Consider the following 72,089-nt stretch of genomic DNA (forward strand, 5'->3'; position numbering starts at 1 on the left):
GGTGTAAGGAAAAAGAAAAGAGTAGAGAGAATAGAGTAGCAGTGAGGTTAGATGGAAGGAAATGAGGGAGGCAGAGAAAGGGAGTGGGAGAGGGAGAAAGACAAATTGAAGGGGAGAGAACCATTTGCTATGAAGGCTAGTTACATTTCCTTTATTTGGATTTCTTTAAGACTCCCCTAAATTTACATAATAATCCCCTTCCTCTTTTTACTGAGTTTCTCTCAGTGGGTTTCAGCACTTTGCAACCAAATTATCCTTGACTAAGGCAGGTTAGGACCTTAAAATTAAATAAAACTATTTAGACTAACAATAAGGTTCCAGCTGCTACTCTTCTTATTCTTTACTAAGAATTGAGCAGTTTTGTTACCTCTGCTAGATAAATGGTTTGTGAGGGTGTCCAAGCCTTGATATATAGGGTAAGGAACAGAGTTACGCAGTCAGCAGTGAATAGAATCATTTCAACTTGGAAAAGAAAAGGGCTAGTAAATGAGAAATCGATCCTAAGCTGCTGTGCATGTAACTCAAATGCCTGAGCGGTCTTTAATTACAAAGGAGGACACCAGTGACCACATTTTAAATCCTGACTCTCAAGATTTAAAGCAGGAGGGAGGAGGTAGTCTGATCAGTCAGACATGGGACCTGGGTGAGGACCTTGTGTTTAAGCTGTAACTTAGAAAATTAAAGTTTGTCTTGTTTGCTTTGGTTTTAGATGGGTGAAAATGCACACAACATGATCACTAATTATTTTACTATGTAATGCAGTAGAAGAGAGATACCAGTTATATAACCATATTGATTTATGACAAATCTTACCATAGCTGAAAGGTTACATGTGAAAATATCCAAATATCAGTTCATTTTCAGCTGTTGCCACTATGCTTTGAATTACCACCATAGATTCACTGACATTTTGTACCCCTTTTAGGCTATTTTGTAATTCTATTATACTATTTTTTACTTGCACACCCTATGAAACTGTTTCTTCTCTCAAAGACTCTGACTTGATAATCTTAGAAATTTATGTCAAATTCAGCTGGTGTATCAATTGTTTAAAACATTACACTTCATGAGCAAGATTATCTTAGTTACCATGCAAATTAAATCATTGCATAATTCAGAGCATGCAATTTAGACAGTTTAGAACAAAATGGTTGCAGTTTCTGAGTCTAGTGAACGCATGACTGCTGTCCATTATGGCACTTTAACAGAGTTTTCACCACCATTGCCAGGAAAGGAAAGCCGTGGATGACCTGACTCTGTTCCCAGTCATGACTAATACATGGCTAACCAAGAACTGTTTCCTGATCTAAGCAGTGTCATTGGATTTTCCCTCTTGAAATCTGGATTTACAAGGCAGATGCCAGTTTATCAGTATTGATCTAGAAGTTCACAAAGAAGGATAGCTTTTAGAAAAAAAGAGAATAAAAATTTTAAGTAGTTTTTTTTGGAGCGGGGGGGAATAAAACAAAAACAATAAATCTTAAAGTCCCAGAAGATAAGAGATAGTAGCATTAATTTTCATTTATTCAGTTCCTGATTCCAGTCTCTACCAGGGACAAGTATAATTTCTGAATTTCTAGACTGTGAGATTCCTGGAACATTTTCTTATTTAAAGCTAATGTGAATAGGATTCTATTTTTTTCCCCATCAAATTAGTTCACATTATGTTACCCAGGAACTGTGAATCTGACATTTTTGCTTTTCCAGTTATGTCAACAGGACTAAATTATGGTAGTAACCACATACATATTAATTAATTGATATCTGCCTTTCCAATGTGCATCTTTTCAAAATTTAACTTAAAATAACTTTTCCAGAAAAAGAAAAGAAAAACTGAGAGACTGTATTATCAAATGAAGTAGAATTACTCCTCTCCTTTAGTTTTTTGTACCTTCATAAGGCACTGATATCAACAATTGCACTCACTTTTACACTCCTCAAAGGCAAAGCAGAGTGCCCTGTTGTATGCTCTCTCATAGAAAAGATACTGTGTGAATATTTGTTTAATTTAAAAGCCAAAGGAGAAGAGTAATGGGATCTATCTAGGATAATGATACAACACAAAAATACTTTAATTCCCATGAATTATATTAAAAACTTGTCCCACCTTTTAGTACCATGCAAACCACTCTCAACATAATTCTACAGTAAATGCAAAAATAACAATGAATTTACCAATCAGAAAAGAGAATTAATTTCTTTCTCTTCAAGAAATACAGTTTTTAATAGCACTTAAACAATTTGCATCAGAGATACAAAGTCTCTCTGAAATTAAATTAAAAAAGAATAGAATTAATTTCATTTATCAGCAAAAATGGCACAGTTTGAGACTAATACTATTCTACAATATCTACATGTGCAATGATGCATAGCTTAACTTTTCTTAATACATATAAAACTTACCACATACAACCCTTCTAAGCGGTTACTTAGAACACTACCTGCCTAACAGATATCATAACTATAAAATAAATATCTACTGCTTTTTTTCATATAAAATTATACTTAATAATTTTAAACAGAGTATGATTTGTTAATATCTTTCCCTCCCAATAGAAAACAATAATGTGTAACTTGATTTTAGTATTTTCTCCTATTTAATATATTATTCAGAGGACAGACTTCAAAGGTCACTTGAGAATTTATTGCTCTCATAATTACTCTTAACTATGGGCCAATAAAACGTGTCTCCTATATACCTACTACATCACCCACTTATGATACCACATTCTCAGAAAATTTCAGTAAAAACAGTCATTGAAGTGTATTCATACTGAGTATTGCTTGCAGGAGAGGCCCTATGTATATTTTGAGAAAGATGCATTCAGTAATGCTGAGTGCATCCATTTCAAAGTTTCTACTGTCTATTCAAGAGAAGACTCTATACATGGACATCACCAAATGGTCAATATGGAAATCAGACTGATAATATTCTTTGCAGCCAAAAAAGGAGAAGCTCTATACAGTTGGCAAAATAAGGCCTGAAGCTGACTGAGGCTCAGATCATGAAATCCTTATTGCAAAATTCAGATTTAAAAGGAAGAAAGTAGGGAAAACCACTAGATCATTCAGGTATGAGCTAAATAAAGTCCCTTATGATTATACAGTGGAAGTGACAAATAGATTCAAGGGATTAGATCTGATAGAGTGCTTGAAGAACTATGGATGGAGGTTCATAACATTGTATAGGAAGCAGTGATCAAGACCATTCCCAAGAAAAAGAAATGCAAAAAGGCAAAATGGTTGTCTGAGGAGGCCTTACAAATACTTGAGAAAAGAAGAGAAGTTAAAGGCAAAGGAGAAAAGGAAAGATATACCTATCTGAATGCAGAGTTCCAAAGAATAGCAAGGAGAGATAAGAAAGCCTTTCTAAGTGATCAACACAAAGAAAGAGAGGAAAACAATAGAATGGGAAAGACTAGAGATCTTTTCAAGAAAATTAGAGATACAAAGGGAAATTTTATGCAAAGATGGACACAATAAAGGACAGAATGGTATGGACCTAATGGAAGCAAAAGGTATTAAGAAGAGGTGTCAAGAATACACAGAAGAACTGTACAAAAAGATCTTCATGACCAGATAACCATGATGATGTGATCACTCACCTAGAACCAGACATCCAAAACGTGAAGTCAAGTGGGCCTTAGGAAGGAAGCATCACTACAAACAAAGCTAGTGGAGGTGATGGAATTCCAGTTGAGCTATTTCAAATCCTAAAAGATGATGCTGTGAAAGTGCTACACTCAATATGCCAGGAAATTTGAAAAACTCAGCAGTGGCCACAGAACTGGAAAAGGTCAGGTTTCAGTTGAATTCCAAAGAAAGGTGATGTCAAAGAATGCTCAAACTACTGCACAATTGCACTCATCTCACAGTTAGCAAAGTAATGCTCAAAATTCTCCAAGCCAGGCTTCAACAGTACGTAAACTGTGAACTTCCAGATGTTCAAACTGGATTTAGAAAAGGCAGAGGAACCAGAGAGCAAATTGTCAACATACTTTGGATCATCAAAAAGCAAGAAGTTCCAGAAAAACATCTGTTTCTGCTTTATTGACTATTCCAAAGCCTTTGACTGTGTGGATCACAACAAACTATGGAAAATTCTTTAAGAGATGGAAATACGAGACCACCTGACCTTCCTCCTGAAAAATCTGTATACAGGTTAGAAGCAACAGTTAGAACTGGACATGGAACAGCAGACTGGCTCCAAATTGGGAAAGAAATAAGTCAAGGCTGTATATTGTCACCCTGCTTATTTAACTTGTATGCAGACTACATCATGAGAAATGCTGGACTGGCTGAAGCACAAATGATTTAAGATTGCCAGGAGAAATATCAATAACCTCAGATATGCAGATGACACCACCCTTATAGCAGAAAGTGAAGAACTAAAGAGCTTCTTGATGAAGGTGAAAGAGGAGAGTGAAAAAGTTGGCTTAAAATTCAGTATTTAGAAAACTAAGATCAGGGCATCTGGTCTCATCACTTCATGGCAAATAGATTAGGAAACAATGAAAGAGCAAGAGACTATTTATTTGGCTCCAAAATCACTGCAGATGGTGACTGTAGCCATGAAATTAAAATCCTCTTGCTTCTTGGAAGAAAAGCTATAACAAACCTAGACAGCATATTAAAAAGCAGAGACATTACTTTGGCAACAAAGGTCTGTCTAGTCAAAGCTATGTTTTTTCCAGTACTCGTGTATGGATGTGAGAGTTGAACTATTAAGAAAGCTGAGTGTTGAAGAACTGACGCTTTTGATCTGTGGTGTTGGAGACGACTCTTGAGTCCCTTGAACTGCAAGGAGATTCAACTAGTCAATCATAAAGGAAATCAGTCCTGAATATTCATTGGAAGAACTGATGATGAAGCTTAAATTCCAATACTTTGGCCACCTGAAGCAAAGAACTGATTCATTGGAAAAGACCCTGATGCTAGAAAAGATTGAAGGTGGGAGGAGAAGGGAATTACAAAGGATGAGATGGTTGAATGGCATCACTGATTTGATGGACATGAGTTTGAGTAAGCCCCAGGAGTTGGTGATGGACTGGGAAGCTTGGTGTGTTGCAGTCCATTGGGTCACAAAGAGTTGGATACAAGTGAGAGACTGAACTGAACTGTCTATTCATAGTTATTCTAAGTGAGAAATTGGGCTTGATGTTTTCTTCAAGGTCAACATGATAGTGTTTGACGAAATGAATATCTATTTTTGGATATCTGCATTAGTGAATTTTTGGATAATTGGATAACTTACTCAGTAAATGAATCACTGCATATATGAAGAGATGAATTAAATACCCCACTTATACTAATACTTGCATTCATCAAGAGTACTTGTATCATTCTCAAGATTGCTTTTGCTATTCAGAGTCTTTTGTGTTTCCATACAAATTTTAAATATTTTTTTTGTTCTAATTCTGTGAGGAAATGCCATTGATTATTTGACAGGGGTAGCACTGAATCTGTAGATTGCTTGGGTAGTATAATCATTTTCATAATATTGATTCTTCCTATCCAGGAACGTGGTGTATTTTCCACCTGTTTGTGTCATCTTTGATTTCTTTCATCAATATCTTATAGTTTTTTAAGTAACAGGTCTTTTGCCTCCTTAGTTAGGTTTATTCCTATGTATTTTGTTCTTTTTGATGTGATGGTAAATGAGATTGTTTTCTTGATTTCTCTTTCTGATTTTTTGTTGTTAGTGTATAGAATGCAAGAGGCTTTGGTGTGGTAATTTTCCATCCTGTAACTTTACCAAATTCATTGATGAGCTCTAATAGTTTTCTGGAAACATCTTTAGGATTTTCAATGCATAGTATCATATCATCAGCAGATAGTGAAAGTTTTATTTCTTCATTTCCAATTTGGAATTCTTTTCTTTCCTTCTTTTCTCTGATACTTGTGACTAGAATTTTCAAAACTATGTTGAATAAAATTGGTGAGAGCTGATATCCTTGTTGTGTTTGCAAATTTAGAGGAAATGCTTTCAGCTTTTCACCGTTGACAAATCTGTAGGTTTGTCACATATGGCCTTTATTATGTTGAGGAAGTTTCCTCTAAGTCCACTTTCTGGAGAGTTTTTATCATGAATTTTGTCAAAAGCATTCTCTGCATCTATTGAGATAATCATGTGGATTTATTCTTCAATTTATTTATATAGTGTATCCCATTGTTTGATTTGCATATGTTGAAGAATCTTACCACCCCTTGGATAAATTCCACTTGATCTTGGTGTATGTTTCTTTTAACATATTATTAAATTCAGTTTGCTAGTATTTTGCTGGGAATTTTGGGGTTTATGTTCATTAATGGTATTGGCTTGTAATTTTCTTTTTTTGTGGTATCTTTGCCTGGTATTTGTGTCAGGGTGATGGTGGCCCCATAGAATAAGTTTAGGAGTTTTCCTTCCTCTTCAGTTTTTTGGAATAGTTTCAGAAGGATAGGTTTTAACTCTTCTCTCAAATGTTTGATAGAATTTTTAAATTTATACAGAGGCACAAAAGACCCTGAATAGCCAAAGAAATCTTGAGAAAGAAGAATGGAGCTGGAGGAATCAGGCTCTCTGACTTCAGACAATACTGCAAAGCTACAGTCATCAAAACAGTGTGACACTGTTTTGTGACAAAACAGAAATATAGATCAATGGAATGGGATAGAAAGTCTAGAGATAAACCCAAGCGTCCATGACCACCTAATCTATGACAAAAGAAGCAGGAATATACAGTGGAAAAGGAAACTCTCTTCAATAAGTGGTGCTGGAGAAACAGGACAGCTACATGTAAAAAAATGAAATTAGAACACTTCCTAACACCATACACAAAGATAAACCCAAAATGGATTAAAGACCTACATGTAAGACCAGAAACTTTAAAACTCTTAGAGGAAAACATAGGCAGAACACTCAATGACATAAATTAAAGCAAGATCCTCTATGACCCACCTCCTAGAGTAATGGAAATAAAAACAAAAGTAAACAAGTGGGACCTGATTAAACTTGAAAGATTTTGCACAACAAAGGAAACTATAAGCAAGGTGAAAAGACAACCCTCAGAATGGGAAAAAATAATAGCAAATGAAACAACCGACAAAGGATTAATTTCCAAAATATACAAGCAGCTCATACAACTCAATACCAAAAAAAAAAAAAAAAAAAAAAGCCACAACCCAATCAAAAAGTGGGGAAAAGACCTAAACAGACGTTTCTCCAAAGAAGACATACAGATGGCTAACAAACACATGAAAAGATACTCAATATTGCTCATTATAAGAGAAATGCAAATCAAAACTACAATAAGATATCACCTCACACTGGACAGAATGGCCCTCATTAAAAAGTCTACAAACAATAAATGCTGGAGAGGGTGTGGAGAAAAGGGAACACTCTTGCACTATTGGTGGGAATGTAAATTGATATAGCCACTATGGAAGATGGTATGGAGATTCCTTAAAAAACTTGTAATAAAACCACCATATGACTCAGCAATCCCATTCGTACGCATATACCCTAAGGAAACCAAAATTGAAAGAGACACGTGTATCCTATTGTTCATTGCACCACTATTTACAATAGTTAGAACATGGAAGTAACCTAGATGTCCATGGACAGATGAATGGATAAAGAAGTTGTGGTACATATACACAATGGAATATTACTCAGCCATTAAAAAAAACACATTTGAGTCAGTTCTAATGAGGTGGATGCAACTAGAGCTTATTATACAGAGTGAAGTGAGTCAGAAAGAGAAAGATAAATATTGTATACTAACACATATATACAGAATCTAGAAAAATGGTACTGAAGAATTTATTTACAGGGCAACAGTGGAGAAACAGACATAGAGAATAGACTTATGGACATGGGGAGAGGGGAGGAGAGGGTGCAATGTATGGAGAGAGTAACATGGAAACTTACATAACCATTTGTAAAATAGATAGCCAACAGGAATTTGCTGCATGGCTCAGGAAACTCAAACAGGGTCTCTGTATCAACCAAGAGGGGTGGGATAGGGAGGGAGATGAGAGGGAGGTTCAAAAGGGAGGGGATATAAAGCATTACTACAAACAAAGCTAGTGGAGGTGATGGAATTCCAGTTGAGCTATTTCAAATCCTGAAAGATGATGCTGTGAAAGTGCTGCACTCAATATGCCAGCAAATTTGGAAAACTCAGCAGTGGCCACAGGACTGGAAAAGGTCAGTTTTCATTCCAATCCCAAAGAAAGGCAATGCCAAAGAATGCTAAAACTACCGCACAGTTGCACTCATCTCACACGCTAGTAAAGTAATGCTCAAAATTCTCCAAGCCAGGCTTCAGCAATGTGTGAACCATGATGTTAAAGCTGGTTTTAGAAAAGGCAGATGAACCAGAGACCAAATTGCCAACATCTGCTGGATCATAGAAAAAGCAAGAGAGTTCCAGAAAAATATCTATTTCTGCTTTATTGACTATGCCAAAGCCTTTGACTGTGTGGATCACAATAAACTGTGGAAAATTCTTCAAGAGATGGGAATACCAGACCACTTGATCTGCCTCTTGAGAAATTTGTATGCAGGTCAGGAAGCAACAGTTAGAACTGGACATGGAACAACAGACTGGTTCCAAATAGGAAAAGGAGTTCGTCAAGGCTGTCTATTGTCACCCTGTTTATTTAACTTATATGCAGAGTACATCATGAGAAATGCTGGACTAGAAGAAACACAAGCTGGAATCAAGATTGCCGGGAGAAATATCAATAACCTCAGATATGCAGATGACACCACCCTTATGGCAGAAAGTGAAGAGGAACTCAAAAGCCTCTTGATGAAAGTGAAAGTAGAGAGTGAGAAAGTTGGCTTAAATCTCAACATTCAGAAAACGAAGATCATGGCATCCGGTCCCATCACTTCATGGGAAATAGATGGGGAAACAGTGGAAACAGTGTCAGACTTTATTTTTGGGGGCTCCAAAATCACTACAGATGGTGACTGAAGCCATGAAATTAAAAGATGCTTACTCCTTGGAAGGAAAGTTATGACCAACCTAGATAGCATATTCAAAAGCAGAGACATTACTTTGTCAACAATGTTTCATATAGTCAAGGCTATGGTTTTTCCTGTGGTCATGTATGGATGTGAGAGTTGGACTTTGAAGAAAGCTGAGCACCGAAGAATTGATGCTCTTGAACTGTAGTGTTGGAGAAGACTCTTGAGAGTCCCTTGGACTGTAAGGAGATCCAACCAGTCCATTCTGAAGGAGATCAGCCCTGGGATTTCTTTGGAAGGAATGATGCTAAAGCTGAAACTCCAGTACTTTGGCCACCTCATGCGAAGAGTTGACTCATTGGAAAAGACTCTGATGCTGGGAGAGTTTGGGGGCAGGAGGAGAAGGGGACGACAGGATGAGATGGCTGGATGGCATCAGTGACTCGATGGACGTGAGTCTGAGTGAACTCCGGGAGTTGGTGATGGACAGGGAGGCCTGGCGTGCTGCGATTCATGGGGTCGCAAAGAGTCGGACACGACTGAGCGACTGATCTGATCTGATGGCTGATTCATGCTGAGGTTTGACAAAAAACAACAGAATTTTGTAAAGCAATTATCCTTCAATTAAAAAAATAAATTAATTAAAAAAAATCTACAAACAATAAATGCTGGAGAAAATGTGGAGAGAAGGGAACGCTTCTACACTGTTGGTGGGAATGTAAATTGGTATAGCCGCTATGGAGAAAAGTGTGAGGGATCGTTAGTAAACTAAAAATAGAGCTACCATATGGTCCTGCAATCCGCCTTCTGGGTATAAATCTGAAAGGATGCACGCACCATGATATTCACTGCAGCACAATTTACAACAGTCAGGATATGGAAGCAATCTAAATGTCCATCAACAGAGGAATGGATAAAGATGTGGTACATATATACAATAAAATATTACTCAGTCTTAAAAAGAAACAAAGTTGTGCCACTTGCAGTGACATAGATGGACTAGAGATTATCACGCAGAGCTGTGTAGGGCAAAAAGAAAAAGACTAATATTGTACATTGCTTCGGAGAAGGCAATGGCACCCCACTCCAGTACTCCTGCCTGGAAAATCCCATGGACGGAGGAGCCTGGTGGGCTGCAGTCCATGGGGTCGCTAGGAGTCGGACACGACTGAGCGACTTCCCTTTCACTTTTCACTTTCGTGCATTGGAGAAGGCAATGGCAACCCACTCCGGTGTTCTTGCCTGGAGAATCCCAGGGATTGGGGAGCCTGGTGGGCTGCTGTCTATGGGGTCACACAGAGTCGGACATGACTGAAGTGACTTAGTAGCAGCAGCATACATTGCTTACATGAGGAATCTAGAAAAACTGTACAGATAAACTTAATTGCAAAGCAGAAATGAGAGTCACATATAAAGAAAACAAACATGGTTACCAAGGGTGCAAGAGGAGGGGGGATAAACTGGGAGATTGGGATTGACAAATATACCCTATGTATAAAACTGATAACTGAGAACCTGCTGTATAGCACAGGCTTTCCAGGTAGCTCAGTGGCAAAGAATCTTCCTGAAAAGCAGGAGACTCAGGTTTGATTCCTGGGTTGGAGAAGGAAATGGTAACCAACTTCAGTATTCTTGCGTGAGAAAGCCCATGGACAGAACAGCATGGAAGGTTACACTCCATGGGGTTGCAAAGAGTCAGCTGGACTTAGTGACTAAACAACAAAAACTGTATAGCATAAGGAATTCTACTCAGTGCCTTGTGGTGACCTAAACAGATAGGGGACGTAAAAAATAGTGGAAACATAAATATGTGTATACGTATGTATATATATACATGTATATGTATGTATACATACCTATACATATGTATACATGTGTGTATACATATACATGTGGTATATATATGTATGTATACATATACATATGGTCTGGGAATGACTATTTTTTAAAGAATATATATATTATATAAGAATATATATTACATTATAAATTATATATATATAATATGTATTATAGTATAACTATATTATATTATAGTATATATTATATAATTATTATATATAAGAATATATATATATTTTTAAAGAATATATATATATGATTCAATTTGCCATACAGCAAATGCTAATACAACATGATAAAGCAACTATATGCCAAGAAAAATTTTTTTAAAAAAGAGTGTTTGTATAAGTACATATAGGTTATGTTTAGTAGTGTACATGAATGGTCATTAGCAAGAAAGTCTAGTGAGAGCCAATTTAGTATTTTGATTTGTGCAAAGTAAGTGAAACATTATAAAAAGAAATGTGTGAGAAACTAAACTAATATTTTAATGGGAAAGTCAAAATTAAAATATACTAAATGAGAATTTAGACTTCACAAAATGGATTCTATGGAAGCGTTTATCATGGATGCTGTTAAGAAAATGTAGTTTACTGAACTTGTTTTCCCTATATTAAAAATGTAGCATTTTCATATTTTCAGACATTTAAGAATATTGGCAGGTTTATTTCAAGCTGTTAAGTGTCAGAAAAGTGTCCATGACCAACATGAGAAAACAGGCTCTTCATGCTTTCAATACTCAAAACATATTCAAATGTAAAAATCCAATAATTTAATTGCAATAACAAACTCAGTGATGTGTGTTTATCTTGCTTTTACACACAGGGATTTACTAGAAATCACCTTATGGAAAAGTAGTTCTATGTGCTGAAGTCCAAATTCAATGGAGCACTACACATAAAAGTTATTAAAATCAAATGGTTCCTTTAAACTTTAAATTTAAACCCAGAGAGCTAGATAATCCAAAAGGAAATTAAAGGAAATGTCCTTCTGGGAAATAGTCAAACTGCCTTTGGGGAAAAAGTGCTAAGTGATAGGACACCTCTTCCAAACAAAAGAAAATCCCACATTTCTGTGGGAAAAAATTATATTTATTCATGTATATTGAAACTGCACAAATAAATTTATTTAAAAAATTAATTTAATGTATATAACTTATATAATGTATATAATAACTAATAGGACCAATTCATTTCCCTTATATTCAATGTTTGTACCATTACTAATGTCAGCTTTTAGCAGAAAACAATTCTCAGTACTAATAACTCTTCCATGTGATTCCAATTTCTTACAATAATGAACAGGATATTATAAAATGTTCTTTTCACATGGAATAAGTTTTCAAAAAGTTTGTAGCCTTTAATATATAGTTTACATGATTTATTTTCTACAAGCTTATCATTTTAGCAACTAAAAATGTATAGAGCACAAAAATGTAACTTAATGCTATTCCTTCATATACTAAATTGTATTTGCCTATCTATATATATGCATATATACAGCATTTGATATTTGAAGAATTCTTGGAATATTTTTTTAAATATGATAATATACTATGCCAATAGGAAAATCACTACCAATTCTTAAAAAGTAGTCATTCCCAGACCATAAAGTATTATTACTAGAAATTAATAAGAGAAATAAACAACAACACTGGCTGTGTTAAAAGAAATCTCAAGTAAGTGCCATGTCAAAGAGAAAGTCATGTACTCCAAAAATACATTAAAATCCTTGGATATGTACCAAAGTCATAGCATCAAAAATTAAAACACTTATCCAAATTACACTCAAATGTTAGTCCCTTGAGTGTAATTGGTCTTTATTCAACTTAATAAATTAATTATTATTAAAATTAAAAACAACTGTTTAATTTATACATATATAAATAGAATTAATTTATATATTTAGTATAAATAGTATCAGTTCAATTCAGTCGCTCAGTCGAGTCCGACTCCTTGCGACCCCATGAATCAGAGCACCCCAGGCCTCCCTGTCCATCACCAATTCTCGGAGTTTACTCAGACTCACATCCATCGAGTCAGTGATGCCATCCAGCCATCTCATCCTGTTGTCCCCTTCTCCTCCTGCCCCCAGTCCCTCCCAGCATCAGAGTCTTTTCCAATGAGTCAACTCTTCGCATGAGGTGGCCAAAGTACTGGAGTTTCAGCTTTAGCATCATTCCTTCCAAAGAAATCCCAGGGCTGATCTCCTTCAGAATGGACTGATTGGATCTCCTTGAAGTCCAAGGGACTCTCAAGAGTCTTCTCCAACAACACAGTTCAAAAGCATCAATTCTTCGGCGCTCAGCCTTTTTCACAGTCCAACTCTCACATCCACACATGACCACTGGAAAAACCATAGCCTTGACTAGATGAAACATTGTTGACAAAGTAATGTCTCTGCTTTTGAATATGCTATCTAGGTTGGTCATAACTTTCCTTCCAAGGAGTAAGCATCTTTTAATTTCATGGCTGCAGTCACCATCCGCAGTGATTTTGGAGCCCCCCAAAATAAAGTCTGACACTGTTTCTACTGTTTCCCCATCTATTTCCCATGAAGTGATGGGACCGGATGCCATGATCTTCGTTTTCTTAATGTTGAACTTAAGCCAACTTTCTCACTCTCCACTTTCACTTTCATCAAGAGGCTTTTGAGTTCCTCTTCACTTTCTGCCATAAGGGTGGTGTCATTTGCATATCTGAGGTTATTGATATTTCTCCCGGCAATCTTGATTCCAGCTTGTGTTTCTTCCAGTCCAGCGTTTCTCATGATGTACTCTGCATATAAGTTAAATAAGCAAGGTATTCCTTTTCCTATTTGAAACCAGTCTGTTGTTCCATGTCCAGTTCTAACTGTTGCTTCCTGACCTGCATACAAATTTCTCAAGAGGAAGATCAGGTGGTCTGGTATTCCCATCTCTTGAAGAATTTTCCACAGTTTATTGTGATCCACACAGTCAAAGGCTTTGGCATAGTCAATAAAGCAGAAATAGATATTTTTCTGGAACTCTCTTGCTTTTTCATGATCCAGCGGATGTTGGCAATTTGGTCTCTGATTCCTCTGCCTTTTTGAAAACCAGCTTGAACACCAGGATGTTCATGGTTCACATATTGCTGAAGCCTGGCTTGGAGAATTTTGAGCATTATTTTACCAGCATGTGAGATGAGTGCAATTGTGCGGTAGCTTGAGCATTCTTTGGCATTGCCTTTCTTTGGGACTGGAATGAAAACTGACCTTTTCCAGTCCTGTGGCCACTGCTGGGTTTTCCAAATTTGCTGGCATATTGAGTGCAACACTTTCACAGCATCATCTTTCAGGATTTGAAATAGCTCAACTGGAATTCCATCACCTCCACTGGCTTTGTTCGTAATGATGCTTTCTAAGGCCCACTTGACTTCACATTCCAGGATGTCTGGCTCTAGGTCAGTGATGACACCATCGTGATTATCTGGGTCATGAAGATCTCTTTTGTGCAGTTCTTCTGTGTATTCTTGCCACCTCTTCTTAATATCTTCTGCTTCTGTTAGGTCCATACCATTTCTCTCCTTTATTGAGCCCATCTTGGCATGAAATGTTCCCTTGGTATTTCTAATTTTCTTGAAGAGATTTCTAATCTTTCCCATTCTGTTGTTTTCCTCTATTTCTTTGCATTGATCACTGAGGAAGGCTTTTTTATCTCTCCTTGCTATTCTTTGGAACTCTGCATTCGGAGGCTTATATCTGTCCTTTTCTCCTTTGCTTTTCATTTCTCTTCTTTTCACAGCTATTTGTAAGGCCTCCCCAGACAGCCATTTTGCTTTTTTGCATTTCTTTTCCATGGGGATGGTCTTGATCCCGGTCTCCTGTACAATGTCAGGAACCTCAGTCCATAGTTCATCAGGCACTCTATCAGATCTAGGCCTTTTAATCTATTTCTCACTTCCACTGTTTAATCATAAGGGATTTGATTTAGGTCATACCTCAATGGTCTAGTGGTTTTCCATACTTTCTTCAATTTAAGTCTGAATTTGGTAATAAGGAGTTCATGATCTGAGCCACAGTCAGCTCCCGGTCTTGTTTTTGTTGACTGTATAGAGCTTCTCCATCTTTGGCTGCAAAGAACATAATCAATCTGATTTCGGTGTTGACCATCTGGTGATGTCCATGTGTAGAGTCTTCTTTTGTGTTGTTGGAAGAGGGTGTTTGTTATGACAAGTGCATTTTCTTGGCAAAACTCTATTAGTCTTTGCCCTGCTTCATTGTATATTCCAAGGACAAATTTGCCTGTTACTCCAGGTGTTTCTTGACTTCCTACTTTTGCATCCAGTCCCCTATAATGAAAAGGACATCTTTTTTGGGTGTTACCTAAAAGATCTTGTAGGTCTTCATAAAACCATTCAACTTCAGCTTCTTCAGCGTTACTGGTTGGGGCATAGACTTGGATTACTGTGATGTTGAATGGTTTGCCTTGGAAACAAACAGAGATCATTCCATCATTTTTGAGATTGCATCCAAGTACTGCATTATGGACTCTTTTGTTGACTATGATGGCTACTCCATTTCTTCTGAGGGATTCCTGTCTGTAGTAGTAGATATAATGGTCATCTGAGTTAAATTCCCCCATTCCAGTCCATTTGAGTTCGCTGATTCCTAGAATGTCGACATTCACTCTTGCCATCTGTTGTTTGACCACTTCCAATTTGCCTTGATTCATGGACCTGATATTCCAGGTTTCTATGCAATATTGCTCTTTACAGCATTGGACCTTGCTTCTATCACCAGTCACATCCACAACTGGGTATTGTTTTTGCTTTGGCTCCATCCCTTCATTCTTTCTGGAGTTATTTCTCCAGTGATCTCCAGTAGTATATTGGGCCTCTACTGACCTGGGGAGTTCCTCTTTCAGCATCCTATCATTTTGCCTTTTCATACTGTTCATGGGGTCCTCAAGGCAAGAATAGTGAAGTGGTTTGCCATTCCCTTCTCCAGTGGACCACATTCTGTCAAATCTCTCCACCATGACCTGCCAGTCTTGGGTTTCCCACAGGCATGGCTTAGTTTCATTGAATTAGACAAGGCTGTGGTCCTAGTGTGATTAGGTTGACTAGTTTCCTGTGAGTATGGTTTCAGTGTGTCTGCCCTCTGATGCCCTCTTGCAGCACCTACTATCTTACTTGGGTTTCTCTTACCTTGGGCATGCGGTGTCTCTTCACGGCTACTCCAGCAAAGTGCAGCCGCTGCTTCTTACCTTGGACGAGGGTTATCTCCTCACTGCCGCACTTCCTGACCTTCAACGTGGGATAGCTCTTCTAGGCCCTCCTGCGCCCCCTCAGCCACCGCTCCTTGGAAGTGGGGTTGCTCCTCCTGGCTGCCACCCCTGGCCTCGGGTGTGGGGTGGCTCCTCCCAGCTGCCATCCCTGGCCTTGGGCATGGGGGCATGGGGTAGCTCCTCCTGGCTGCCACCCCTGGCCTCGGGTGTGGGGTGGCTCCTCCCAGCTGCCACCCCTGGCCTTGGGCATGGGGGCATGGGGTAGCTCCTCCTGGCCACTGCCCCTGACCTCGGATGCAGGATAGCTCCTCTCGGCTGCCGCCCTTGACCTGGGGTGTGGGATAGCTCCTCCCGGCTGCCGCCTCTGACCCTGGACTTGGGTAGCTCTTCTCGGCCCTTCCTGCGCCATCACAGCCTGGCACTCTCGGCTGCTGCCCCTGACCTCAGACGTGGGGGAATTCCTCTTGGCAGCCGCCCTTTGGGCATCGGGTGCTCCCGGCTTCTGCCCCTGACCTCAGATGTGGGGTAGCTCCTCTCGGCTGCGCTTAGTGTGCCCGTCGCAGCCGCCTGCGCCTAAGTGCACCAGTTGCAGCCTATTTAGTATTTAGCCATAGTATTACTAAGTACCCAACTTAATAAATTAGAAATAGTTATATATAATTATAAAGCTTACATATTGATATTGCATATCCATTACATATAAACATTCATAAACCGATTATGAATAAAATGTTAAATGTGAAAATTACTTATGAAACAAATGCATTAAAGTAACTCCTGGGAATTAGATTTTATAAGTGGAAGTATAAACTAACTCTCTTGAAAGATTCAAGGACTTAATCAAAGCTTTAATAAATATGACTAATTTTAAAAAGAGAAAATACATTTTAAAAGTTTGAAATAAAACTGAGAAAAAAGTGTTCGTGAATAATTTTTAAAGTACCATATAAAACTTTACCAAAATAAACTTAAAAATCAAGAAAATGATCATTTTTCTGCATCAGATATAAATTGTCAGAATAACCTAAGTGAATATTCTAAATATGTAGAAGTACTTCAAAATTTTATCAGGGAATATCTTCCCTTGACCTGTGTGATGAGGATTCATGGGGCTTTAAGAAATTATTTTTCTTAAGTAGACAATTCTCATGATTATGTATGCTATATAAAGTTTTTCATATATAAAATTTAAATTTAAATTAATATTATGATGTTCATCAAGCCTTCTTAAAACACTTAGTGAGCAAACAAAAATGGCAAAATAAATTTGAAAAACAAAACTTGTTTTAGAGAGAAGACAGGAAGACAAATATAATCAGGTATCTAAACATAATATATAGAAGAATTTAGAAATTATGATACAAAACTATGATACTACAATTTAGGTACCTACAATAGAGTAAAAAATGCTGAAATAGACCACACTGTTTTCACAATTTAGAAAAGGATATATGACCTTATAAATTGTTCAGGAAGCCAACAACTTTTTTTTTTTGTCTCAGTTCAGTTCAGTCACTCAGTCCTGTCCGACTCTTTGCGACCCCATGAATCGCAGTACTCCAGGCCTCCCTGTCCATCACCAACTCCCGGAGTTTACCCAAACTGATGTCCATCGAGGTCGGTGATGCCATCCAGCCATCTCATCCTCTGTCGTCCCCTTCTCCTCCTGCCCCTAATCCCTCCCAGTATCAAGGTCTTTTCCAAGGAGTCAACTCTTTGCATGAGGTGGCCAAAGTATTGGAGTTTCAGCTTCAGCATCAGTCCTTTCAATGAACACCCAGGACTGATCTCCTTTAGGATGGACTGGTTAGATCTCCTTGCAGTCCAAGGGACTCTCAAGAGTCTTCTCCAACACCACAGTTCAAAAGCATCAATTCTTTGGCACTCAGCTTTCTTCACAGTCCAACTCTCACATCCATACATGACCGCTGGAAAAACCATAGCCTTGACTAGACAGATCTTTGTTGGCAAAGTAGTCTCTGCTTTTGAATATGATATCTAGGTTGGTCATAACTTTCCTTCCAAGGAGTAAGCATCTTTTAAATTCATGGCTGCAGTCACCATCTGCAGTGATTTTGGAGCCCCCCAAAATAAAGTCTGACACTGTTTCCACTGTTTCCCCATCTATTTCCCATGAAGTAATGGGACCAGATGCCATGATCTTAGTTTTCTGAATGTTGAGCTTTAAGCCAACTTTTTCACTCTCCACTTTGACTTTCATCAAAAGGCTTTTTAGTTCCTCTTCACTTTCTGCCATAAGGGTGGTGTCATCTGCATATCTGAGGTTATTGATATTTCTCCTGGCAATCTTAATTCCAGCTTGTGCTTCTTCCTTCCAGGCGTTTCTCATGATGTACTCTGCCTATAAATTAAATAAGCAGGGTGACAATATACAGCCTTGACATACTCCTTTTCCTATTTGGAACCAGTCTGTTGTACCATGTCCAGTTTTAACTGTTGCTTCCTGACCTGCATATAGTTCTTATGAAAAAAGTATCATTTGATATCTCCACCTTCTATGTAAAGGAATTTTAGAGGGATAAAAACATCAGAGTTTTCAAAAACCTGTAAAACCTTTAAATAAAATATAATCAAATATTTGTCATATTGTAGCATAGGGAGGATCTTCTTTTTGTCCAACAGATGAAAGAAATCACAGAGGAAATAATAAATTGTTTTGAACACAGTTCTTTTAAATCTCTCTGTATCAAAAATGCCTAGTTTAAAAAATGAATGGAGTAATAAGACAAGCACAGGACTAAATAGTTGTAAAATTATTGTCAAGAAATAAAAACCCTTAAAAAAATATAGCTCATATGACTTGATAACTACCACAATAAAACTCCAAACAGATTTAATAGGGCTTACATATTTAATTTACTTAAAAATATATGAAAATGTAAATAAAATATGTGTTGCATATAAATAAAATATAAATATAATAAATATATCACATTAATCTAAAATTAAAATCTAATTAACAATGAAACTCTATTTTTATCTATTGTACTGGCTATTATATGAGGTCTACTGTTGCCATAGACTGATTTTGTTTCCTCAAAATTTATGTGCTGAAACCTAATCCACAGTGTGATAGTATTTAGAGATGAGATCTTTGGGAGGCTATCAGAGTGGAGCCCTCAAAAATGAGAATAAAGGGAGGTGATCAGGGTGGAGCCCTCTTAGATGGGAATACTGCCCTACAAAAAAGAGACCTCAGAGAATTCCCTCACCCCTTTTAACCATGTGAGGATAGAGCAAAAAGATGGTCATCTATCAATCAGGAAGCAAACTCTCATGAGGCATGAAACCTGTTTTTTTCTTTTTGGATTCTCCCAGCTTCTAAAACACTGAGATAGAAATTTCTTTTTATAAATCACTCAGTCTAAGATATTCTGTTATATTGCAGCCTGAACAGACTAAGACAACTGTTAAGAACATGTCCATGGACGATATTCTCCATGGCAGCATGGTTGGTAACAGCAAAAATTACTCACCAAGGGAAGCAGCTGCCTTTGCTACTCTGATGATTATCCTGAACCATTCAGGATAAGTTAATGGTGGCTACACAACTGTGCTGGATTGTCACAATTATTGGCAAGTTTGCTAAGCTGAAGGAGATTATTCTGGAAAGTGACCCCAAGCTGGTGAAATCTGTTGATATTTCCATCATTCATATGGTTCCGAGATTCTTTGGTTCACTTTACTGTTTGTGGTATTAGACAGATGCTTGCTGTGGCTATCATCAAGGTAGTGGACAAGAAGGTTGCTGGTACTGGCAAGGTCACCAGGTTGGCCCAGAAAGTTCATGAAAGTGAAACGAACGACACCTACCTTCCTGTCCCCACCAGTTTTCATCAACTAGTGGAAGATTGGTTCCAGATTAGTTTCAATTGGCCATTTAAATTTCTTAGTGATAAAAATGCAAAATAAAACACTGGAAAGAAAGGGATTCTGTGTGGGCCATTTGTTTTGTCTCCCTTCCCATGTGTACATGTGAGTTTTAAATGATTAGCTTTTAAAATCCGTACTTATGTTTACTTTTAATTGGAGGATAATTGCTTTACAAAGTTGTGTTGGTTTCTGCAATACAGATCATGAATTGGCCATGAGTATACACATATCCCAGAGAAGGCAATGGCACCCCACTCCAGTACTCTTGCCTGGAAAATCCATGGATGGAGGAGCCTGGTGGGCTGCAGTCCATGGGGTCACTAAGAGTCGGATACGACTGAGCAACTTCGCTTTCACTTTTCACTTTCATGCATTGGAGAAGGAAATGGCAACCCACTCCAGTATTCTTGCCTGGAGAATCCCAGGGACAGGGGAGCCTGGGGGGCTGCCATCTATGGGATCGCACAGAGTCAGACATGACTGAAGCGACTTAGCAGCAGTAGCAGCAGCAGCATACACATATCCCCTCCCTCTTGTACCTCGCTCCCACCCACCCACCCCCAACCTCACCCCTCTAGATCATCACAGAGCACTGGGATGAACTCCCTGTGCTATTATATTTATAACAACTTCCCACTAGCTATCTATTTTACACATGGTAATGTATATTTCAATGCTACTCTTCATCCACACTTTTAAATCAAATTAACTTCACAAAAATCTGTCCCACTACCTTAAGATTTATTAAAGTGAAGTTTAATGAGAAAAAATATGGGGAAAATAATAATTATTAATGCTGGTTAGAATGTGTTGACTACATTTATAAAATAATTCATCAGCATATTTCAAAATGTCTAAAATTATAGATAGAATCTCACCAAGCAATCACATCTTAAGACAATAATCTGTTATGCAAAAAATATACCATAGATCCATGAATTTTTTATTAAATATTTTATTTTGAAATAATTGCAGCTTTTCATGTAATTGTAAGAAATAGCACAGAGCAAGAGATTCTATACAGCCTTTACAGAAAGAGTACACAGTCTCCCCCAAAGAAAATGAGAACTGTAGTATATTATACCAACAAGGGTATCAGTATTAACAGAGTCTGAATACAGAATACCCAGCACCAGAAAGATCCCTTAATTTTGTCCTTTTAAAATCACATCTACTTCTCTCCCATCTTAACCTCTGTGTTCCTGTGTTCATGCTCAGTGGCTTCAGGTGTGTCCAGCTCTTTGCTACTCCAAGGACAGTAGCCCACCAGGTTCCTTTGTCCATGGGATTCTCCAGGCAAGAATACTGGAATAGGTTGCCATTTTCTCCTCCAGGGAAACTTCCCAATCCAGGGATCAAATCCACATCTCCTGCTTCTCCTGCATTGCCAGAGGATTCTTAACCTACTGAGCCAACTAGGAAACCTCTTAACCTCTGGGAACCACTTATATGTTTTCCATTTCTATAATTAAAAGAAAAAAATAAATAATACTCTATAAATATTGGATTTTTGTTTTCTGTCTCTGTTTTTATTCACCATAATTTTCTGGAGTTTCATTCAGGTTGTTGCATTGACTGGTCTTTTGTTATAGTTGTTTAGGTCCATGAGGATCATTTATTTTGCTCATTTTTTTTTTTTTTAGTCCATTTTCTCTCTTTTGCTCCCATTAAGCAATTTTTATTGTTCTGTCTTCCAGTTCATTGATTTTTTCATCTGTCCTCTTCTTCTCCTATGAGACCTATTGAATTTTAATTTTTATTATTGTATTCTCAGGTCTAAATTTTTTAATTTCGTTCTTCTTTATCTCTTTCTTTCTTTGCCCAGACTTTTTTTTTTTTTTTTGCTTTAAGAATGTTCCTAATTGTCCATTGAAGTATTTTTTTTTTATGATGGCAGTTTTAAAATTATTGTCAAATAATGCTAACATTTCTGTCATTCCAGTGTTGACATCTATTGACCGCCTTTTTCCATTCTGTTTGAGTGCTTCCTGGTTCTTTATATCACAAGTGATTTTTCACCAAAACAGCTTTTTTAGAATATGTTATGACACTGTCGATCTTATTTACCATTGTTTTGGCTGCCTTCCTGTGACACCTCTCTGGCAGAAAGGGGATGGGGTGCTGTCTTGTTATTGTAGCTGGGGATCGAAGTCCAGGTTCCCACTCAGACTCCAGTCACATCCAAGGGAGAGGCCCCTTATTACTGCTGGGCAGGGTAGAGTTCTGATTCCCCATTAACCTCCTAAAATACCTTCGTGGTTGAAAGTAGTTGTTCTTCACTACTGTTCCCCAAGTGGCCTTTATGGACATGATACAGGGCTAATATCATTGCTTCTGGGCACTAGTGTTAGTCCTGAGTCTTCACCAAGTATCTTCTGATACCACCCTAGGGGTGAAGGAGAACAGTGTCCTGTTGACTCCTGCATGAAGGTGCTGTAATTTTTGTTTTTAAATTTATTTTTAATTGAAGGATGACTGTCATACAATGTTGTGTTGGCTTCTACCATACATCAACATGAATCAATCATAGGTGTAGATATGTCCCTTCCCTCTTGAACCTCCTTCCCACCTCCCACCCCTTCCCACTCCTCTAGGTGGTCACAGAGTACAGGGTTTGATCTGTCTGCATCATACAACAAATCCCCACTGTTTACCTATTTGACATAATAAAATACCATATTACTCAGTGATTCTGTTACTGGAAATTTTCTGGGGAAAACCATAATTGGAAAAGACACATGTATCCCAGTGTTCACTGAAGATGTTATTCTCACTGGGTTTGAGTTCCGTGTGTCATATAGGACATTCCCACTGGTTATCTATTGTACATAAAAAATTAAGATATTATCCAACAATCCCATTACTGGACATATACTCCGAGGAAACCATAATTGGAAAAGACACATATAGCCCAACATTCATTGGAAGTGTTATTTAGGTGGTTTATGTGGTCTCCACTGGTTTCACAGGGTGAGGGCTCATTATCAGCCAGAGGAATAAAATGGAAGGAAAGTCCTTGGCTCCCTAGTTGGCTTTCTCTTACACCACACCAGCAAGAAGATGGAAGTGAATCACTACAGCCTAGCAGAGACAGGGTTTATAATCACTAATCTGAAACAGTGATTATTGTCTAGAAGTTTCTATCTTGCTAGACTGCTTTTCTTCTGGGACCTTTCACACACATTAGATTAAAATAAGTTCAAACTACTGATAACGAAACAAGCTGCCAGGCTGTGGGGAAATAGGATATTGTAAATTACTAGTAGAAGAATTCTATTAGTACAAGCACATTTGGAAACCCATGTGTCAATAACTAGTCAAGTTAATGTGTCATTTTCTAAAACCCAGCAACTCTACATATGAGTATCTATCACAGAAAGAGGAAGGTGTACAAAGATGTTTATTGTGATATTAAATATTTTAAAATATTGAAAAAATGGAAAAAGAATCATTCTATATAGTGGAATGGTGTATTCTCCCATAGTTAAAATGAATGAAGTAGGCTTATGCATCAACAACAGGGAGATATTGCAGAAACTTAATAATTGAGTGAAAATAACCATTTATAAAAGATAAATATAATATAATATTTTTGAACTTTTAAGATACACAAAGACTACATGATAATGTGTGAATAAAATATATACATATAAGAATGATATATACTAACTTCATATATTCATTACATCTGGAAAAGAAATCAGGAGGAAGGTATGAGGGAGAGGTAGTGTTAGTCCAACACTCAGTTGTGTCCAACCTTTATGACCCCATAGACTGTCACCTGCCCAGCTCCTTTGTCCATGGGCTTCTCCATGCAAGATTACTGGGGTGGGTTGCCATTTCCTTCTCCAGAGGATCTTCCCAACCCAGGGATCGAACCCAGGTCTCCTGCATTGCAGGCAGATTCTTTACCTTCTGAGCCACCAGGGAAGCCCATTCAGGGAAGTATGAGAGGGAGGTAGGCCTTGGCAATAGCTGTAATACTTTTTTTCTTAAGCATACAAACTTTTGAAGAAAACATCAACATGCAAATTATAGTCATAAGCCTCTTTGTCCAGAGCTAAAGAAATATCAGGCCATTTGTGAAGGAAAAATTCATTAAGGTGGCACAGTAGATGCATCCTAGTAATGCCTCTCTGTGACCTGCCACATCCTAGAGACATCTGCCCTTTGTTGCATTCAGCACCCTTTTCAGAATAAGTAACCATGACACTGCAGCTAGTGACTAACCATGAAATTACAATACACTTGCTCCTTGGTAGAAAAGCTGTTAACAAACCTAGACAGAATGCTAAAAGGCAGAGACATCACTTTGCTGACAAAGGTTCATCTAGTCAAAGCTATAGTTTTTCCAGTATTCACATATACAGAAGTGAGAGTTTGATCATAAAGAAGGATGAGTGCTGAAGAATGTATGATTTTGAACAGTGGTGTTGGAGAAGATTCTTGAGAGTCTCTGGGACTGCAAGGAGATCCAACCAGTCAACCCTAAGGGAAATCAACTGAATATTCAGTGGAAGGACTGATGCTGAAGCTGAAGCTCCAATAGTTTGGCCACCTGATTCAAAGAACTAATTCATTGGAAAAGACACTGATGCTGGGCAGGAGGGCAGGAGGACAAGTAGGAGTCAGAGTAATGAGATGGTTGGATGACATAATTGACTCAATGGACATAAGTTTGAGCAAATTCCAGGAGACAGTGATGGACAGGGAAACCTGGTGTGCTGAAATCCATGGGGTCGCCAAGAATCATAGATGACTGAGGGACTGAAAAACAATGATACTGATGAATCTGAAGTATAGCAAAATTGATCCCAAACACGATTTTGTTAAAAATATTGTTTTGCAGATACAAATTTTAGAATTTTCCACATAAACAATAACTGAAACTCATTATAATGAAATAAAGCATATGAAATTTTGATATTGAAAATCAGGAAACATTCTGCTAGGAAAACCTTAGCGAGAAAGATGTTTTGTGGGGTACACTTTTAGTCCCCTAAGCTTGGACACTTAGATTGCTTCTATTGTTTCATTAATGCCAGTAACACATTAGGGTATATTTGCGGGTAGCCTTTCCTGTATTTTGGGTTATTTGTTTAGTATTCTTCAAAGACAAATTATTGTGCTTGTGAGTAAAAAGCATTCTTTCTTAGACTTAAAAAAAAAAAAATCTAAATTTCTTTCCTGAAGCTAGTATAATGAGACATCCTGTGGAGCCTGGCAGGAAAAACTGCCAGTTTCAAAGACATAAGCATTTTCTACCATCTAAAAAGAAGATTGGAATTTACCTTTTCAAGCTAACAGCTTCTTTTATATGGGGAGAATCATTTTATCAGGTCATTTAATCAATCCGATTTAAGTAAATACCCTCTATTGTCCTTGGAAAGGATTTGAGTTGTTTGAAAGAAATCAAAGAATTTGTAAATGAATACTTTAAAAGTTTTGCTTAGTAATGAAAATAGGTGAACATTTATCACATAATTGTTAATAGCTAAGTCTTATCCCATTTTTCCACCCCATGGACTGCAGCGCTCCAGGCTTCCCTGTTCTTCACTATCTCCCTGAGTTTCATCAAACTCATGTCCATCAAGTCAATGATGCCATCCAAACATCCCGTTCTCTGATTCCCACTTGTCCTCCTGCCCTTGATCTTTCCTAGCATCAGTGTCTTTTCCAATGGATTAGCTCTTTGGAGTATTGGAGCTTAAGCTTCAGTCCTTCCACTGAATATTCAGGGTTGATTTCCTTTTGGATTGACTGGTTTGATTTCCTTGCAGTCCAAGGAACTCTCAAGAGTCTTTTCCAGTACCACAGTTTGAAAGCATCAAATCTTTGGTGCTCAGCTTTCTTTATGGTCCAACTGAAATATCTGTATATGACTATATACAGATGGAAAAACTATAACTTTGACGACAGACCTTTGTCAGCAAAGTGATGTCTCTGCTTTTTAATATGCTGTCTTGATTTGTCATAGCTTTCCTTCCAACTAGCAAACATCTTTTAATTTCATGGCTGTGGTCACAGTCTGCAGTGACTTTGGAGCCCAAGTAAAGAAAATCTGTCACTGTTTCCAGTTTTTCTCCTTCTATTTGCCATGAAGTGATGGGACCAGATGCCATATCTTAGTTTTTTAATGTTGAGTTTTAAGCCAGCTTTTCTACTCTGTTCTTTCACCCTTATCAAGAGGCTCTTTAGTTCCACATAATTAAGACCCTTCAGATAATACAAAACAAATATTCAATGTTATTGTTGATAATCTGGATTTGAGCTGTCCTATTCCTGAACATGTTTGCTTATTCTTAAGGAATGAGATAATGCTGACAGGAGATTGCAGGGGAACTATCACAGGTAGGGTGGGTCACGTTGATCAAGAAATTATGGCCAAAGACAAGGGACTATGATTCTATATGAACACAAGATGTGATTTTACACTGCATTCTTGTACCCTTGGAAACTGTACTCTCTGGCTATTGTAATTGGCCATGACAAATCAATAGGTAAAGACATTTCCTTTTGAGTAGAAGGCAACATTTGCCCTGGGGCGGGGGGAGGGGGATAGGATATACTTTCTGCCCATGAGCTTAGGGCAGAAATTGGATGGGTCTTAGACTGGGCAAAGTGAGAGTGGAGTTTGTTGGGGGAGAAATAAAATTTTTCTTTCTTTAGAATCAGAGGGTGAATATTTTTCTGAAATCCAAGGCTTTGGAAGAATGATTAAAGAACCTAAATGTATATCAGAATCATCAGAGAGGAAAAATTTGCAAAACACTTGAGAAATTTATTTTCATATCACAGAGTAAGGCTTTTAGTTAAGATTATATTTGTATCATTTTACATTATAGTTAAAGTGTATTAGGGTGCTTATTTTACTTGTCAGATTGCTTGTTTTTGTTCAAAATAGAACAAGACTGTCTATCCAGTTTTAGAGTCCAGGGCTATTTCCCATTAATTAGTATGAGAAAAATCACACACTATTTCTCACAAATAAAAATCAATAGTGGACTATAATACTTGATTATAATTAAATATTAGAGGGTTGATAAACTATGGATTTCAAATTATATAGGACTCAAATTTAATCCATAGATCCCTGAGAACTTATTTTGAAATTATGCCATTTTAAACAGTCTACAGTTTGTGCAGGAGTCATATGGCTCTAGGTTAATAGTGATTGTAGATGTGTCTCTAGAGTCCCATTGTTCTAGTATTGCTGTTTTAGAATATGCAAAATGATGATGAATATTGATGATGGAAATTATTCTGAATTGCATGGTCTTACACATTATCACTAAGAAATGTAGAAAATTAATATTCAATAAAGTTCCAAAATATCATGCTGATGAATTTCTTGATGAAAATAGCAATTTTCCCCTGAAAACATGATATATTTCTTGTGAATGTCTGCTTTTTGGTTTTTCAGCCTAAAGAAAGCAAATGGTTTTTTTAAACAAAGCCATCTCCAAAGCCAGTACTCCATGCCGCAACTAGGTGTGTTCTTTGATTCCACTCTACATAGCGCCACCTTTGGGGTAATATATCATGTAAGCACCTTTTTCTGATGATGTATTACTCAGATGCATCATCAGCCAGATCAGTGTTTCTAATGATTTATAAGTCTACTAAATCATTAGAGTGAGGCACAGCGATGATATAGTATTCAAAGCTGGTTCCAGATGGACAAGAAGGATTCATGAGCAAATGTTAGTGATCTGCAATGCAAAATCAGACAAAATAGGAAAAGAACAGTATGCTGAATAGCAGTTCCCTTATTTTTAAGGAAACATATCATTTTCAACTATTTAATCAATGGTAATAACTGGCTAATGTATTCTTTGGTTTCATCATTTTTTTGTCTGAGTCAGTAAATAGGAGAGATACTTTTAAAGCCTGATGATCTGAAGTGATTAACAACAAATCTGAATGATTATATTACGTAAAAACAACAATAAAAAGTAAGAGAAATAGAGCCCACAATTTCTAGTGCCTGAAGACTCGGAAAATGTCCTTCACAAGCAACCTTAGGTTTTAGATTATGTCGTTTTAGTGCAACATTGCTTATATATTACAGAGAAGACTGGTTTTAGGAGCTTTTAGGACAGTTAACTTTTGAAAACATATTTTTTTTTACTCAAAAACATACAATAAATGTACTTTAACAGTAAAACAAAACTCACTGAATATAAGAAATACATAAGTAAAATTTCCCTTTCAAGTCTTAATCTCATTCATTGTTTGAAAAAAATAAAGGAAATGGTGACCCACTCCACTGTTCTTGCCTGGGAAATCCCATGGACCAAGGAGCCTAGTAGGCTATAGTCCACAGGGTCACAAAAGAGATGGACAGGACATAATGACTAAATAACAAAATATTAATAACTAGTTTTATATCATCACAGATCAATGCATATTATGTACATTTTTACACATATATAATATGTATAGCATTATGCTATACATATATTTAGACAACATGATTTAAACATGAAATATGCTTTGTGAGAGGAGCTAATATATCTATAAAATGTAAGATACCATGAATTATCTATATGAGACCAAATACACTACATATTTTTAGAACTGTTATTCTGATAAAAAATTGAAAAATATTTCATGTGAAATAGATACTTGTTAAATCTCAGAGAAATTAAGTTGAAATAAGTTCTTTTTTTTCTTTCTCCCATTCTGTTTTTCTTTCCCTCCCTTAATAAAAATATCAGGGCCTCAACTATAAATAATATGTTTAGGAGAGTTAGGAAATTTCTCTCTCAATTAATGACAAATGCTAAAGTAAATTCCTCAAGTAGAAAATATTATTATTATATCATGAAAATATTACTCAAAAGACACTAATGATAAATATATATTGTAAACCCTAGGGCATAACCACTAAAAATCGGAAACAGCCCACATTTTTTTCAAGAGTTGAATGGATAAACTATGGGCTTTCTCGCAGCTCAGTTGGTAAAGAATCTGCCTGCAAGGCAGGAGACCCAAGTTTGATTCCTGGGTTGGTAAGATCCCCTGGAGAAGGAAATGGCAACCCACTCCAGTATTCTTGTCTGGAGAATCCCATGAACAGAGGAGCCTGGCAGGCTGCAGTTCATGGGGTCACAAGAGTTGGACACAACTTAGTGACTAAACCACCACTATATCTATATCTATCTATCTATCTATCTATATATATATCAGTTCAGTTCAGTTCAGTTGCTCAGTCGTGTCCAACTCTTTGTGACCCCATGAACTGCAGCATGCCAGGCCTCCTTGTCCATCACCAACTCCTGGACTCCACCCAAACCCATGTCCATCTAGTTGGTGATGCCAGCCAGCCATCTCATCTTCTGTCGTCCCCTTCTCCTCCAATCCCTCCCAACATCAGAGTCTTTTCCAATGAGTCAACTCTTTGCATGAGGTGGCCAAAGTACTGGAGTTTCAGCTTTAGCATCATTCCTTCCTAAGAACACCCAGGACTGATCTCCTTTAGAATGGACTGGTTGGATCTCCTTGCAGTCCAAGGGACTCTTAAGAATCTTCTCCAACACCACAGTTCAAAAGCATCAATTCTTTGGCACTCAGCTTTCTTCACAGTCCAACTCTCACAACCACACATGACCACTAGAAAAACCATAGCCTTGACTAGACGGACCTTTGTTGGCAAAGTAACATCTCTGCTTTTGAATATGCTATCTAGGTTGGTCATAACATATATATATGTATATAAAATAAAGTGTTATTAGTAGTAAAAAGGAATAAATTATTGATTAATATAATAACATATGCAAATTGTAAATGCTTTTACTAATTGAAAGATGCTAGACCTGAAAACTCACATACTGATAATTTGATTTTACATTCTGAAAAAATCAAAAAGGAAAATGAATGCACTGTTCCCAGTGATTAGAGGTAGAATGTGGGATTGCACAATTGAATTAATAAGGAAATGTTGGGCTTATGGAACTCTTATGTATCATGTCTGATATTGAAGGATACATGGTTCTTTACATTCATCAAAACACACTGAGTGGTATACAGTGTCTAGTTAATGTTGCTGTATGTAGATTTAATAAAATGTCAACCAAAATCGGGGGAGTGGAGACCAAAATACATAATATTATATATAAAATTATATAATATATAAAAATTATATAAAAATATAATATATAAATTATAATATAAAGTATTCTAATTTATATATTAATAAATTATAATGTATGTATTAATAAAGTAATCCTAGCTGAATAACAGTATGTAAATTAATAATATAATCACCTGAAGGAGTAAGAAAATAATCTAATTTACTTTGGAAAACATATTTTCATTGGAGGTTAAAAGACTAAATGCAAAATTCAACATATATTAATGTTGTACTCTGGTTAGTGAATGTGCTTTTTATAGAGTTATGAGTTAGAAATTCTGAAACTTTTATGTCTATATTAGAGTTGAACATATTAGTAAATATACTGTAAGTAATATAGCTAGGCATCTCATTGCTGGAGAAGAAAATTGCAGATAAGGAAAGGGGGAAACGCAAGAACGAACCCTGTGTTGTTGGATTGGAGTTGGAAGAATCAGCATGAAGTGATTTAATCACTGAAAATCTCAATGTGTGTGTGTCTATCCATGGGTTATTATGCATGCATATATTTCCAAAAATTAGAACTGGACATGGAACAACAGACTGGTTAAAAATTGGTGAAGGAGTACCTCAAGGCTATATAATGTCACCCTGCTTATTTAACTTGTATGCAGAGTACATCATGCAAAATGCCAGCTGGACGAAGCATAAGCTATAATCAAGATTGCCAGGAGACATATCAATAACCTCAGATATGCAGATGACACCATCCTTATGGCAGAAAGTGAAGAAGAAATAAAGAGCCTCTTGATGAACGTGAAAGAGGAGAGTGAAAATGTTGGCTCTAACTCAACATTCAGAAAACTAAGATCATGGCTTCTGGTCCCATCACTTCATGGAAGATAGATGGGGAAACAGTGGAAACAGTGCCAGACTTTATTTTGGGGGGCTCTTAAATCACTGCAGATGGTGACTGCAGACATGAAATTAAAAGATGCTTGCTCCTTGGAAAAAAAGCTATGACAAAACTAGACAACATATTTAAAAGGCAGAGACATTACTTTGCCAACAAAGGTCAGTCTAGTTAAAGCTATGGTTTTTCCAGTATTCATGTATGGATGTGAGAGTTGGACTATAAAGAAAGATGAGTGCCGAAGAATTGATGCTTTTGAACTGTGGTGTTGGAGAAGACTCTTGAGAGTCCCTTGGACTTCAAGGAGATAAAACCAGTCCATCTTAAAGGAAATCAGTCCAGAATATTCTTTGCAAGGAGTGATGCTGAGGCTGAAACTCTAATACTTTGGCCACCTGATGCGAAGAACTGACTCAATTGAAAAGACCCTTATGTTGGGAAAGATTGAAGGCAAGAAAAGGGGACGACAGAGGATGAGATGGTTGGATAGCATCACTGACTTAATGGACATGAGTTTGAGTAAACTCCAGGAGTTGGTGATGGACAGGGAAGCCTGGCACGCTGCAGTCCATGGGGTAGCAAAGAGTTGGACACGACTGAGCGACTGAACTGATATTTCCAAGCTGTGGCTGCTCAGAGGTCCTTGAAGCAGTGATGCCTCAATAACATGACACATCTTCAGCTCAGATCTTAGTTTCTAAATACCATTATTCACTAAAAGGAACTAGGATTCTGAAATTATAAAATAAGCCTAGAGGATTTTGTGATGCCACATGCATGCTAAGTTGTCTTAATTGTCCAACTCTTTGTTCAACTTAATTGTCCAACTCTTTGCAACCCTATGGACTGTAGCCACACCAGGCTCCTCTACCCATGGGATTCTCAAGGCAAAAATACTGGAGTGGTTTGCCATGCTTTCCTTCAGGGGATCTTCCTGACCCAGGGATCAGATCCATATCTCTTATGTCTCCTGCATTTTACCACTAGTGCCATCTGGAAAGCCCCTTTGGTGATGCTAAAAAATAGTAAAGACATCCAGAAAATGGGGACATGCTAAAAGGGTGCAGAAACCAACATAAAAGAAATTTCAGTGGCCAAAGCTGGAATAAACTGGGTAACAAAGTATTGGATTGCAACCCATACAGTAACATACATAATTATGTGTCTATACCAGATGGGCATTCCCAGATAAATATGGGACATACAATTAAATTGGATTTTAAGATAAATTGAAATTTTTTATATAAGTATATTTCAGATATGCCTGGAACATACTTATACTAGCAATAAAAATTATCCATTCCTTAGCTTAAATTAAAATTTAATGAATGTCTTATCTTTTTCTTTGTAAAATCTAGCTTTCGCAATACAGTTGGATGATAGATAGATAGATAATAGAGATTCTCTTATGGAAGGCTTCTAATTAATGACTGTAGAAAGATTGAGATAAATAGAAAACTGCCATTAGAACATCATAGGATTTGTGTAAGGAAAGATCGACTGAAGGCTGATAAAATTAGCATGTGAAAGTTTGTGGAAAAACAAGATAGTTACATAGTCTCAAAATAACTCCCTCAACATACAAATGAGAAAACAAAGTAAATATGTCCAAGTCCTAACTTCAGGTACCTTTGAATATGACTGTATTTCAATATACAGTTTTACATATTTAATTAAATCTTTTGAGATGAGACTATCTTAAATTTAGGTTGCACCCTCCTTAAAGTGAGAGGGAAATAAAAGTCATTTACATAGTAAGGCCATATGAAGACAGATGGAGAGTGTAGTGATGTATCTACAAGGAACACCTAAGATTGCTGGTCAGTCACCAGAAGCCAGGAAGCATGGAACAGATTCTCTGCCAGGGTTTCCAGAAGGAATAAATACTGCTAATGCCTTAATTTTGGCCTCCACATGTAAGAGACTATATTTCTAACATTTTAAGCCCCCAAGTTTGTGGTAATTTGTTACAACAGCCTGACAAAACTTAATATACCAAATGATCAAGGTTGACATGACCAGTGAAGAGACATATTATTTTCATGTACCCCCATTAGGATATAATGAAAAGCAAGTATAACTTCCATGGTATTTTTGCCATAATGCATTAGTTCAAAGCAATAATGAATGAACAACAGATAAACTCAATCTGAGATATATTTCACAAGTTAATTCATCTGAAATATTAAAAACTGTTAAGGACAGGAAGGATAAGGAATGACTGATGTACTGTCACAGACTGTAGGAGACTAAGAAAACATAATGAATAAATTCAGTGTGGTATTCTGGGTTGTATCTTGGACCAGAAAAGGACATAAATGAAAAAATTCTTGATATCTGAATAGAGTTTGTAAATGAGTCGACAGTACTGTGCCGAATTTAGTGTCTTTGTTTTGATAATTATGACATGGATATGTAAGATGTCAACCTTATGGGAAGCTGGGTGAGATGTTTAAGAGAAGTCTGAACTATTTTTGCAGCTGTCCTAGAAGTGTAAAATTATTTTAGAATAAGTATTAAAAAAATTCACTGATGAGACCCAAACTGAGAAATTTCATTTGGGTGTTACAGGGAGAAGTAAGACTAGCAAGTTGTATGAACTGAATTGTGTTTCCCCGAATTTATATGTTGAGACCCTAATCCCAAGCACCTCAGAATGTGACTATGTTTGGAGATAGGGCCTTTAAAGAGGTAATTAAGTTAACATGAATTCATTTGAATGGGCCCCAACCCAAACTGACTGGTGACACCTTGATCATGGATTTTCAGCCTCCAGAATTGTGAGACAATACATTTCTGTTGTTCAACCTCCACCCCTACCCCAACCTCTGTAGACGGTATTTTGTCTGGCAGCCTTTGTAAATTAATACACAGGGAGGGTAAACTATTGCTCCTGGTGGCTGTGGTGTAACTCCACAGGCTTTGGATAAGTTAGCATTTCGAAATTTTAGGTTCTTTATCTAAATATTAATAATAATAATAAATAATAATAATAAACTCTTTGCTTAGCATGAAGGAAGAGTTGGAGTTCAGGACTTCAAGGGGAGGGGTGAGCAGGAAGGGACATTATGGGAAAAGGGAGATCAAAGTGTAGAAATGAAATAAAGGATAATCCCAATGAACTCCATGACTAAATAACATCCCTAAAAAGTTAATTTGCTTGCATCAAAACCTAATTATAAATGCCCTTTCTGCCATCTGTAACTCAAGTTTCTTTTTGTCCTTTTATGAAACTGAAATCAAATATGCAATAAAGTATTAATAACACCTTGGCCTCTAAAAGTTAGACAATAAAAACCTTCAGATATTTGAATTTGGTTATCCAATTAGTGTCAGTAAAACTTAAAGTATACAAAATTCACAGTAAATAATATCTGTTAAATGATGATTTTTCAGAAAAAAAGCAAAATTACAGCCCTCATATGGGTAAAGGAACACATGTTAAAGATCGTATTTAACTCATGAGGGAGCCAGGCAGATGTTATAACCAGTTTGAAAGAGAATCCAAAAATCAGAAATGTTTATAGATCAGAGCAGTAAAATGAATAGGAAAATGAAGAGAAAACTAGCTTTTCCACAGGGTGTAAACTGAATGAAACTGACAGGATAGAATTTGCATATCTGTCAGTTACATATGTAAGGAGTATTTAATCTTTCAAAGACAATGAAGGAATAGAATAAGATATCCACGTTCTCCAGACAATGTATACATGCTGTTTTGAAATGCAAGGTTTTTTCTACATATATAAATAGAGGTCTTAATGAGCTGCTTCTTCAAGAAGTTGAAATGTTGGTATTTGGGGGCTAGGATATTTTAATGTAGCCATAGGTGAAGAAAGTAAAAATAATTCCCGTGTTGCTGATTCCCATAACTTCCAAAGAACCCACACAAAGTGGGTTCTAATACTGAGTCAAAGTCTTTTTTTCTTCCTGTAAAACACATAGTAACACTTAGACCCTTGGTGGTACAACCGCTATAGAGTCCTGTTGTCTGTTGTTAATCTTATAGATACCTATAAAAAAGGCCTAAAACATCTACTTCTGCTTCATTGACTACGCTACAGCTTTTGACTGTGTGGAACACAACAAACTGTGGAAAATTCTTAAATAGATGGGAATACCAGACTACCTGACCTGCCTCCTGAGAAATCTGCATGCAGGTCAAGAAGCAACAATTAGAACTGGACATGGAACAAGAGACTGCTTCCAAATAGGGAAAGGAGTATATCAAGGTTGTATATTGTCACCTTGCTTATTTAACCTATATGCAGAATACAACATGTGAAATGCTGGACTGGGTGAAGCATAAGCTGGAATCAAGATTGCCAGGAGAAATATCAGTAACCTCAGATATTCAGATGACACCACCTTTATGTCAGAAAGCAAAGAGGAACTAAAGAGTCTCCTGATGAAAGTGAAAGAGGGGAGTAAAAAGCTGACTTAAAACTCAGCATTCAAAAAGCATAGATCATGGCCTCCGGTTCCATTACATCATGGCAAATAGATGCAAAAACAATGAAAACAGTGACAGACTTTATTTTCTTGGGCTCCAAAATCACTGCAGATGGTGACTGCAGCCATGAAATTAAAAGATGCTTGCTCCTTGGAAGAAAAACTATGACAAACCTGAACAGCATGTTAAAATGCAGAGACATTACTTTGCCAACAAAGGTTCAACTGGTTAAAGCTATGGTTTTTGCCGGGGTCCAGCCCCGGCTGATCCAGGGTATTCCAAGTGGGGACGGCATTGGCGACTTATTTAAATATTAATTAGAGATATAAAGAATAATAGAATGAGGATAGCTCAGCAGGAAAATTCAGTGGAGAAAAGAGGCTGAGTGGCTTGGTTTACGCAGGAAACCAATAAAACTTCAAGACAAGAAGCTTGCACCACTTACGTAGGCCACAGGCGTCCTTCCGTTCTCCCGAAGGAGAGGAGACACTGAGGCCTCCCCTGTCGGATCGTAGAAGCCCAGGCAAAATTAGTAAGCTTGGCGGGCTCCACGCTCCAGATGGAGACTCAGCCAGAGTTTGAGAGAGAGAGAGAGAGACATGCGGAGACCAGTCTTTCAAGGAACTGATCCCAGTTCTTTATTTTCCAGAGTCTGTTTTTATACACTGAGATGTTATACAAAAGTCACGCGGAGACAGCAGTCCTGACTTTTATTAAAGTCAGGTGCTTCATACAAATGTATACAGAGGTCTTAGGGGCGTTACATCATCTTCTGGCCAGGGGGGCCTGCTGACAATTTATGACCCTCTCCTTGTGACAGCGGTCAGTCAACCAGGACATTTATTTCTCCAGGGGTGATTATTCTTAAAAAGACTCCACCTTCTGAAGGTACCAGATAAAGTTACATTCCTATAGAGTGAGGGTGTAGTGGGTTTTAATTAAGGAAAGAATTTACTTACCTAAGGTCCAATGTGATTAATATCAAAGGTTAATACTTATTTCTTCTATATATTCATTAATGTGTATAAGGGCAGGGGATGTGAAGACTTAGCAGCGAACATTGGCTCAACAAATGAAAAACCCTTCACCAATACAATTTCTAATCAGCCCACTATACTTATACTAATAGTTTTCTAACTTCTCTAAAGAACCTGTTTTTAGAAGGTTTAAAGCATCTTGTGCCTCTCACGGTTGGGAGGCTGTGAGCAATCACATGTGGCTGGACAAGCTTGTCAGGCAGGCTAGAGAACCTTCAGAGGAGTTCATAAGTTTGGAACACTCCTGTCACACCCAGGAATTATTATTAACTGGAGTTCTAAGTTAAGTCCTTCTCTGAAAGAGGTGGTGGGGGACAGCCCCCCGTAAAGTCAGAGGTGTAGTCGTGAGAGCACAAAGTAGTAAAATAGGCAGGCTCTGGTTATGGGGGTAGATGCTTGAGAATTTCCAGGGGAACTCTTGAGGCTCAATCCCACCTTTGCATATGTCGAGCCTCCTTCCTCATGACCTTTGCCACGGGCGGAGTGCCTCATGCTGGCCCCCAACAGGTTTTTCCAGTAGTCATGTATGGATGTGACAGTTGGACCATAAAGAAGGGTGAATGCTGAAGAACTGATGCTTTTGAACTATGGTGTTAGGGAAAACTCTTGAGAGTTCCTTGGACTGCAAGGAGATAAAACCGTCAATCCTAAAGGAAATCAGTCCAGAATATTCATTGGAAGGAGTGATGCTGAGGCTGAAACTCCAATACTTTGGCCACCTGATGTGAAGAACTGACTCATTGGAAAAGACCCTGATGCTGGGAAAGATTGAAGGCAGGAGGATAAGGGGATGACAGTGGATGAGATTGTTGGATGACATCACCAACTCAACGGACATGAGTTTGAGCAAGCTCTGAGAGTTGGTGATGGACAGGGAAGCCCGGCGTGCTGCAGTCTATGAGGTCACAAAGAGTCAGACATGAATGAGCGATTGAACTGAACTGAAAATAGGCCTAATTTGAAATAATAAAGCATAAAACTGTATATAAAAAATTATTTAACTAGAGATCAACACATATTCTTGAACTATGACCAACATTTAAAGTGAGTAAAAAAGATGCCTTAGGGAATAGATTCTAATGGGAAAGTTAAAATAATTATACTTTTCTGTGGGATGAGAAAAAGAGTAGATCTAACATAAATAAATGAAAGAACATGGTAATACATTATACACCATAGCTATTAAGAGCAAAAAGAAAATCAGTTCATTTTACTTATGAAAAATGTGTATTAGGGATGGTACAGGGAGGGAGGAGGGTTCAGGATGGGGAACACGTGTATACCTGTGGCAGATTCATGTTGATATATGGCAAAACCAATACAATATTGTAAAGTTATAAAATAAAATAAAAATAAAAAAAAGAATACATAGATATGTCCATGTTAATTTTTTAAATGTTTACAGAAGGGATTTATTGATATCCTTTCCATGCTTTAGCATCTGAAAGACAATAGGTTCTCATTTATCCCAGGTGGCCTAAAAGTAAACAGAAAATGGACTAAAAAATCAGAATCACATGGAAAATTGTGTAAATATTGAAAAAATCCATCTCAGAATACTCAGCCCCAATTTATCAGTAGTGAACCCTAGGAATCAACTGTTTACATTTTCAGATGTTTTTAATGTACTTTAGATGTGGAAATCTATTTCACAATATATCCTCAACCTTTTTTTTTTTTTTTCTGACTTATTCTATTAACTATTCAGTGTTATATGATTTAAATAATTGTCAGCAATATAAGTTCATGGGAACAGTGAAGTGAAAAAGGTAGAAATGTGTTAGTAATTCCTGGATTTTCAAGTTTCAGAAACCCATTACAATCCCAAGTGCAATATTTATATTCCTGAGATAGAAGATAAGGCTGGCTTAAGTCACGTACCTTTCCCTGCTTTGTATACACACTTTTACTCAAAGCAGGAGAAGGCACTTGATTAAAGATGTACCCAAACATCCAGGTACAGCACCTAACACCTGGCAGTGCTTTGGAATATTTGGAATCTAGTTCTCTCTTGCTATATTCTATTTTTACAATGTTCTTATATTATTCATTAGCTTTAGCAAGTCATAATCATTTGTTTTTCACAGTCCCTCAGTACCCATTCACCTACTTTGTGGATAATGAAGTGGCTTGTTTCTGTTTTATCAATAGCTATCAGCCTCCTGCATTCGAAATGTTTGTCAATATTCCTCTTTAAATACTGCTCTGAAAGTGATCCTTTTGTTTTTTTAAGGATGTCTGCTATTATAGTTGCTATTTGATAAGCAAGTCATTGTGACAAATAAGAATTTTTATATCTCTGGTCTTACTCAAGTAATGTCTTGTTTTAAAATATAGCAAGTGTATTACTGACCTGAGACAGTGAATCTAACTGTAGAGTTTTCCTTTTTATATGTATTTAGGACAACCACAGTATTGAAGAGAACTTTATTAACATAGTAAATGAGAAAGGTTTTTTCTGCCCCATTGTTTGTCAGACTCCCTTGAAAGATGGAAAGTAAAATGTGGCCGGAGAGACAAAAAAATTGAAAGGGAATGAGCAGTTCTGGCAACAATAATAGAAAAGTATTCTGTGAAAATGGATTATAGGTTTATTATTAATAGTAAAGCTGCGATTCTAAATAAATGGTCACAATTTACAATAATCATTTACCACAATTACATTTATATACTTTGAAAATTTTTCCTTCTCCAGTAATCTCAGACTGGAGGCACTGAAGTTAACATTAAAATGAGAACAAACTCACACAGGGCCTCGCTCTCATTGTGGAAAACCGGGACTCAAATGAAATGCAATTGAATGGTTGCTATTGCTTTCAGAGAAGTGATTTCAACTCACATCTTCCCAGGAAATGAAGAATTCTTTGGTAAAGACTGAAATCTTAGCAAAAAAATAGAGAATCATATGTTCAGAATGGATTTCCTGGCTCTGAATTTTGTATCCTGGACTTGGAAGCAAAACAGATTCCAAACAGGCTAAAGACAGACTTGAGATGACTCCAAATGGAAAGTAACTCACCTACTCTGAATGTAGGTGAGGTACATAATCTAATTAAACCTCAGACCCCTCATACATAAGATAGTATTATTAATACCTACCTAAGCATCTATTAGAAGGAAGAAATGAGCTAATCGATGTTAAGTGCTTAGCCTAGTACCTGGATTACAATAAAAAATCATTTTATGGTAGCTATCATTAATATTTGTCAATACTCTCCTCCTTTCACTTTGCTGGAAATTTCCTAAAGTAAACAAACTTTCCAGAGTTTTGTGAAATTATTCCATCATATTGCTGCCTCACCATCCACTTTGCTAGCCAAATGGCCTATGAGGGCCTTACATTAACAACAATCTCCTCATGCAAGCGCATGTCCTAGATAAAGCCCAAACAGTCATGAGTATGACACAAAATGTAAGTTCCTGATATGACACCCTAACTCCTAAAGTTACTAGCCCCCAGACAACACCTGGTGGAGCTCACCAAAACGGCATTCTTTTTGGTTTGAATTAACCAATCTAGCCTTAGTTCTAGAACCCCAAAGAATGTCATCCTCTGATACTAATAAAGGACCCAGATCCTGCCACTCTCTTTACCTGCTCTTTACCCGTGTGACTCCTTAAGAGATGCTTGCCATGCATACCTCCTCCAGGACATGTGAATAAGAAACTTCTCCATCTCAGTTTCTCTTGTGGTCTTTAGTTGAACCATGGTGGCTCACCATCTGCCACCTTGAGATATAACAAATGTAACATCTAACAAAGTGTTAATTTAAGAAAATCATAATACTAACATACCAGCAAATAAAGCTATACTTTGCTGGATGAATTCCCTGGGAAGTCCCACTGTTGAGATTGTATTGTCCATGTGCTTACCTTGCATCTCCAGAAAAGTAGAAATCATTCACATTTAGGTTTATGTAGGACAGACTTTATTTTCTTGGGCTTCAAAATCACTGCAAAAAATGACTGCAGGCATGATATTAAAAGATGGTTGCTCCTTGGAAGAAAAACTATGACAAACCTAGACAGCATATTAAAAACCGGAGACTTTGCTAACAAAGGTCTGTCTAATCAAAGCTATGGTTTTTCCAGTAGTCATGTATGAATGTGAGAGTTGGACCATAAAGAAGGCTAAGCACCAAAGAATTGATGCTTTTGAACTGTGGTGTTGGAGAAGAATCTTGAGAGTCCCTTGGACAGCATAGAGATCCAACCAGTCAATCCTAAAGGAAATCAACACTAAATATTTATTGGAAATACTAATGCTGAAGCTGAAGCTCCAATACTTTGGTTACCTAATATGAAGAGCCAACTCACTGGAAAAGACCCTATTGCTGGGAAAGATTGAGGACAAGAAGAGAAGGGGGTGGCAAAGGATAAGATGGTTGGATGGAGTCACCAATTCAGTGGACATGAGTCTGAGCGATGGTGCAGCCCGGCGTGCTGCAGTCCGTGGTGTCACAGAGAGTTGGACATGACTTGGCTACTGAACAGAAGCAATAAAGTCATACTTAACAATAAGTACCTCTCAGAAATCTAAGTGAATTTTGATTGAAAAATATTTTTAGATGTATGGAAAAACATGCCAACAACTATTAGAAAGAATTACATATAAAAAAGAAAGGAGTTCTCTTACAGAATGAATGGATAGATGATTTATTTTGTTTAAATTCTATGGTATATCTGTTTTTCAAGCTGCCTTATCATAATTAAACAAATTGGCTTAAAACAACATATTTATTATTTTACAATTCTGATGGTAGGTATGGGTTATGCAGGACTAAAATTAAGGTATTTTCAGGGCTGTGTGCCTTTTAGAAGTTCCAGAGGAGACACCATTTACCTTTTTTTTTTTTTGGTTGTTGGCAGAATTTAGCTCCTTACAGCTATAGGACTGAAGTTACTGGTTTCCTGCTGCCAATAAACTGAAGGCTGTTCTGAGCTCTTAGAGACCACTGGCGTTCTTTAATTTATGGATCCCTTCTTTCCTCTTCAAAGCCACTAAAGGGAAAGAAGGAACCAAATCCATCTCACATTGCATTTTTCCAACTCATTCTCCCATCCTCTTCCACTTTTTTTTTAAACTTTTTTTTAGTTTTTTAACTTTACAATATTGTATTCCACTTTTAAGGATTTATGTCACTACACTGGGTCCATCTGTATAGACCAGGATCAGGATAATCTGCCTATTTAAAGGTCAACTGATAGCAACCTTGTGCTTCCCTGGTGGCTCAGATGGTAGAGTCTGCCTGCAATGCAGGAGACCTGGGTTTGATCCCTGGATCAGGAAATCCCCCAAAGAAGGGACTGGCTAACCACTCCAGTACTTTTGCCTGGAGAATTCCATGGATTGAGAAGCCTGGTGGGCTACAGTCAATGGGGTCGCAAAGAGTCAGACACGACTGAGCAACTAACAATTTCACTTCGCTTTCAAGCAACCTTAATTTTATCTACTAGCTCAAATCCCTTTTTCAGGTAACTTAACATATTCATAGAGTCTGGAGGATCAGGATGTGGACATATCTAGGCATTATTACACTGCCCACTACAACAAGCTTTCTGAGAAAGAAAATCCAAATTTGGTATGTCCGACATTATCAATTTCCATGTCTTTTTTTTTTTTTCCCACCCCCAATAGACTGTAAACTCTGAGAATAAAAGGATTATACCTTTTATCTTGAGCCCTCAGGTTCAGTTTACAGTAGAGCAACAGGTGTGTTTTCAATAAATATATGCTGAATGAATGATTAGTCATGATGAAAATCCTATCTGTTCTGTCTAATCTCATTGTTTTAAGGTTTCAAAAAGGCAAGAGATGAAGAAGTTATTTCTAAAATGTGTCCTACACACAATTATAGTTTTATACGTTTTTACTTTACAACATAAAATATTTATATGAGTATCAGATATTAGCAATCAATTTGATAGCTTTCCTTTTAGGTACAGCTATACTTCACCTAAATGACAACCCACTCCAGTACTCTTGTCTGGAAAATCCCATGAACGGAAGAGCCTGGTAGGCTGCAGTCCATGGAGTCGCTAACAGTTGGACACGACTGAGCGACTTCACTTTCACTTTTCACTTTCATGCACTGGAGGAGGAAATGGCAACCCACTCCAGTGTTCTTGCCTGGAGAATCCCAGGGATGGGGGAGCCTGGTGGGCTGCCATCTATGGGGTCGCACAGAGTCGGACACGACTGAAGTGACAGCAGTAGCAGTAGCATACTTCACCTAAAATTAAAGATTTTAGAAGCTGTCTTTAGAAACTTATAGTGACCAGTCTGTGTACACTATAAACAGTATTAAATTTTAGAAAAGGCAGGCAGATCTGACATGGTTAAAGTACTTCCACATCTATCTAGAATCACAAGTCTTCAATATGAAAGCATAGACCATGTGGTGGAACTCCTGACAAGCTGACAACTCATCCCTATTACTTTAATAGTTGAATGAACAACAGCTTAGAAATCAATGGTTACTTCCTTCCCTGTATTTTAAAATTCTGCTCCTCTGTAAGCGTTGGACATGGGGTTAAAACAAAATCTGAGCAGAAATACAAATAGTCTAAGAGTCTTGTATTCTTATTTAAGCCTTGGGCACAGCTGAGCAGAAAGTTTAGTTGCTTATAATGTTACAATATGTTACGCAGTAGGTGCAGAAAATTGCTATTTGAACTTACACTTAGATTCCATGAATGTTTCAATAGAGTTTTGAGGGCATGCCTCCCAAATGTAACATAGTTGTTTACAAAATAAATATATCAAAAAATATCCTTCTGATATACTAATAACTATTAGAAAAAATAATGGAAATAAATTATCTTCATTAGCAATGAAAATGTACATTTCCTAAGGATAACATAAGAAAATTATAATATGTTTTAAAAAAGTCATTTAATAATTTGTACAAATATAAAGATATAGTATGCTGATGAATGAAAAATTTCTCTTTCTTTGGATTCCAATGATCTCTAAATGGCTTTACTGTTTTCATCTCTAATTTTATCTCTAAATCCACTTACAATATTCATCAAAATACCAAATTAATTTATTAACATTAGAAATAATATTAAATTTCACTTGGAAGGATAAATAGGCAATGATAAACAATAAAATATTTTTAAAATAATAACAATGAGAATTTAGTGGTACTATAAACTGTTAAAGTAGAATTAAATTTTCCAAAAATTAAGATATTAGAAAAGGAGCATCAATTAATATAATTAAATATAAAATGCTAAAAGAGACATGATCATGAAAACATTTGGCATAGTACTAAGGTAAAATTTCAAAATATTGAGGAGAAAAGAATGATTCAATAAATGGTGCTAGAAAATTTGGGGGGAAGGGTATGCTTATATCTTTATCTAGTGGCATATAGATAAAGCCTAGATAGAATAATGATTGAGGAAAGAATGAAGAAAAGCTGGGAGAAGGAAGGAAGAAAGGAAAATATTTAAAAGCAAATGCTGCTGCTGCTAAGTCGCTTCAGTCGTGTCGGACTCTGTACGACCCCATAGACGGCAGCCCACCAGGCTCCCCCGTCCCTGGGATTCTCCTGGCAAGAACACTGGAGTGGGTTGCCATTTCCTTCTCCAATGAATGAAAGTGAAAAGTGAAAGTGAAGTCGCTCAGTCGTGTCGGACCCTCAGTGACCCCATGGACTGCAGCCCACCAGGCTCCTCCGTCCATGGGATTTTCCAGGCAAGAGTACTGGAGTGGGGTGCCATTGCCTTCTCCAAATGCACGTGAGTATGTATATAATATAAAAGGGAAGGGATGACAAAATCTTTAGTGACTGAAAAGAAAATGAATTCATATTCCTCTAAACAGTCACGCTACTATGATATCTAGATCTTATTGTGTAATTTGACTTTTTTCACAAACATACAAGTTTCTTACTTAGTCTAAGAACTAAGTGGAGTTAAAATCTGGAGTGAAAAATATAAGAGGTAAGCCTGAAATATCTTGCTATACCAAAAAACAGCTGAGCTCTCAGACTATCGGTATTACATATTGTGTTCGAAGAATGTAGGAGCAAACGTGAAGTGATTGCTGACAGCCAAAGAAGAGATTAATTGAGCATGCATATCAATAAGAATTTTAATGGTAATAAATCACAATGCATCATATATAGTTTACTCCATGATATAATTATAATACTAAATGAAATATGAGGGGTTTTGATTTTTTTTTTTTCGGTCACTAATAAGGAATGTCAGGGAAGCAAATTATTATTTTAAAAATGTATATATATAAGAACTAGAATTCCTTCCACCTTTTAAAATACAAATTCTACTTTAGGGTAATCAAATACCTCAGGAGAAGTTTCTCTATACTGAAGTATAGAAGTTGGAATACTGAAGTATTCCAACAAACAAATGAACAAGAAATAACTGAATTTGAATATTATTATTTTGATATACATTCTAAATAAATCAGAGTAACTATTAATAAAGGTTGCTAATATTCCCCAAAACAATGTGCTTTTTGATGAAAGTACATAGCATTAGCTATGACGTTTTCTTCCTCAATATTCTTGCAAGTTTTCATAAGCATAAGCACATGGAAACTATAACAGGAAGATGCAGTGAGCAAACTCCTGATCATATGAGACTCTGTATAACAAATAATTTGGTTTCTTAAATAAAAATAAATTGCAGGGAAAAAAACCAAAGAGATGGCGAGGAAATGTGTATGCTAAAAGAGTCTTAAGTGTAATAAATAGAGTTTCCTTCAATCACTAATTGAATAAAAAATATAAAACATGTGAGCTAATTTGGGGTGTTTTATATACTGATTATTTGTTCAGTATATAAAAACGATTATATATTTCACATATAGAGCCAAGTGGGCCTTAGGAATCATTACTATGCATAAAGCTAGTGGAGGTGATGGAATTCCAGTCAAGCTATTTCAAATCTTAAAAGATGATGCTGTTAAAGTTTCAATATGCCAGCAAATTTAGAAAACTCAATAGTTGCCACAGGACTGGAAAAGTCAGTTTTCATTCCAGTGCCAAAGAATGCTCAAACTACTGTATAATTGTGCTCATTTCACTTGCTAGTGAAGTAATGCTTAAAATCCTTTAGGCTAGGCATCAACAGTATGTGAACCAAGAACTTCCAGGTATACAAGTGGGGTTTAGAAAAGGCAAAGGAGCCAGAGTTTGAGTTGCCAGCATCCACTGGATCATAGAAAAAGCAAGGGAATTCCAGAAAAATATCGATTTCTGCTTCCTTGACTACACTAAAGCCTTTGACTCTGTGGATCACAACAAATTGTTGAAAATTCTTAGAGATGGGAACACTGGGCCATCTTATCTGCTTCCTGAGAAACCTGTATGCAGGCCAAGAAGCAACAGTTAGAACCGGAATGGAAAAAGGGACTTTTTCAAAACTGGGAAAGGAGTATGTCAAGGCTGTATATTATCACCCTGCTTATTTAACTTATACGCAGAGTATATCATGCAAAATGTGGGCCTGGATGAATCACAAGCTAGAGTCAAGATTACCAGGAGAAATATCAACAACCTCAGGTATGCAGACGATACCACTCTAATGGAAGAAAGTGAAGAGGAACTAAAGAGCCTCTTGATGAAGGTGAGAGAAGAGAGAAAAAGGTGGCTTAAAACTCAATATTAAAAAAACTAATATCATGGCTGCCAATTCCATCACTTCATGATAAATAGATAGGGAAAAATTGGAAATTGTGACAGATATTCTTTACTTGGGCTCCAAAATCACTGTAGTCATAAAATGGTGACTGCAGTCATGAAATTAAAAGACTTGCTCCTTGGAAGGAAAGGTATGACAAACCTAGACAGCATATTAAAAAGCAGAGACATTACTTTACCAACAAAGATCCATATAGTCAAAGCTATGGGTTTTCCAGTAGTCATGTATGGATATGAGAGCTGGACAACTGATGTTTTTGAATGGGGTGCTAGAGAAGACTCTTGAGAGTCCCTTGGACTGCAAGGAGACTAAACCAGTCAATCCTAAAGGAAATCAGTCCTGAATATTCATTAGAAGGACTGATGCTGAAGCTCAAATAATTTGGCCACCTGATGCAAAGAGATGACTCATTGGAAAAGACCCTGGTGCTAGGAAAGATTGAGGGCAGGAGGAGAAGGCAGTGGCAAAGGATGAGATGGTTGGATGCTATCACTGACTCAGTGGACATCAGTTCAGTTCAGCTGCTCAGTTGTGTCAGACTCTGAGACCCCGTGAATCACAGCATGCCAGGCCTCCCTGTCCATCACCAACTCCCGGAGTTTACGCAAACTCATGTCCATCAAGTCAGTGATGCCATCCAGCCATCTCATCCTCTGTCATTCCCTTCTCCTCTTGCCCCCAATCCCTCCCAGCATCAGGGTCTTTTCCAATGAGTCAACTCTTCACATGAGGTGGCCAAAGTATTGGAGCTTCAGCCTCAGCATCAGTCCTTCCAATGAACACCCAGGACTGATCTCGTTTAGGATGGACTGGTTGGATCTCCTTGCAGTCCAAGGGACTCTCAAGAGTCTTCTCCAACACCACAGTTCAAAAGCATCAATTCTTTGGCACTCAGCTTTCTTCACAGTCCAACTCTCACATCCATACATGACCACTGGAAAAACCATAGCCTTGACTAGACGAACCTTTGTTGGCAAAGTAATGTTTCTGTTTTTGAATATGCTATCTAGGTTGGTCATAACTTTCCTTCCAAGGAGTAAGCGTCTTTTATTTTCATGGCTGCACTTACCATCTGCAGTGATTTTGGAGCCCCCAAAAATAAAGTCTGATACTGTTTCCCCTGTTTCCCCATCTGTTTCCCATGAAGTGATGGGACCAGATGCCATGATCTGAGTTTTCTGAATGTTGAGCTTTAAGTCAACTTTTTCACTCTCCTCTTTCACATTCATCAAGAGGCTTTTTAGTTCCTCTTCACTTTCTGTCATAAGGGTGGTGTCATCTGCATGTCTGAGGTTATTTATAACCTTGTGCAATCTCTGAGAGATAGTGAAGGACAGGGAAACCTGGCCTGCTGAATTCCATGGGATTTCAAAGAGTCATATACCCCTTAGTGACTGAACAGCAATGGGTATACAGAGGTTTGCTATTCTCTTTCTCTATTTTTATATGTTTGACACTTTCCATAATAAAATTTAAAAGATGAAAATGCAGTTTGTAAAATAAATATTATTCCTTTGTACTAAAGAGCAAAAAGATAAAGTAAAAGAACTTCATGATTATTTAAATTACATGTTAGTTATTTAGGTTTTTTTGTTACTCAATTTTAAAATTTGAAACAGATAATAAGATTCTAAATCTCTAACAGAACTATCATCCACTAAGAAACAGTCACAGTGAATCCATAAATAAGTACAGTTCCTCATTGGACTGGTAGACAAAATAATGGAAACTTATCTTTTTCTTTTTAAGAAGAGAAAAGACAGGTTTATCCATATCAGATTTGCACTTTAAATGTATTTTTATAGATTACAGCTACAGTGAATTGACATATATCAGATTTAAGGTCACAATTGTCATTACATTTGCCCTGATATTTTTAGAGGCAAACAAAAATTGTCAGAAGAGGCATTATGCTGACTGATACAGATAATAGAAAGCACTTCCTTATATCATAGCTACAATTCACTATGAATGTGTTTGAAAGATGCAGTATGTCAAGTACATACAATGTGGTAGAATTTACTCTTCTTACTAAGACATTTTATTGAAGATATCACTATGTGACTCCACTATCAGTTCTTCAGAAATAAGAGGAAATATGTGAGAAGTACATTATTAATGAGATTATATAAGTCTGAAACAATGACAATTTTTGAGAGAATACTTCTTTTTAAGGTCAAATAGATAGCACTAGTCTTAAGTTCAGATCAGAGCTAGAACATAATAGAAACACTAGAAATTATATCAGCCTTTTTTCATATAGAAACAATAATGAAAACACCCTTATGTTTTAATGTGATAAGTATATTTTACATTGAGATAACAGATGTGTAAGAAATAATATTCTTCAACGAGATGGGAGGGTAGGACACTTTTATTGGAAGGGGGATTCAAGATTTTGTTTATTTGAATAGCTTGTAGCCATCATTATGTTTGATCCTGAGAGGCAAGCAAGGGAGAGAAAGTTCTTGGACCTATTTTAGAGCCCAAGACATCTAGGCTGAGGGAGACTTATTTTTAAATATTTTATTTTCTAGAGTTTCCATATTATAGTTACCTTGATATACGCACTACCCTGGCTAAACTGGATAATGACAAGGGAATATAATTAAATGAATCGTATGCCTTCAAACCTTAATTTGGTCCCAAAAATTAATTTTGAAGTTGGATAGTTAATTTTTGATTCCTGGAACATATTACCGTGAGTTATTTAGTGTTTGAGAAAGAAATCTAATCAAATGATGTAGATTCTAAACAAAATGATAGAGATAGTGAAACAAAATTTCATCTTTATTAAATAACATTAGTATAAAAGAGAAAAAGAAGATAAATGAAAATTTTTAAAGTCAATCCAATTAAATCAGCATATAGCTACAAATCCCTGATGGTAGATAAGTGACTAATTAGACATTTAAGATTAATGAAAATTTTCTCTTATGTGAGATTAATTATAAAGGATGAGTGACCACTGAAGACACTTTAAGCTATTATGATTTTTAGTATCTCTAAAACTAATTAAAACCAGAGAAAAATTATCTGAACCAGTCATGAAATATTTTACATATTAAGATTTTTATGTTTCTGAAGATGTATCTCAAAGTAAGAATTAACTCTTTTACTAAAAGTCCAGAATTGCCATGATAAGCTAAGACAAGGCATGAATGTAGCTTCTATTGAGAAAAAATATTTTTAATGATTATCAATGACAATATTCATATAGAGCTGAAAACTAAGCTATAAATCAAATATACAACATGGACTTTGAGTTCAACACTAAACACTTCAGTCAAATAATTATTGTTTCAGTCACCAGCCTAAAGTAACTATCACTTAGAGATTCATTCAGAGACTAGCAACAGAAGCCAGGCAGTACAGCAACTCATATAGATGCAAGCCTAAATCTCTCATATAACATGAGTTCTGAAAAAAGCACTTCACAGTAGGTCTGACAACTCCATTATGTAATCAGAACCCAAGATTCTTTCCTCTGCTTTACTCTCCTCATTATTATTTTAGTTGCCAAGTTAAGATCCCATGGACTGCAGCTCACCAGGCTCCACTCTCCATGGGGTTTTCCAGGCAAGAATACTGGAGTGAACTAACATTTCCTTCTCCAGAGGATCTTCCTGACCCAAGGATCATGTCCCTGTCCCCTGCATTGGCAGGCTGGTTCTTTACCACTGAGCCACCAGGAAAACCTGCTGCTCTCCTTAGCACTTGCTTCCTACCTTCAAGTTAGCCTCAAGTTACAAAATGTTTGGAATTCCAGGCACCACAGCTGAACTCAAGCAAAGAAACAGGAGGATGAAAAGTAACAGTCAGAAGGCTTATGCTAAGTGTGTATCTCATCTAGAGGAACAAGTTCCTCTCTGTGCCTTTTGCTCATATCTCTTTCATTGACTAGCTATACCTCCAAAGTAGTTAGCAGTATTTGCACATGGGGTCTTACTATTTTGTTATTGCCTTTGTTTTAATTAAAGGGGGAGAAGGTAATGGCTATCTAATAGGCAGCTAGCTGTATGTTTCTTTACTCTGAAAAGCACATAATTATTTGGTGTACCTACCAAACAATCGGTAGGTCAAAGAGTTCAAGTACGCATTACACTATCTCTAAAATTTTAATTTTGGCCATTACAATTTGGTACAAAGTGTCCAATATGTTTTTGTTCAAGTGCTTAGGAAACTGGAGAAGGAAATGCCAACCTACCCCAATATTCTTCCCTACAGAATTCTATAGACAGAGGAGCCTGACAGGCTATAGTCCATGGAGTCACAGTCAGACATGACTGAGTGATTCACACACATACACACTTAGGAAAAGCTGTTAACATGATAGAAATGGCATTGGGAAGGCTAATTTTGTTTTCCTCTTTTTACCATTGAGAGGAGGTACACAGCACAGTAAATTGTATTAAGGTCCATGACTCTACCTTTATATGTCTGCTTCACTCAGTCACTGAATCCAGGGTTCCCAGGAAAGCCTTGGCCTCAATAAAGTAGCTCTCTGAAGCTTAGGCAGACCCTGAAAAAGCTGAGAAATGGAAACTACACAATCCACAGCTAGGCAGAAAATCCTTTTGAAAGGGGAACACAGCAGTACATTTTCATATCTACCAAAATCCACCCTCCCAAATCCATCCCTCACCAGCATTCTCAGGCCAATTGTACTTTTCTGGTACTTTCATGGTCACCACAGAGTGTGCATGTGTGTATGTAAGTCACCTTAGCCATGTCGGACTCTTTGCAACGTCATGGACTGCGGGCCACCAGGCTCCTTCCTCTGTTCATGGGATTTCCCAGGCAAGAATAATGGAGTGGGTTGCTGTGCTTTCCTCCAGGGGATCTTCCCGACCCAGGGATCAAATCTATGTCTCTTACATCTCCTGGGCTTGCAGGTGGATTCTTTACCACTTGGGCCACCTGGAAAGCCCCCCACAACAAGGCAAGAGAGTACAAATAGGCACTACCCTGGCTAAACTGGATCTCTCATAGATTCCTCTCTTTCTCTTACATAACAATGTCCCTACCTCACTCCATTGAGGTCATCCTGGTCATTCTGGCCAAAGCCCATTAAGGAGAGAGTATCCCATGGTCTTTAAGAGTAGATTTTGATTTTAAAAGAGAGAAAAACTATGAGGGAGAAAAGGAAAGAGGGAAGCATTTATCTTTCAGATTCAAACACCATCAGAGTAGGGATAGAAAATAAAACAATGCTTCAGAATAGGGCAGTATGACTATTTAAAATATTAAATGAATATATATCAGAGGCAGAGCAAAGGTACCAATCAAAATGGGTTCACATGAAATAGGAAGCTGCTACTGGGAAGAAACATGTCATTAAGTTGAGAGGAATCTGTGGTAAGGCTCATTCACCTTGAATCTTATAGGAAAATCCATATCCAGATCATTCATTTCATTTCATTTTTATTTATTGGAGTACAATTGCTTTACAATGTCCTGTTAGTTCCTGCTGCAGTATATACATGAAGTATTTCAGCTATATGTATACATATATCCCGTCCCTCTTGGACCTCCCTCTCACCCCACCCCCAACCCATCTAGGTTATCACAGAGTACCTAGCTGAGCTCCTTATGCTATACAGCAGGTTAAAGTCGAAAGCTTTTGCACAGCACAAAACCATAAACAAGATGAAAAGATAACCCGCAGAATGTGAGACCATTATTTGCAAGTGAAGCAACAAAGTATTAATCTTCAAAATATACAAACAGCTCATGCAGCTCAATGTCAAGGAAACAAACAACCCAATCAAAACATGATCAGAAGACCAAAATAGACATCTCTCCAAAGAAGACATACAGATGGTCAAGAGGTACAAGAAAAGATTCTCAACATCACTCTTTACTAAAGAAATGCAAATCAAAACTACAGTGAGGTATCATCTCACACTGGTCAGAATGGCCATCATCAAAAAATCTACAATCAGTAAATGTTGGAGAGGATGTGGAGAAAAGGGTGACCTGTTGGACTGTTGGTGGGAATGTAAAGTGATACAGCCACTATGGAGAACAGTATGGAGAGTCTTTAAAATACTTAAAATAGAACTACTATATGACCCAGCAATCCCACTACTGGGCATATACCCTGAGAAAATCATAATTCAAAATGACACATGTAGCCCAATATTCACTGCAGCACTATTAAAAATAGATCATTTTGTTTAGATGACCATTTGCCTGTATCTTAACTTCAGCTTCTGAATTGTAGTCCATATAACATCTGGTCTAGCATGTTGCTTATTAATATCTGTTTCTTGAACTGGAATGAACAGGAAGCATTCTTGAGTGAATTCCCTCACTCAAACTTTATTTAGAATCATCCTGTAGTAAAGAATATATTTCCACTTACAGATATCAGAAAATAGATATTCACGAGCAGAGATTCTCAGAGTGAGCTAAACCAGATCCCAAATGGTAGTCATCACTGTTGGGGAGCCCCATTGCCTCCCAGATGACCCTGAGCCTCCATTAGAAATGCATTCCATTTTGGTAGCTTATTGTGCAAAATCCAAATAGGTGAAAATTCGTCCTCTAAGAAACTTTGACATTATTCTGTATTTCCAAAAAGTTGCTTTGGACTCCTTATTTCCCATATCCACAACTTGCAAAATAACTAATTGTGCCCTGAACTATTGCTGTAGCTATATACATGGACCAAATTCACCTCCATTCCTTTCTCCCAAATACCTCTCCCCAGGTTTTCTTCACAGCTACAATCCTCTCAATCTCCTCCTTGGCCAGGGCAGTCAGCCTAATCAATTCCTCTTGGATTAGGCACTATTGAGCCATGTCCACTCAAGAGACAGCTGGTAATTCTCAGCTTGCTTCTCTCGGCATCATTGAGCAAAGCTGTTCTTACAGGTTGGACAAACTTATCCACATGAAAGCCTGAGGCCCTGGGTGGTAGGATAATCACATTTCTTCCTCTTTTGAGTTTATCACCTGATCTCTGGCAGCCCTCCCTTTCATTCCAATTTCAGATTTAAAACCTAACATGTTACTGTGCCATTAACTATGGTGCATATCCTACCACAGTAAATTTATCCCTGTTCTTAAATCTCAAATTAGGTATTAAACTCCTTTAAAGGAAATTTTGTGCAAGGTGAGAATTTAGGAAACAGAAATTGCATAAAGACTGAGAGGTGAATCTAATCATTTTAAACTCATACATCTATAAAGATAAATCTCTAAAGTTCAGCCTTTTATTTTTCCTGTTAGTCCCCAAACTCACCTGAATGGCTTCTGGAAAACTAATTTAAAGAGCCATATCATGCTATAAGATCATATTGATTTCCTTCACATGAGTGTTAACACACATTAGAGAATTTCCACCCAGAGAGAAACAGGCTAATCATTATAATGTGTTCAGTGAAAATTCACACGTTGATGGAAAGAATATTTAGAAAATGAGAAAATCTGAACTCCAGTCTGACTCTAACTAGATGTGGCACATTCTCTAAAATTTCTGGACTCCTGGTTTCTCATATGACAAGGGGATTTAACAAAATTATTTCAAAAGTCTTTTCTGAATCTAAAATTGTAGATTCTGTTCTATGAGATATTCTTGCATCAGATCATTAATACATTATGATAATTTTATTGGGCAACGTTTCCTGCTAAGTAACTATTTGCATATCACAGGAGGATGTCCAGGATTTTGTGGAATCAGAACTATTTTTTTCCCCACAATGCAAAGACAATTGCTTCTATAATTAGATGACTTCCATGTTATTGCAAATAAAAGCATTACAAATTCTAAGGTTGAACTGTACTAAATAAATTAAATGTTATGTTTTTTAAAGTTTACCCTCAGATTTCTTCCCAACTTTCTTAAATCTATTTTTTGCTCAGTTGGCAAGACTGGTAAACACATCTTGTTGGTTGAAGGAAGAAACAATATGCACAGGAGAATATTAACATACAACTACCCTTGAGGCAAATCCAAAATGATAAGGTAGATTTAAACAATATCTCACCACCAATTAAAAAATGTAAAAAGTCTGCTTCTTTTTTTCTATTTAGATATGATTTTTTTAATGTCCAACTTCAAAAATATTCATGGGTATCTCTGTACTTGATAACTTAAACTGATGAAAAATGTGAAGAAAGTACACTGTCATTTAATCTTGGGACATAAGAAACTTTTAAAATGATCATCTAAAACCACTATCTTAGAATAAGAAGTTTTCCAGGGAAGCAGTAGAAGTTCTGATAGAAGTCTAGAAATTAGAATCTTTTTATTATTTCCTAACAACTTTTCCATGTTGATACTTATTATACGCCTAACTAATGAACCAGTGAAGTTGCTCAGTCATGTCTGACTCTTTGCTATCCCATGGACTGTAGCCTACCAGGCTTCTCCATCGGTGGAATTTTCCATGCGAGAGTACTAGAGTGGGTTGCCATTTCCTTCTGCAGGGGATCTTGCCGACCCAGGAATCAAACCCAGGTCTCTCACATTGCAGGCAGACGCTTTACTGTCTGAGCTACCAGGGAAGCCCTATTATATGCCTAGCACTGTGCTTATTGTTATGAGAGCATGAAATCTCATTAGAGATTACACTTTCATGACCCATTCTACAATTTAAAAGATTACAGTATTTTTATATTGTACATCTTAATATAATATTCTGATGAACATTTTATATTATATTCACTATTTACATTTGATAATATTAATAAGGCAGAACAACAGGTCTTTATACTTTTATATGGGCTTTCTGTTGGCTCAGCAGTAAAGACTTTGCCTGCAATGTAGGAGCTCTGGGTTCAATCCCTGGGTCAGGAAGATCCCCTGGAGAAGAAAATGGCAACCCACTCCAGTATTCTTGCCTGGGAAACCCCATGGACAGAGGAACCTGGAGAGCTCCATGGAGTCACAAGAGTCAGGTACCACTTAGCAACAACAGCAGGAGCAGCAGTTGATCCTTTTTCCTTTGTTAATGCATTTTTAAACCTATACAATGGAAAAGTTTTACTTAAAGTTACAGTCAAGGGCTTTAGTGAACTGCATCCATTTTAACCTGCTGAGTTTATCACATCTTAGAAGATGACATTTTATAATTGCTGATGAAACCAGGCATGATGAGTTATACTGATAGTGCATAAAGCATATGATCAGTAAAATGAAACAGTTTACTGAAAATGCGTATAAAGAAATTCTTCTTAAAATTAATATTGCTTTCATTCACTTTCAAACCAGCCATCCATGTTTATTACTTACCCTAGCAAGAAAAACCCAAGGATTGACAAAATGTAAGGTATTTTTTAACCTTAGTTCTACATGTTCAATGCTGAAAATGGCTTTATTAAAATACACACAAATGCATAGATACACATTGAGTTTTAATTCGTTGACATTTCAATGTTTCTATTTATGCAGTTTTGATTAAATCAAAATAAGCTTCTCTCAAATCTACTGTAATATAAAGAATATTTTTCAAATCATGCCAACAAAACAGTTCAGGGAGAAATTAATATTAGGCACTAAAAATGAAAGTATAGCTTAACTTGGTTATCAATATAAGATTTTATGGGTTTTAAAGATTTAGAAATAATTTTAGCTGTTATTACACAGAATACTTCTATGACTTCACAGGTCAATATTATCATCTTCTGCTATAGAAAACACTACCAGCCGAGTTATTAAGGCCTGCTGAGCAAATGTCCTGAAAGTTTAATGTGGTATAAACATCACTTTATACACAGAAATTGATTCCTTTAAAAATAGGAATATAGTAGTGAATTATACATGTAGGTTCAGCCTTAATTCTTCTTGTACAGCTTGAAATGCCATAGTTTATTAAGATTAACATTACAAAATGTTTAACTTGGCTCCCCTGAGTACATAGGGAATGGCATTAGAAAATAGCCATTAAAGCCATCAACGGCTTTTACATTTAGCAACTATGTTGATTTTCAACAACTACAGCTTATCATCAGGGTTTTTTAGACTGAAATATTAGGAGATGAGCTTGTGTGCCTAACAAATTTTCCTAAGTTAAAAATATATTAATTCATATTTAAAACTTAGCAACAGGCTGGTTAAACAAATAACTGTTGCATAGGGCTGCGTTTTTCTATATGTGCATGAATTTCAGTTTAAAAAGCCAGTCAGCTAATTTAAATCTTCCGATTTCTTCTATGGAAGAAACACTGTTATTAATCAACTACAGTTCAATAAAAAACACAAAGAGACTAATAAAAATCACTGTACCAAGTACTGAGGTACTAGGATAAGGAGAATGGAAAAGAGAGAAGAAATCTTAAAAAAAATATAGAAAATTTATTTCCTTCTACTGCCTTTAAAGTACATATTTACTGTACATATTCATATTATTTGAGGAAATGTTTGAATATTTAAGTACTTAATGATACATTCATGTGAAACAAGGAAAAAAAAGAATTTCATGGTAATATTTTAATAAATAGAATTAAATGTCATTTAAGCATAGTTTATTCTTGGTACTGAAGGGTTATTCAATAAAGGGATAAACTGAGCTAAACTGCTTAATAGGAAACTGCTTTGTAAATTAGTTGAGTTCTATTTCTTCTGAATTTAATATGACTGAGAAAAACATTCTAAAATCCTGTGCTTTGCGTGATCCTCTGCCACATTTTTTTTTTTTTAATCACCTATTGGAGGAGAAGACATTCCAAATTAATGTACCAAAATACATTCAGTTTAGTTCAATATACCTGTCCCTTTAGATCACAACAGAGTGTTGTCTTCTGCTCAGGGTCGTATGCAAGGCATCTTGTTTCACTTTCAGAAGCAGGTCATTATTTCCCTTCATCTGTAGATCATCTGATTCACTTACTTTTCTATCATTTTCAAACACCAATGCCATTTTATACCTTAAGCAATCCTAGATTTGATATTTTTATTTTCTTCAAGTCTTATTCATTCTACAGTTATTGAATGCAAGTCTGCAAATTAAAGCATTGCTGTATTTTTTCACAACTCTGCATTTAGACATATTTTCATGCTTCAAACGATTAACCATATTTCCCAGGTGACTTTACTTAAGCAGGGAGATGAGAGGAATTATACAAGCATCTGGGATTCTGCCACACCTGACAAATTTTATTAATGATTAAGAGTCTCATCTCAGTTTATTAAAAAGTAATCACTTATCTGCAGCTACACAGCAATCACTGGTGAAGTTAACAGGATTTCAACATCCATAATACATCTTCATTCTTTCTACTCGAGAGAGAAAAATATTTTAAGTGAGAATTATGACTGCTTTTAACGCCCAAAAAAGAGAGAAGCAAGTGAAAAATTTTACATTTTGGAAATCCTATTTTTATTAGAGTTAAATATTTTTTTAAATTATGTAAGTGAGCAACAGTTAAATTTTTTGCAAAAACCTACAAATTGAAGAATGACAACTTTCCATTAACTTGGAAGGAATCTATAAATGCAATTCAGAAAATAAGATAACAAAAGATTAAGAGAATACTGATTTTCTCTTTTTCTCCTTGCTTTTATAGCCAATTAATCAAACACAAATATGTATTTATTAACAAAAAATGTATAGAGTAACAGTGTAAACACAAGCCACCCACCTTTGCTCCCTTGAGCCCACTACCAGGCTTTATTTTATTCTCTTCCTTAATGTCCACTAGTATACGTATTGAACCTTTGAAATAAATAAAAGCAAGAAGTGTGTCAATTAAGATAAAATTTGAGTTAAACAAATGCTCAATGGAAAGTGCCTTAAGCAATATAACAGCCATTTTCCTACATTTCAAGAATCTCCAAGTGAGTCAATTCCAGAGTATGTAGCAATTCATTGATGTTAATATGAACCTAGCTCTTTCTTTTACATCATCTCTCTGCTCTACATTTTTCAGTGCATCAGAAGTGTGTCCTACTGAGTCACAGCAGGTCTGTCTCAACTCTGAATATCACATTCTCACATGCCAGCAACCACAGAAAGAAGAGAGAGACAAGCGATGGTTTATCTTACTTCATTGTTTAGCAGAAAAGAAAATATTCCTCAGTAGTGACCCAGAAGACTTCCCTTTACTCTCATTGGTGAAAACTGGGTCATATGCTCACCTCAAAATGAACCACTGGTAAAGGCGAATAGGTCAACTCTAATTGCTTAGCTCAAAGTTTATCCCCTACCACTTGAGGAGGTCATGCTTTACTGAAAATATTGCTGCAAACTTAAAGCAGCATGAACATACATACAAAAAAGAAGAATGACTGTTGGATAGACCACACAACATGTTTACCAGCAGAGCTAAGCGGTTTAAATTCTCATGTCCAAACTTGTTTGGGAAAGTAAAAAAGCAAGGGTAGAGAGTTGATAAAGATGGCATGCAAGGTGTATGGAAAATGAATTTTCCAAATACATATTTTATAATGCTGAAATAATTCTCAGAAATAAAGTTTCAGCATAATTGGTCTTTCTATCGAAGGTATACCCACATAGGGAATGACATGCATGCTTGGGAAAGCTGAAGCTCCAATACTTTGGTCATCTGATGTGAAGAACCAACTCATTGGAAAAGACCCAGATGCTGGGAATGATTGAGGGAAGGAGGAGAAGAGGGCAATAGAGGATGAGATTGTTGGATGGGATCACCAACCTGATGGACATGAGTTTGAGAAAACTCTGGAAGATACTGAAGAATAGGGAAACCTGGTGTGCTGCAATCCATGGGGTCACAAAGACTCAGACGTGACTTAGCATCATGAACAACTGAACAACAACGTGAAGGAGGAAATAGAAGAACATCTATCATATTGCTATTTTTAAGAGCAGCTATCATACCACTGGGGCTTCCCCTGGTGGTTCAGAGGCAGGAGACCCAGCTTTCCATCCTTGAGTCAAGAAGATCCCTTGAAGAAGGAAATGGCAACACCCTCCAGTATTCTTGCCTAGAGAATTACAATGACAGAGGAGCCTGGCAGGCTACAGTCCATGGGGTGCAAAGAGTTAGATACAGCTAGCAACTAACACTTTATTACAGTGCTGACTGTCTGTAGGTAAATGGAACCTCAATAATTTTTCAGCACTTAATTCCATCCTATTTTCTCTAGCCTTTTCATTTCTTAGAGCTTGAAAACAGGCTCCTCTCAGTAGCAGGACATCATTATTCTGATCCTGACCAACATTTAGAGGTTACCCCTCTCCTAGTGTCTTGCAGATCATGCCGACAATGACTGTTGTCTTACTGATCCTGTTCAGAGTCTGCATTGTTTGCTGAACCCAGGGTAGGCAAGGGGCAACCTGAGAGGCTAGAAGAAGACTGAAGGAGCCGTAGGAACTGTAGACACATTTATTCTCTCCTAGCTGGCACGGTAGCCATAACACAGCCTCTCTCTTGGCTGACAGAGCAGCCAAAGCAGCAGCTATAACATAACCATCAGTTTAGTTCAGTTCAGTCGCTCAGTCCTGTCCGACACTTTGTGACCCCATGAATCACAGCACGCCAGGCCTCCCTGTCCATTACCAACTCCTGGAGTTTACTCAAACTCAGGTCCATAGAGTCGGTGATGCCAACCAGCCATCTCATATTCTGTCATCCCCTTCTCCTCCTGCCACCAATCCTTCCCAGCATCAGAGTCTTTTCCAATGAGTCAACTCTTCGCATGAGGTGGCCAAAGTATTGGAGTTTCAGCTTTAGCATCAGTTCTTCCAATGAACACCCAGGACTAGTCTCCTTTAGAATGGATTGGTTGGATCTCCTTGCAGTCCAAGGGACTTAGTCTTCTCCAGCACCACAGTTCAAAAGCATCAATTCTTCGGCGCTCAGCTTTCATCAGAGTCCAACTCTCCCATCCATACATTACCAATGAAAATACCATAGCCTTGACTAGATGGACCTTTGTTGGCAAAGTAATGTCTCTGCTTTTGAATATGCTATCTAGGTTGGTCATAACTTTCCTTCCAAGGAGTAAGCATCTTTTAATTTCATGGCTGCAATCACTATCTACCCAAAATAAAGTCTGACTCTGTTTCCACTATTTCCACATCTATTTGCCATAAGGTGATGGGACCAGATGCCATGATATTAGTTTTCTGAATGTTGACCTTTAGGCCAACTTTTTCACTCTCCTCTTTCACTTTTATCAAGAGGTTGTTTAGTTCCTCTTCACTTTTTGGCAGGAGGGTGGTGTCATCTGCATATCTGAGGTTATTGATATTTCTCCTGGCAATCTTGATTCCAGCTTGTGCTTCTTCCAGCCCAGCGTTTCTCATGATGTACTCCGCATAGAAGTTAAACAAGCAGGGTGACAATATACAGCCTTGAAGCATTCTTTTTCCTATTTGGAACCAGTCTGTTGTCCATGTCTAGTTCTAACTGTTGCTTCCTGACCTGCATATGGGTTTCTCAAGAAGCAGATCAGGTGGTCTGGTATTCCCATCTCTTTCAAATTTCCCATGGTTTATTGTGATCCACACAGTTAAAGGCTTTGGCATCATCAATAAAGCAGAAATAGATGTTTTTCTGGAACTCTCTTGCTTTTTCAATGATCCAGCGGATGTTGGCAATTTGATCTCGGTTCCTCTGCCTTTTCTAAAACCAGCTTGAACATCTGGAAGTTCACGTTTCACATATTGCTGAAGCCTGGCTTGGAGAATTTTGAGCATTACTTTACTAGCGTAATTGTGCAGAAGTTTGAGCATTCTTTGGCATTGCCTTTCTTTGGGACTGGAATGAAAACTGACCTTTTCCAGTCCTGTGGCCACTGCTGAGTTTTCCAAATTTGTTGGCATATTGAGTGCAGCACTTTCACAGCATCATCTTTCAGGTTTTGAAATAGCTCCATTGGAATTCCATCACCTCCACTAGCTTTGTTCATAGTGATGCTTTCTAAGGCCCACTTGACTTCACATTCCAGGATGTCTGGCTCTAGGTGAATAATCACACCATCATGATTATCTGGGTCGTGAAGATCTTTTTTGTACCATTCTTCTGTGTATTCTTGCCATCTCTTCTTAATATCTTCTGCTTCTGTTAGGTCCATACCATTCTGTCCTTTATCAAGCCCATCTTTGCATGAAATGTTCCCTTGGTATCTCTGATTTTCTTGAAGAGATCTCTAGTCTTTCCCATTCTGTTGTTTTCCTCTATTTCTTTGCATTGATCACTGAGGAAAGCTTTCTTATCTCTCCTTCCTATTCTTTGGAACTCTGCATTCAGATGCTTATATCTTTTTTTTCTCCTTTGCTTTTCATTTCTCTTCTTTTCACAGCTATTTGTAAGGCCTCCCCAGACAGCCATTTTGCTTTTTTGCATTTCTTTTTCTTGGGATGGTCTTGATCCCTGTCTTCTGTCTATTATCTTGAACCTCCATCCATAGTTCATCAGGCACTCTGTCTATCAGAACTAGTCCCTTAAATCTATTTCTCACTTCCACTGTATAATCATAAGGGATTTGATTTAGATCATACCTGAATGGTCTAGTAGTTTTCCCTATTTCTTCAATTTAAGTCTAAATTTGGCAATAAGGAGTTCATGATCTGAGCCACAGTCAACTCCCTGTCTTGTTTTTGCTGACTGTATAGAGCTTCTCCATCTTTGGCTGCAAATAATATAATAAGTCTGATTTCCGTGTTGACCATCTGGTGATGTTCATGTGTAGGGTCTTCTCTTGTGTTGTTGGAAGAGGGTGTTTGCTATGACCAGTGCATTCTCTAGGCAGAATTCTATTAGCCTTTGCCTTGCTTCATTCTGTACTCCAAGGCCAAATTTGCCTGTTATCCCAGGTGTTTCTTGACTTCCTACTTCTGCATTTCAGTCCCCTATAATGAAAAGGACATCTTTTTTTGGGTGTTAGTTCTAAAAGGTCTTGTAGGTCTTCATAGAACCATTCAACTTCAGCTTCTTCAGCGTTACTGGTTGGGGCACAGGCTTGGATTACCATGATGTTGAACAGTTGCCTTGGAAACTAACAGAGATTATTCTGTCATTTTTGAGATTGTATCCAAGTTTTGTTGACCATGAGGGCTACTCCATTTCTTCTAAGGGATTCCTGCCCACAGTAATAGATATAATGGTCATCTGAGTTAAATTCACCCATTCCAGGCCATTTTAGTTCGCTGATTCCTAGAATGTCGATGTTCACCTTTGCCATCTCCTGTTTGACCACTTTCAATTTTCCTTGATTCATGGACCTAATATTCCAGGTTCCTATGCAATATTGCTCTTTACAGCATCAGACCTTGCTTCTATCACCAGTCACATCCGCAACTGGTTATTGTTTTTGCTTTAGCTCCATCCCTTCATTCTTTCTGGAGTTATTTCTCCACTGATCTCCAGTAGCATATTGGGCACTTACCGACCTGGGGAGTTCCTCTTTCAGTATCCTATCATTTTGCCTTTTCATATTGTTCATGAGGTTCTCAAGGCAAGAATACTGACATGGTTTGCCATTCCCTTCTCTAGTGGACCACATTCTGTCAAACCTCTCCACCATGACCCGTCCGTCTTGGCTGGCCCCACATGGCATGGCTTAGTTTCATTGAGTTAGACAAGGCTGTGGTCCATGTGATCATATTGGCTAGTTTTCTGTGATTGTGGTTTCAGTGTGTCTGCCTTCTGATGCCCTCTCACAACACCTACCATCTTACTTGGGTTTCTCCTACCTTGGTCTCCTACCTTGGTGGAGTATCTCTTCTTGGCTGCTCCAACAAAGTGCAGCCACTGCTCCTTACCTTGGATGAGAGGTATCTCCTCACAGCTGCCCCTCCTGGCCTTGAATGTGGATTAATTCCTCTCGGCCCTCCTGTGTCCACACAGCCACCACTCCTTGGATGTGGGGTTGCTTCTCCAATATAACCATAACATAGCCATAATGAAGCCATTATGGTTATGGCTTCATAACCATAATGTCACTCCAGTGTAGCCCCAATGCAGCAGCAGCCAGGGCTTTCATGGTGAAACTCCTACAGAGAAATGGCACAAAGTAACCTGTGACCAAGTGAGTACCCTGTAACATGCATGAAAGTGAAAGTGAAGTCACTCAGTCGTGCCCGACTCTTTGCAACCCCGTGGACTGTAGCCCTCCAGGCTCCCCCGTCCATGGGATTCTCCAGGCAAGAATACTGGAGTGATGCATACGCAGTGCTATAAATGATCTCAGCGCTGTGCAAAGTCATTGTTTACAGATCATGGGGTGGGAGGTCATGAGAGCATGGGGCAAGAGGGCCTGACAGGTTCCACCTTTTTAATTTCCAGACACTATGCTTGTCCACCTTTCACTTTTTAAAATTGTACTAAAATATACACAACATAAATTGTGTGATTTTAACCATTTTTAGGTGTAACATTCAGTGGCACTAAGTACATTCATATCTGCAACCTTCACCACTATTCATGCCCATAACTATTTTCAGCTTGCATGACTGCAAATTTTTACCCTTTAAAAAATAAATTCTAAATCCCTTTCCCCATTCCCCTAACAACCACTATTCTATTGTCTATCTCTATAAGTTGGACTACTCTAGAAACCCTCATAAAGTGAATTCCTACAAAATTTGTCACTTTCTGTCTTGTTTCTTTCACTTAGCATAATGTCTCTGAGGTTCATCTATGTTGTAGCATATGTAAGAATTTCCTTCTTTTTGAGTCTGAATAATATTGTTATGTGTGTGTATATATATATATGTATATATATATATATATACATACATACATTGGATACATATATATCAAATGGTTCAAAGAAAGAAAATATTTTATCTTTTTAGAATATTTGCTCTTCCTTGTTCAGTCACTCAGGTGTGTCTGACTTGTTGTGACCACATGGACAGCAGCATTCCAGGCTTCCCGGTTTTTCACTGTCTGCCAGAGTTTTCCCATACTCATGTCCATTGAGCCAATGATGCCATCTAACTATCTCATTCTCTAAGTCCCACTTCTCCTTCTGCCTTCAATCTTTCCCAGCTTCAGGGTCTTTTCCAATGAGTCAGCTTTTCCTAGCAGGTGGCCAAAGTATTGGAGCTTCAGCTTTGGCCCTTCCAATGAATATTCAGGGTTGATTTCCTTTAGGATTGAGTAGTTTGATCTTCTTGCAGTCCAAGGAACTCTCAAGAGTCTTCTCCAGAACCACAGTTCTAAAGATCAATTCTTCCGTGCTCAGCCTTTTTTATTGTCCAGCTCTCACATCTGTGAATGACTACTGGAAAAACCACTGGTTTGACTAGATGGACCTTTGTTGGCAAAGTGATGTCTCTGTTTTTTAACACGCTATGTGTAGGTTTGTTATAATTTTTCTTCCAAGGAGCAAGCATCTTTTAATTAATGATGCAGTAACCATCCGTAGTGATTTTGGAGCCCAAGAAAATAAAGTCTGTCATTGTTTCACCATCTATTTGCCATGAAGTGAGAATGGAAATCGTGACCTTGGTTTTTTGACTCTTGAGTTTTAAGCCAGCTTTTTCACTCTCCTATTTAACCTTCATCAAGAGGCTTTTTAGTTGCTATTTGATTTCTGTCATTAGGATGGTATCATCTGCATATCTGAGGTTATTGACATTTCTCCAGCAATCTTGATTCCAACTTGAGCTTCATCCAGCCTGGCATTTCACATGATGTACTCTGCATAGGAGTTAAATAAGCAGGGTGACAATATACAGCCTTGATATACTCCTTTCCCAGTTTGGAATCAGTCCATTATTCCCTGTGTGGTTCTAACTGTCGCTTCTTGCCATGCATACAGGTTTCTCAAAAGGCAGGTAAGGTGGCCTGATATTCACACATCTTTTAAGATATTTTCAGTTTGTTGTGTTCCACACAATCAAAGGCTCTAGTGTAATCAATGAAGCAGATATTTTTATGAAACTGCCTTGATTTTTCTATGATCTGATGGATATTGGCAATTTGATCTCTGGTTCTTCTGCCTTTTCTAAATCCAGCTTCTACATGTGGAATTTCTCAGTTCATGTAATGTTGAATCCTAGTTTGAGGGATTTTGTGTGTTACCTTGCTAGCTTGTGAAATGAGTGCAATATGTGGTAGTATGAACGTTCTTTGGTATTGCCTAGTGATTTTCCCTACTTTCTTCAATTTAAGTCTGAATTTTGCAATGAATTCATGATCTCAGCCACAGGCAGCTCCCAGTCTTATTTTTACTGACTGTTTAGAGCTTCTCCATCTTTGGCTGCAAAGAATATAATCTGTTTTGGGTGTTGACTATCTGGTGATATCCATGTGTAGAGTTGCCTCTTGTCTCATGTACATATATGTATCTCTTTTGAATACTTGCCTGGATGTGCAATTTAATAGAATTTTGGTTGCTGTTTCTAGTCTGTTGATACTGGTATGAATTATGTCCTTTTAGTTGAACTGTATCTAACCTTCATTTACCAAACCTTTTGGTAAATATAAATTTAGTCAACTGTACTATTTTCTTCTGTCAGACTCAAATAAGACAGGCAGAGCTAGAGATTTGATGTTAGGAAAGTGTTGTTGAGGTTTTCTTATGATAAGGGATACCATAAGAATCTTGTATACATGTACAATGAATCCTGTACATTTAATCACATCTTTGATAGCCATACTGCATGATTGTGTGCATTCCTGGCAACTTAATCAAGTCGCAAATACTCCCAACAGCAGCATCAGTAAGGAACAAGGAGGCATTGCTAAAGACAACCATCATTTTCTTACACTGGGATCAAAAGAAAATAAATTACTGCTTAGAAATGTAAGGCCTTGTTTCAAACCTAATGTGTTGGTCCCTCTAAAGTATGTAAGAACAGATGTTTAAACTCAAAAAAATCAAGAAATAATATTAGATTTCTTTTATTTCCCCTCTAAAAATAAAGACAAATTCTGAGTTAAATAAATAACTTCTATTTAGCATTCGAAGACTTCATGATTAGCTTACTGTTATACTGAATAACAGTAGTAATTGGAGAAGAACTGATGAAGAATCTACTTTTCTCCAACTTGATTTGCTTAGCAAATGATGATATAGATATATAAGAGCTCAGTTTCCAAGATGTGTGGTGAAAAGCAGACCTTGAAATAGCAAGTGTCACTTAGCTTAAATGCACTAATATATTCCAACAGCAAAACACATCAAAATGTATTATTAATAAGTACTTAAATGTGACTTTTTTTTTGTTTCATCTGAGATCCAAGGACAGTAGGCACCATCTACTTTCATATTTCAAAATGGTATGCCAGACCCTTTAGGGTAGATTTTCAAAGGAATTGATTGAAAACTATTGTTGTAATCTTTATATGACTATTTACTTTCAACCTATAAATGAGATTGGTAAAGAGACCAAGAAAGGAAGGATAGGTAATGTAATTCTTTTGAAAACCTGTGATAATTTTTTTGAATTTATTTAAAAGATAAGAGTCTGGCTGAAGCAAAACATACCAGCATATTAGAGGGCCAGTTAAAGACCACACATAGAAAAGACACAACACAGAATTGTTCTTTCAAAGAAAGGCATCTGAAAGAGAAAGAATAACTCTGCAAACAGATGCTGTGCGGTCTACTTACTACTGGTTGTCCAGAGGATATTGGAGGCTCGCCTGCCAAGAGGATGATATATGTGGAAATTACAAAGCTCCTTCTCCCCCAAGAAATAAAATGCCAAATGCAGTATACCACTGGAAGGTTAAATGAGATTTCCCTGCTCATTGCCTCTTATTCCTCTCCCTATGTTCAATGCTGATATGTCAGAACTACAATTAGCAAGCTAGGAGGAAGTGTATGAGTGGATTTTAAGAGAAAGAGTAATCTGATTACTTTTCCTGTGGCAGTCTTATTGCAAGCAGCTGGTTCAAATTGAGAAGGGGGTTAAAATTAAAATAAAGGCTAAGAGGTGGGGAGGTAGTGTTAGTCACTTAGTCATGTCTGACTCTTTGCAGCCCATGAACTGTAGCTCACCAGGCTCCTCTGTCCATGGAATTCTCCAGGCAAGAATACTGGGGTGGGTAGCCATTCCCTTCTCCAGGAGATCTTCCCAACCCAGGGGTCAGACCCAGGTCTCCAACATGGCAGGCGGATTCTTCACTCTCTGAATCACCGGTATTGATAATTACACTGAATCAGATACTATTATTGAACAGAATATTTGATTTAAAGTGATGGGAGAGCTTTTTATTATTTGAGAATGATGGATAAGTTATGCTGCATATTAATTCCATACCTAGAGCCAAAGAGTGAATTAACCAATCAGAGTGGGTCCTACTGGACAATGAACATATGGGCACAGGTTTGTTTGCCCACATATGGGCATTTGTTTCCACTTATGACACAGGTACTAGGTCTTCCTAATATAAGTGTATGTAGATAAAAATGGAATCAATTTAAAGATAAGCATTTAGTAAATTACAATACAGATGATGAGATTGACAAAAGATTGTGAAAATTATGTTCAAATGACTGAAGTGTGAAAAATGTAGTTTATGAAAGATATATTCTTATCTGGATCACATTTTCAACACATGTGAAATGAAATCATTTTCATCCCCAAGTCTGTTCTTGTTGCCCTATTTCTTAGCTTGAATTATTTCCATCTATCCAGTTTAATGGGTGATACTTCCCATTACTATTGCCCATTCATTGAGCTAATAATACATAATTTTAGCTTTTTCTATGTTCATACTATATTTGATCTCTAACTGCACTTATGACATTCTCATGATAATATCACTAGAACATGTACATCATTTACATATTCATTTTCATTTCCATTTCTACATCTTTAGCTTACCTCCATTATTTTATTTAAACTAATTATTAAAAACCTTCTCTCTCATTTCTTTGTAATTCACATCATTTCTCTAAGCTACTCTCACTCTGTCCCCAGAGTTGTCATCTAAAACCCAATTCATATCACATAACTTTCTAGATTAAAAAGCCTTTATCAATTTTTCATTGTCTATAAGAAAGAACTATAACTCTTAGTATGGTAAATGGTGTCTCATACTGTAGCCCTGAACTAAGTATCCAACATCATCATTTTCTTCACACAAATCCTAATTTGGCACTCAGGCACACAAGGTTTTGTAATAATAATTTACCTTTGAAAAATTGTTGCTTCTGACAGAATTGCCTCTCTTCTCTAGTTGTTAAATTCCTGCTTCCCCTTTATGATGTAACTCACTTATCATCCCTCTATAAACCTTTCCAAATTCCTAAAAGCACATTAAATTTTTCATTCCTCTACAACACTAGTTAGTTCTTTGTTATAGAATGCTCTGAAGTGTATTGTGCAATTTATGTATATTTCGCCTTTTATTACTGTAGATTTAGTCTTATTCATGAGAGGCAATTCAATATATCATTTCAGATCTAATGTTCTGTGGTCAAGAAGACCTGGGTTAAGGGCAGAAAGTATGCGGATTTCTGGTAAATGTCAGATGAATGAATGAATAAATTAATTAAATGAGCTGAGAACCATCCCATACATCAATCTATTCTTTATCCCAAGAAATCCTTCTCTTTTCAGAGGACTAGTGCAGTGAAGGTCTTATTCCCTTTTATTTTTTTTAATTGAAACTCACTTAGTGTATAGAGATGAAAAATGAATTTAAGATGATGCTTAAAAATGCCCATTTTGTGCTCTTTGGTAAAATAATACTTGTTAAATGAGTGAATTGAACTACACAATGTATAGTCCCTCCCACTTCCCACAATCTTTGACCTCAAGAGGCATGTCCCTGTTTTGTGGTAGGCTTATGTTTAACCATGCCTTATACAGATTTTATGACATCATTAAAACTATAATTGTGCATCATCTAATTATGTCATTAACACATACAAATTATGTGATTAGAACCATTTACATTAAACATGCAATTAGATCAAATTATGCTAATAGGCAAATGCAGGATAATTAACTAAAATTAATTTTAAAAGCAGAGAAATTAACTCATATAAACTACATTCACATATTGTTACATATTTAGAAATAAGAAAGTAAATATTCTTGTTTTATCTGTACTAGTTCATGCCCTAATCAACATGTTTCCCTAATTTCTCCTTCCCTCTCCAATTCAAGCTGAATGTAACAGAGTTATGGGTCCAGAATACAGATCCAAGACATTTCTCCTGTGCTCAAAATCTTCAGTAGGTCTTTTCTTTGGTAGGGACAATCCATATTTCTAATCTTTAAGAGTAGGATTGACCTGACTGTCAGTGAGTCTAGTGAATTATCAGATCTGAGGGTGGTTTGGAGAAACCTCTGAAATCTCGGTTGGTTCCAGAGGTTAGGGTGCTCTTGCGTGGATTCTTCCCTCTAATTTTGTCATTAGACTGTAACTCGAAGATGAAGCCAAAAGTCTTGCACATCCTTTGCAGTCTGGAAGATTAACTTTTCTATAATTACTGCTCTAAAAATTATTTGAATAATTCCATCATTTATGTCATCTTATTTTGGGGAACTGTTGATTTTCTTTTTCACTGACAATTGAGATCTTCATGATTCTTCTCATCCCAAGTAATTTTGGATTGTAGCCTGGTCATTCTGAGAATTACAATATGAGAATAAAGTGCTGTATCAGTCTTATGGTTAACGTTGACAATTTTTTCTATTGATGGGCAATTGACCTGTAGATCAGGATGGTTTGCTAGGCTTCAGGCTACAGATTCTAACCCCCTTCTGTGCAGTGGTTGCAAAAATCAGTTCAGTTTTCATAGTTTGGAGATGCTGTTCCGATTTGTCCCATGTATGTACACTAAGTGGTTCATCAGACATCTGCATAAAGTCTGCATATTAGTTCAGTCTTAGGGTCTTTAATCTAACCTAGATTTAAGTCCAAGAAGGTATAGGTTGGAGTGAACCCAGAAGTTCATTAACAGCTTTATGCATTGTTAACTTTCTGAAATTATGCTGTCATTCTGATAATTTATTTTTGTATTCTTTTCTTCCCTAAAATTCCTCTTGCTAGAAATTGTTCACTTGCACAATTGTGTCATGCCCAAGGCCACGTGACAGGAGAACAGAGAGTAACAAACAAAAAGCAATGAGGGTCTGCCTGCCCTCATGGAAATACAGCTTCATAATATAGAAGCAGTTTCCAAACCCTCAGAGTTTGGGATCCTGCAGAATCACACTTGCTGTGATTACTGCTGTGACTACTGCTGTCACAGTTGTCACCATAAAATTGCTTTGGGCCTGGGATGTAAAACAATAGAGAAAAAAGAGTGAGAAAAAAACAAAACAGAGTGTTTACCTCTACTTTTTCTGTACTTAGGAGTTCCCTTTACCATCCCTTGAATCAGAACTAAAAGGTTTCTCCCAAGGCTCTAACTCTATCACAGTTCTCACATCCATGTATCTGAGAACACAGATGGTAAACTCAATGCTGGTCGAGTGGCACATCAAATTTTGGTGTCCTTCTTCAACCTATATGCTTCTGATTATTTTTTCAGAGTTCTTGAATAGCAATCAATAAATCAATTAATCAATAAATAAAGTAAAATTTTAAATAGCATATAAATTCAGAGACTGTAGTGATTGACAAATCCCAATAGAATTGTGGATAATAGTATATAGATAAATTACTTTCAGGGCAATTTTATGGAAAATAGAATTCCAAAATTGACTGAATAATAAATAAAAACATAGTAATGTCTAACTTATTTATAATCTTAATCAATAGTTTTTAAAAATCTTTCCCCCAAAGCATAAAAATTTGAAGATATATAGGTAAATTTTACCTAATCTTCAACAAATTGTCCAAAATCTAGGCAGAACCTGAGGACTTCTAAAGTTTTATACTAAGATTTTCTTACTTTAATATCAGAACAGGACACGGAAAAAATGCAAAATGAAAAATGTAGCATAAATTCACTTGTGTTGTAGTTGAAGAAATCCACCTAAATATTAAAAGTCACACCCAAGTTGTGTATTTAAAGATATTATGGCCAAGTAAAATTTAACCCTTGAACTACAAAGATTATTTAAACTTAGAAAATTTAATAATGTAATTCATATTTTTAACAGAGTAAAGGAGAAAATTCCTTTACTTATTTTAAAGGATGCAGAAAAACCACCAAACACAAATAATAAAACCTCTTAGAAAAACAGGAATAGAAAAGAACTTCTTTAGCTTGCTAATTGGCATCTACTCAAAACCTAGAGTAAACATCATATTTAAAGTCAAGAAGAAATATATGTTAGCCCTATTACATATATCCTATTGCTTTATTACTAGTTTACATAATGAAATACTAAGTGTACATAAAGAAACTTTTTGGGTCTATTTTAAAATAAGAGGTTTTCTATCCTGTTTTCAGTTTTTGAACAAATTCTCTAGTTTCTACACAGAAATTTCTCTTTGCTGGATCTAAGGAATAACATTGTATAACACAGTCCATGCTGTTTTTGTAATACTGCATGGGGCTCTATGTCATTTAATGAGGCATTTCTCTTCATCAATCTGAGAAACTCTGAAATGTTTTCATGCTGTGCAAAAGATGAGAATTTATAGAATATGCTTGACTAAAAAATTTCTCTATTTTTATCTCTATATACATCAATAGATTTGAGAAGTTGATGATATACTTAGTGTTTAGCTCACATTTTGCTTATAAGGATTTAGATAGGCTATTGAGAAAAGTATTCACGTGCTATTAAATTTGAGAAATTATTCTAATTATATAGATTTCCTTTCTCTGCCAGTCTCAAAAGGGAAGAACAAATAAATTGACTACTGAATCCTACACAGACTTTGGTGGTTTAATTTTAAATATCTTCCTCATGGATACTATCTACATGATGGAAAACACATTAGCAGGGAAATATAGGATAGTGTAGTTGCACATCTCATTGTCCCAGACCACAAAAAAGAAAAAGACACTAAAGTCTGGCAGACGTAGCTTTAGACTGTATACAGTGCAATTAAATCAGCTGTGTAGTAATGACAATCATATTGAGCTAAATTCCTTTTGATGTCACATTCATCTGTTCACGAATGGAAAGAGTACTACTGTAGGAAACAATATTACCTTTGTTTCACTTCATTTTTGCTTGCTGAT

Source organism: Bos javanicus, chromosome 4 (assembly GCF_032452875.1).
Source record: "Bos javanicus breed banteng chromosome 4, ARS-OSU_banteng_1.0, whole genome shotgun sequence".
Taxonomy (NCBI): Eukaryota; Metazoa; Chordata; class Mammalia; order Artiodactyla; family Bovidae; genus Bos; species Bos javanicus.